Source organism: Choristoneura fumiferana, chromosome 6, assembly GCF_025370935.1.
Source record: "Choristoneura fumiferana chromosome 6, NRCan_CFum_1, whole genome shotgun sequence".
Lineage (NCBI taxonomy): Eukaryota > Metazoa > Arthropoda > Insecta > Lepidoptera > Tortricidae > Choristoneura > Choristoneura fumiferana.
In genome coordinates this window covers 6629016-6701104 of record NC_133477.1, presented here as the reverse complement: position 1 = coordinate 6701104, position 72089 = coordinate 6629016, and the positions used below count along the sequence as shown (strand labels likewise).

The 72089-nt window shown below is 38.2% G+C and overlaps 3 protein-coding genes across 3 annotated transcripts; 2 read left to right on the top strand and 1 right to left on the bottom strand.

Moving 5' to 3' along the window:
* The first annotated feature begins 16577 nt into the window (after nt 1–16577).
* On the top strand, nt 16578–42104 carry LOC141428933 (transmembrane protein 178B-like). Its single transcript, XM_074089008.1, has 6 exons — nt 16578–16797; nt 36582–36687; nt 38694–38836; nt 39883–39980; nt 41355–41520; nt 42001–42104. Exons 1-6 carry the CDS (start codon nt 16593–16595, stop codon nt 42102–42104), a joined length of 822 nt encoding a protein of 273 aa, XP_073945109.1. The 5' UTR covers nt 16578–16592.
* Nucleotides 42105–42116: 12 nt separating this feature from the next.
* On the top strand, nt 42117–43879 carry LOC141428935 (uncharacterized). Its single transcript, XM_074089010.1, has one exon. The coding sequence runs from the start codon at nt 42117–42119 to the stop codon at nt 42729–42731; it is 615 nt and encodes a 204-aa protein (XP_073945111.1). The 3' UTR covers nt 42732–43879.
* Sans (SAM_USH1G_HARP domain-containing protein Sans) lies at nt 43481–60965 on the bottom strand. The gene is made up of 9 exons (XM_074089004.1): nt 60630–60965; nt 55687–55830; nt 51532–51753; nt 50349–50575; nt 48844–49004; nt 47003–47163; nt 45895–46017; nt 45313–45446; nt 43481–44747 (listed from the first exon to the last, which is right to left on the bottom strand). Exons 1-9 carry the CDS (start codon nt 60650–60652, stop codon nt 44476–44478), a joined length of 1467 nt encoding a protein of 488 aa, XP_073945105.1. The 5' UTR covers nt 60653–60965; the 3' UTR covers nt 43481–44475.
* Between the last annotated feature and the right edge of the window lie 11124 nt (nt 60966–72089).

Sequence of the window (72089 nt, the reverse complement as noted above, 5' to 3'; positions counted from 1 at the left end):
TTGAGTTGTTTGAGTGTGAAGTTGATATATTTGGGTGGTGGGAGTCAGTGTAGGAAAAAAGGAGGTTCGATTTACATTTTTTTATTATGCCCAGTCCCAGCCCAGTAGGGAAGCTTCGTAGTGTCTTTTCGTCCAAATTACCGCAGTGTTTGAAGTCAAAAGTCTTTGACCAGTGTGTGTTGCCAGTGATGACATACGGATCTGAGACGTGGGCGCTAACGATGGGCCTCATGAGAAAACTCAAAGTCACTCAGAGGGCTATGGAGAGGGCTATGCTCGGGTTTCTCTGCGGGATAGAATTAGAAATGATGATATCCGCAGTAGAACTAAGGTTACCGACATAGCCCGAAGAATTGCGAAACTAAAGTGGCAGTGGGCGGGGCACATTGCTCGCAGGACGGATGGCCGATGGGGCCAGAAGGTTCTCGAATGGCGTCCGCGGACCGGGAGACGAGCTGTCGGTAGGCCTCCAACAAGATGGAGCGACGACTTGGTTAAGATCGCGGGATCGCGGTGGATGCGGAAAGCACAAGACCGGTCTGAGTGGAGAGCCTATGTCCAGCAGTGGACGTCTTTCGGCTGACATGATGATGATGATGATTATGCCCAGTCTACAAGTTAACAAATGTTTAAAATGCAAATTGCCAATCGCAATCTCGACGTGGTTGCATATTATTTGGATAATTTTATACTGGCCGTTTTTTCTTTAGTTTTTCTTTTCTTACGGACTTACTGACTAGAATTACTGACTTAAATCGAGAATTACTGACCTGGCAAAACAAAAAATATACTTTTTTAAATAAATTGTTACCTAAACCTATTTTCAAGTGTATAATGCTTTAAACTAACTTTTAAAATGAATGGGGTGTCTAAGGTTTTCATTTTAATAACACCGGCACCGGCAGATAATAAATAAAAATAAAAATAAAAAACAAGTATAAGTAACCTTCTTTTTTTGAAATCAGTACAAAAGTGAAACCGAATATGATGTCTTTTTTATAAACAAACCGAACCCCAACTATAGGTAGTTAAACTTCATTACGAAGTGGACTAGGGCACCAACAAATGTCACCAGAAGTGTCAAATTACGCCACAGATTGTAGTAATCTATACTAAATAGGCATTAACTGTCCGCTTTACCCTAAATCTTATGAAGAATAAACACAATTTACAGTACAGGGTTACATTTTAAATTTGATACTACATAAATTACTATTTCAAGATCACTTAAGGCTAGACAATATTATAATCATTAATCACATTACAACTCATTTATTGAAATGTGTTATAATTAATTTAGTCATCACAAACTAAATTTATGGAAACCACAAATTCAATCAAATTAATTTTAACAAATGAGTTACATTATAGATTTCAATTCTACTCGCATAACAGAGCTACTTTTGTTCTGCTACTTTTTAAAAATATGATGACTGTTCATTTCATTTTAATCATACAAGTTAAATGCAAAATAAGTTTAAGCCGTGGTGACCTATCGCCTCTCAAACAGAGGGTCGTGGGTTCAAACCCCGGCTCGCACCTCTGAAATTTTCGAAATTCATGTGCGGAGTTACATTTGAAATTTACCACGAGCTTTGCGGTGAAGAAAACACCGAGAGGAAACCTGCACAAACCTGCGAAGCAATTCAATGGTGTTGTGAAGTTCCCAATCCGCACTGGGCCCGCGTGGGAACTATGGCCCAAACCCTCTCATTCTGAGAGGAGGCCGTGCCCTGCAGTGAGACGTATATTGGCTGGGATGATGATGATGAAGTTAAATGTAATTTTCAAATGCGGTACAATACTAATTTGACGGCACATTGATAATTTTTTATCTTAGAGATGTCAAATAAATGTCAAAAATTATTTCAATGCCCCCGTACCAAGAGACAGCGATAACACTGCCATGTCCGATACACTGATTTAACAATATTAAACTTTAAGGCTCAATAAATGATCTATATTTTACAAAACAAAAGTAGCTAGTAGTAAGTAGCCCCATGGCCAGACACCTTTAGTTTCAGCACTTAAAATGTTCATTTATTCAAATTTCGCCCTTTGGGGTATAACTATTAAATACTTATATGAGTTCAGTACATTCTATACAGATTTTGCTAAATTTGTTTTGTCACTCGGATGTACGGAACCCTGAAAAGTCCTATTACCAACCTTTGGCCAATTCTTATTATCCACAAACAAATTAAACTAACCGCGGTCACTATCCACTCGAGCGCATTGAACTTCCATCATCCTGCCTCTTTCTAACCCTTACAATATAAGATATACCCCTCTCATCACAATCCGCTACCATTTATATTTGAAGTGGCACTTAGACCAGAAATCCGTCTCGCTCTATCTTGTTAGTTGTTGTATCGTGTGTCTCGTTTCTCGAGCAGGATGCAACCTGAGTTTCCTTTGTGAATGGTTTAATGAATTCACGTTTACATTCGGTCAGTAAAGGGTTGCTTTTGATGGTTTGAAATGTTTTGCTTTCAGTCGAATGTTTTTAAAGGTAATTGAAGCTGGTTTGAAAAGCATTACTTTATTTCAAAGAGTGGGCGGTGAAGGAAAAAATGTTTGGGATTTGGTATTACACCTAAAGTAAACTAGTCATTACCCGCGACTCTGTCCGCGTCTATAAAAACTATCCTATGTCCTTCCCCGGGACTCAAGCTATATGTATACCGAATATCATCTAAATCCGATCAGCGGTTTAGAAGTGACGAAGTAACAAACAGTCAAACAGACGTACAAACTCACGCATTTATAATATTAGTGGGATAATGATAAACTGCCTTTTCGCATCAATATTATTCCCAAATTTATGAATAAATTTTGGTTTGTTTTTGCGTACCTTGACTTTAACGAAGCTCGATATTTCGGCACAGCTACATGCGCCATGGTGGTCACGCACGAGACGATATTGGGCTTCGTTAAAATCAAGGTACCATCAGCCAAATATGTGGTCTACCACCCTAAAGTTGATAATCGTTTGCATGTCACAAAACAATAATGCCAATAGACGTGTCTGTCAACTTGAAAGTTCGACTTTAGCGACATATTCATTTGATAGGAACTTGTTTAAAACTTGGTAGACCACTTATTTGGCTGATGGTACGCGGAACAAAACCCGAATATTATTCATAATATAAGTTTTTGGTTAAAATTTCTCTTTTAATATAAGCTTTTTTGCTGACTGTACTTTTTGTTGACTGTACTTGTATCGTCACCCAAACTACATTTGCATACCAAACTTCAAGTCGATGCAATTAACCGTTGAAAAGTCTCGTCCTATGGAGACGATCCTGGCCGGACTACCAGGATGTCACTACCAGATTATTGTATGGTCACATAAAGTATACCAAATTTCAAGTCAATCCAACTACTGGAAGTTGGTCGAATTTAACTTGCAAGATTTGATTACAAGCAGACAGATAAGCTGACAGACAGACAACGGACAGATGAAACTAAATAAAAGCTTGTAATAATTAGTAATGACCGCGAGTCTAAAATTATTCCCAAATGTTTTATTTCCCAACTCTCAATTTTCTCCGAAGCCAAACATTTTTCTCAGTTTATTTTTTTATGGTTTTACAAACCACAGTAGATTAAGTTAAGGTTTTGTGAGCATGACACAAGAGACTTGTAGCAAACATATTCAATGAGGTTCACAAGGTATGAAGAAATCCTTCAAAATTTCCACGGGATATGGAATGAGATAGAACCATAGAGCTAGGGTATATTAGAGCTTCTTGGTTGCAACAATAAAATAAGTTAACTTAGCTGTAACCACAGCTTTAAAAAAATTAAAACCTCCCGACGCTTTCGAAGCTCATATCTATACGGCTGATTTTAATTGAACTTAGCTAAGAAACATCACCTAAACTAGATTTCAAGTAGAAAATGCATTGAAATAGGTCTATCCGTTGAAGTGCTACGACGCCACAGGCAGACAGACGGACATTGACGTCAAACTTATAACACCCCTCTTTTTGCATCAATGGTTAAAACAGTAAACACGAAGTACCCCTAATGTAGGGTACCTATATTAATCGGGTAGGCTAGGGTAGGGCAATAATAGGGTTTAGGTAGATACAGTCAATATTCCACACAAGCACAGCTGCCGAGGTAAAGCTAGCATGTCCATATTTCTCGCACACACAACATCCAAAACTTGATGGTTAAATAAGAAATTGTACCTTCTATTAATCGTAGAAAAAACACTTATTTTATAGAAAAATCCACCCTCGAATTTCTTGTTAGGAACTTGTTATAATGATCCCACTGCAAAGAAAAATAAGTACTCTCGATAGCTCTCGACATGTACTGGCCAGCATTTATTGAAACCTTTTTGTGTAAAAAAAAACTCAATTGGAATCACTGTTAAAACGGCCAAGAGATGTTTTCCATCTTTAAAAACATCCTTAGAAAGAGCACACTGAAAAATGAGCCCTCAAACATCCTTTTACCTTTTACTTTCAACTGTCTATTCGTTCGTTTTTAAACGTTCTAGTTTTCATCCGATTTCAGACTCTATGTCAGTTTGGTAAGGTGTCGTTTGGAGGGGTGTGTGTGGGCTAGGGGTACACCGGGGTGCTCCAGGGTCCTCCAATTTCGGCAAGGTTAATGGTTGAGTAATCGACGGGCGCTCGGGGGCTGCTGCGTTTGATATGTGAGGAGATAGAGTGCCTGGATACAACTATTGTATCTTGCAATGTTGGTATCTCCCAGCGGAAATGGCAATCCGTGGATTCGTATTTATTTATTAAACTCTAAATTGAAAATACAAACTGAAATATAGATGCACAGAAAAACCAGAAAAATAAGACCAGCACTGGGAATCGAACCCAGGTCCTCGGCATTCTTTGCGGTGTTTTGTGGTGGCCGAGTGGTTTGACCTATGGCCTCTCAAGCAGAGGATCGTGGGTTCAAACCCCGGCTCGCACCTCGGAGTTTTTCCAAATTCATGTGCGGAATTACATTTGAAATTTACCACGAGCTTTACGGTGAAGGATAACAACGTTAGAAAACCTGTACACAAACCTGCGAATCAATTCAACGGTGTGTGTGAAGTTCCCAATCCGCACAGGGCCCGCTGGGAACTACTGCCCAAGCCCGCCTGCTCTTATTCAGAGAGGAGGCCTGTGCCCTGCAGTGGGACGTATATAGGCTCGCCGTCTCCACTTCCAGCGTCCCTATCCCTCGAAAGCTCGATAAACCCTGGCTCTTATCACGTCCCCTTCCCGTAACCGATACACAGTGTACTCGCGTAACGCGATCGCGGCACGGGCTTCTTTTTTTATTAATTTTTCCGTTTCTTCCGTTTGATTGCGCGTCTCAAGTTACAGTAATCACATTGTTCTACAATCACGGGAAGACTTAGAACCTAGTGAACTTACGATTGTTTTTGGCGGATGAATTAAATATTTTCTTCTTTATTACAACACAAGGGAGCGAAGTTGGGTTTGAACGCTTGATACGGGTACATTTTTCTGCCATTCCTAGAGGGGGGGGGGGCATGCTAATGTTGTGACGAGGCTACGAAAGACTCGTTGAGCCTTTAACTATATCTTCGAATCTCATAATCTGTTCTTTTAAAAAAATCAAAGAACCCGACTTCCAAAACTAAAAGGAATAAAATAATAGTGGCCTATAGTGGTCTAGAACTCTGTTAAGTAGCTAATTTAAAGTTCAACAGTCGGGACCCATTTAAATCGTGACGCTCAAAAACACTTTTTTGATATTTATGTGAAAACGATAGATTAAAAGTATTATAACCCATATATTTAGAATGGGCTAATTATTAGCTTTCATTTGATACCCATATTGTTACAATACCAAATATTTTTTTTCATTCCTCCACCATATTTTTTTCGCAGATGCCATATTGAAATATTGTATACCCTATGTCACTCCGACAGTTATGACGAATCCAATGATACCTAATATGTTAGAATCCGTCTAGCCGTTTAGGCTGCAGCGAGGACAAAGAAATAGACATACATACCTACATACATACGCTCGAAAAACATAACCCTCTTCGGGCAGTCGGGTAAAAAGGTATAAGTTCCATATTTTAAATTTGTAGGCGTTCTATATAAAGTATTGTTTTACCTACATAGTGTATGATCGTAGCAGTTGGGCCTATATATTGATGTACAACTGGAGGTTATCCCGATCTTGTGGTTATATCGGGCTAAAAAGTAGCCCATGTTTTATTCTGCTACTAGAGTTTACCCGCCGCTTCGTACGCTTACCTACACTATTCGATGTGGCAGTTACATTTTAAAATTCCGGGAAATTCCCCTGGGAAATTCCAAAATTTATATCGTGATCTTCATTAAGGTTACCTACATACCAAATTTCATGAGTCAAGCCCAGCGGTTGTTATTTCGAGATTTTATCCCTATCCCGTGGGAATATCGGGATAAAGTAGCCTATGCGTTATTCCAGACGTCCAGTTATCTACGTACCTACCAAATTTCATCTAAATCTGTCCAGCCGTTTTAGCGTGAAGAAGTAACAAACTTACACACACACACACACTTTCGCATTTATAATATACCTAATAAAGTAAAATATGAGCTTATTATTGTAAAGTTTCTTTAAAATCCATTCAGTATTTTTTGTGAGACAGATTAACAAACATCCATAAATACACAAATCCATACAAACTTTCAAGTTTAATTATTAAAAGTAATGAATTATACCGATTTTTAAATCTTCAGCCATCAGCCAAACATGAAACTACGAGAACTCATATTAATGATATTGTAACGGATAACTCACGTCTTAAACCGAGTTTAGCTCCACATGTTTCGGGCTGTTTCGTAGCTTTCGTAGCCTTGGCCAAGTCGCGTGCTCCTGAGAAGAAGAGCTACGAAAGAGCCCGAAACATGTCGAGCTAAACTCGGTTTAAGACGTGAGTTATCGTTACAATATCATTTACACATCAGCCAAACTTTAAAAAACTGCCATCCTAATCTGCAATACATTGTCAGAGTGTACAGTCCCCTTAATACAACAATCAGCACTCGGTCACCTCACCAAGGGGGGGGGGGGGGGTCGAGTGCTCATTAATTAGTTTTCATTATCGCAATACATTGTATGGGTAAGTGGATGCGGTCAAATCGGACGGAACCATCAATAAAGTTTAGGTAGTGGGTATGCATCAAATTGCCTGTGCACGTCCCACTGCTGGGCACAGGCATCCTCTCACAATGAGAAGACTTGAGCCGTAGTTCCTACGCGGATCCATTGTGAGATGGAAACTGCACACTCAAACACACACTTTGAATTGCTGCGCAGGTTTGTGCAGGTTTTTCATGATGTTTTCTTTCACAGTAAAGCTTGTGGAAATTTCAAATTTTTAATTTTAATTATACAAAACTAGCTTTTGCGCGCAACTCCGTCTATGAATTCGTTTATTGCTATTCCGCGGGAAACATGTCATTTTTCAGAATGAAACACTATCCTATATTCTTCCCAGAGTCTCAACTATATTAACACTTCATTAAAATTATTTCAGTGGTTTAAGCGTTAATAATACTAATTAAAATGTATTATTAATAATATAAAACAGGATACAACAAATATAATTCCACATTTAGTGGTTTCGTGACATCAAATAATTTATAAACATTCATACAAACTTTCCGCGTCCCTCTGCAATGGCATTAATAAAGGGAAAGAATATTTAAATGAAGCAATATGTCTGTTTATTACGATTATTTGTTTATTGTGATGCGCCCCCATATTAAATACAGTGGCTTTGGGTTGCCGATGCCTGCACGCAGGGCTGCCACCAAGTGCAATACAATTAAATAAAAAATTAAATACATTGACAAACAAAAAACATTATTTCCGGTGGAAAGTTGTTAAAATATTGGGCCTTTAACAAGAAAATAATTAAAACATAGACCGTACTCGTCAAATTGCAACATTAGTTTTTTTTTTTTATTCAACGGGTGGCAAACGAGCAAGTGGGTCTCCTGATGGTAAGAGATCACACCGCCCATAGACACCTGCAACACTAGGGGGATAGCAGATGCGTTGCCAACTTAGAGGCCTAAGATGAGATACCTCAGTGCCAGTAATTTCACCGGCTGTCTTACTCTCCAACGCCGAAAACACAACAGGGCAAGCACTGCTGCTTCATGGCTTTTGAAACATGGGTTTAAAACCACGCTAAGAAAATATAATTTTAAAGCAAAACTACAAAATGGATTCTAATATACAAAAATGTACTATTATATTAATACTATACCCCCAAAGCTTTATCACGAGGATGATATGTATATGTATTGCTGAAATTATTTCAATGTTTGACCTCATTACACATGTGGTCACAATCACAAGTAGTAATCTTCGTACAGTTCCGAGTATAGCATTAAATATATGATTGAAAATCATTTATGATTAAATAATTGTAATTCAAGTAAAACATTAAATAATTAAATAAAATTCGATAGCCAACCCTACAAACAAGCCACCGTATGATTTCATTGTAATAGAACACTAATTCTTCAATCGAATGCACAGCCCCGGCCTCCACCCCACACGAAAACCGATCTTACCCCACCAAATTAAAGTTCAAACCCAATCACCCAACCTAATAACAGAGGCGCCCAACAATTGGTTTTATTGTTACCACCCGCCGATCCAAAGTTACTCCGGATCACAACTCTAAATTTTGAACTCGAAGGAAATTGTACTCTAATAATTTAGAGTAGAGTTCCGTTTGGTTCGGTTGTAGAGTATTAAATAATAGGTGTCACAAACAATTGGTAGCCGGGGTGGTATTGTAGTATCGCTAATCACTCCAGAATGGCCGCGTCGGAGAGCTGAGGGCGGTGTTAGGGGTTAAGTCAGTTTTATATTTGGGGATGGTTTATGAACTCGTGTTGAGACTAATTGAATTTCCATTTGAAATGCGGGAGTAGCGGGAATGTCAGTTTTAACAGAATTATAACCATATCGAAAGTACCAAACTGAGACATGGATGCACAGAAAAACCAAAAAGAGAGACCAGCGCTGGGAATCGAACCCAGGTCCTCAGCAATCCGTGCTGCGTGCTAACCCCACCATCCATGTCTCAGTTTGTATTTTCGATATGGTTTCACGGGATACCCGTAAAATTAACAAATTTGGAGTTGAAATAAAAAAGACTTCAGAAAACCAATCAGAATTATAACCCTTTTTTTGGCTTCAATTGTAGCTTAGAATGTAGTGTCTTGCACGTCGATTTTCCATAAAATCATATCCCTGATCGGATCAGACTGAGCCCTAATAGCATTAGAAAAGCGATGGCAGTCATAACAAAACAAGCTGGCCTAAGGAAACAAGCAAACAAGGTTGTTTGTCCTAAGTACGTGTTCAATTACTTTTAGTTAATTTAACTAATGAGTGAAATTAATAGCCGGTCTTGAATCAACTCATAAATGGTAAAAAGTGAAGAAAATAGAAAAAAATGTGAAGCTAACTGTTCCCTTGATTAGCTTGCACTTTTCTGCGATGTTAATCTTAACAAACCACATGGAAAGTGTTAAATTAAACCTCGCCTCGTCAGTCTTCGTGTACAGCACAAACTGTTAACAATTTTTTTTAAGAATGTTGAAATAATATCCAAAACATCAAAGTTGTAAGCCTCGTCTAGGTCTTAAGTACTACGTACATCTGTTAAAAAAAGTTAGGACTCAACAGGCTAGAGGTTATTAAGAGTTTATAAGAGGGCAGGGCTATTTGACGTATGGTAGGCAAACTTACTAAACCGTTAGCTGTTTTTTAAGAAAAAATACTAATTCTACAAAACCATCCGCCAACCGACCAGGCAAAGTAGCAATCAGCACTTGCTTCGGCATTGGAACTCAAAAAAAAACAGTTTTGTAAATTGTACTTCACGTCTAACCCGGTTCATTGCTGCCCGTTTGGGCTTGGTAGCGCTTTGAACACGCATGGCTTTTGGTTTTGTTTTTAACCAATTCCGGAATTCAGTTTTTCTTTTGAAATCAACCAAGCTACCAAGCCTAGTTTAACCTGTGGTCTCTCAAGCATAGGATCGTGTATACAAACAAACCCGGGCTCGCACCTTTGAGTTTAGTTCCCAATTCTCACTGGGCTCGCGTGGGAACTTCAGCACCAGCCCTAGTTTATTTAGCGTTAAACTGGAACGTATGTATATAAGCGTACGCATGCGTATATAATTTTGCAGATGGTAGAACTTGTGCAAGGTCCGCCCGGATTGCTACCACCATCTTGCTCGCTAATCCTGCCGTGAAGCAGCAGTGCTTGCACTGTTGTGTTTCGGCGTGGAGAGTAAGACAGCCGGTGAAATTACTGCCACTTGAGGTATCCCATCTTAGGCCTCTAGGTTGGCAACGCATCTGCAATACACCTGGTGTTGCAGGTGTTTATGGGCGGTGGTGATCTCTTACCATCAGGAGACCCATTTGCTCGTTTGCTATCCAGTCAAATAAAAAAAATAAGCCGAAATCATGAGATTTTCTACTTCATGGGTGAAATTTTATCTTGCGTCCTTCTGTGAACTAAGACTGAGAACTGGTAATACATTAGACATTGAAATTAGCATTTCTAGATACTAGAATTGATGAAATATTCCATTTTGCGTACTTCTCTGATTTCTAGACACTGAAATTCAACTTACATGAACGGTGTAGGTTATATAAAAGCTTACAAAAATGTGACTCACACAAACAGTTATAAAAATAAAACAAGATTAATTCTGCTTTACAAAAACTCCCCCCTGAAGTGGAAAGCCCGAAACTGCCCACTAATTAGGCTCAGGCTCAGTTCAGTTATACTAACGCAATTAACTTTTTTTATTCGTTTTGTTTTCACTTTTTATTTGTTCCTTTCTGCGACGCACTAGGCTTTGATGTTATTAAAATGATTTATGTAAAAAACGTTTAAAAATGGTGGTAAATTTGATTGTTTGTAATACCAGTCATTTAAATCCAATCCACGGTTGTCAATTATTTGTTTTATCATCATCATCATCATCATATTAGCCGTAGGACGTCCACTGTTCGACATAGATCTAGAGGTGAGACGTATTTACTGGAATAGGTTTTGGCTTGGACGCGTGAGTACGCGTTCCCGCCCGCGATCCTTTAGCGTACGAGTATTTAGGAGTACGGCGGCTGACCACGTTCCGCAACTTGAAAACTAGCAATTATGTACACTTTTTAAATNTCATTTCGTCGTTCCAGATTCTCTTTGAAAGCACTACTTTGGCTTTGAATACTTTGTTCAAATTATTTCATCAATGAACTAACAAAGGCAGGTAAGGTAGCTTTATAATGGGAGATTCGTGGAAGTCTTTGTCCAGGCACGCCCATTCACAGACATAAGCCAACGGAATAGACAACACAACGACATCAGTAGTAGCATGTAATTACTACTTATACTTGATGAGTATGTCGTGTTCCTTATTACATGAATCAAGTGCATTATGCTTGCTCAACTTACCCAACTGAAATGTATGTTGTTATTTGTAAACGGGGACTGTTTTCGATAACACCTCATTTTCGTGGTCACCTTTTTTTACAACTCAGCGGTAGACTTTGGTGGCGTTTTCGGTCAAGTATTAAGATGTCCTGTACTTCTCCAAGATAACTGGAATCGATATCAGAATCTTCTGCTAATTCTACACAAATGTGTCCACGAAAGCGATTCGGAACAAACGAATGAATAATGACCGCAATATCAGAATGGCAAGAATTAAATGTTTCGAAACTGACATTGAGGAACTTGAGGATTAATGAACCTATTTGACTGTTATTAAAATCGCATCAGTCTTGTTTCATGGTTGCACTTGCATACAATGTTACATCGACGTCTATAATGAACTGTCCGCGTGTACAGTACAGCCCATATTTTAATATTCTTTCATGCACCGGTGCTGCTCGAGTTTTTGCGGCGCGGGCGCAACCGTTGCTACGTACTCTTGTTTTGATTTGCTGAGCACGTTTCGGTGATTCCGTTATTTATGAGCACAGGTTTTTGAGCACTGGTCGCTACACTAAAGGCTACTTTTACTTTTAATACCAAGGGCTAAAGCTAGGTTCATGAACTTCTGTTATTTTTAATATATTCACATTGCCACCACCAGCAATTAGACTGGCCTTTAACTGGGGCCTTCTTTTAATTTCCAATCTCTATCTTGATTATCTCTGAAGCTTTATTAAATTTAATATTACCATAGCTATCCAGCGTGGAAATGCCACGAGTGTTATGAGCACTTTTGCGCCAGGAATGGCAACGGGCGAGTTATTTGACTACATTATTTTTAAATAATTAGTGATATTACCATCAACTTAGTCAGATAGTCGTTTGATAATCTCAGTTATTTAAACAAAATTATCCTAAGTGGATCTGTGTGCGTTGCGAATTTCCTAGGAACCGGTTGAAAGCTGAGAAGAGCACCTGTCTTAGCGGTTAATCAAATGGCGACGGACTTTTGTCGATCTTGGAGACAATTTTTTTTTTCAATACAGATTACTAGTTTTGCTAAATATTTTAATGTTTTTTACGCTGATATTGAAGGCCAAAAGACTCCTGGAGTAGGGCGAATTTTGCATCAATCAACGTGGGCTTTAAAAAAAAACTTCTATGTTATGGAGCCTTCACCAAACATAGAAGAATCAAAACCCTTGTATAGGGAAATAGCATTGTATTATTGTATAAAGTCAATCAAATATATGTCGTGTATTTAGGTAATCTGATTCACCAGTTTATGGACAAATTTAACCGTATGTCAGTTTTAAATGAAAAATACTGGACCTAGGGCAGTAAAGCCGTTTCTGGGTCCAATACACTTTCACAAACATATTATATTTTTATCGTTCCCATATTTCGCAGGCACCCTGGTGTCACTGATCGTATCACGTATAGACTCGCGTATAATTTCGTCATAGTACCGATGTATTTTTCTTTTCCACAGACACGTAATAAGAAATAAGAAAAATCTGAACGCATTCCCACGAGCATTAATTTAGTATTTCTCACGGCATCGGGCTTGTATTGGATCTTATGCCAAGGGCTTATGGGTGAGGATGGTAACACTCATTACAAATAGTAAAAGAGTGCTATGATCAGCCAACCGAGCGCGACGTTCCTTCAACCGACCTGAGTTCATTGATCGTTCAATCGATTAGCTATTCCAGCGTCGGATAGTGATATTCGGTGGAAAGTAAGAAAGTCTGACTATTTTATATAAATGCGATTCTATTATATAATTGATTCTGAAATTATTAAATCGAGACGTCTATTCCGCGTGATATATGAATGTTATGTAAAACCGATATTACTGTCGTGTTTTTTAAACTTGTATGCAAATTACCTACTTAATCCTTTATGCATACGGGTGCACAATAACGCATAGGCAAGAGTGTTTTTCTATACGGAAAGAATTTTAAACTACGATTAATTCCGTAACTTTGTTATGTTCCGTTTACGACAATTGTCACGCAGAATCTACGTATATATACACTAGTACTAGGGAAGTAAACGGAACATAACAAAGTTACGGAATTAATCGTAGTTTAAATTCTTTCCGTATAGAAAACACTCTTGCCTATGCGTTATTGTGCACCCGTATGCATAAAGGATTAAGTAGGTAAATTTGCATACAAGTTTAAAAAACACGACAGTAATATCGGTTTTACATAACATTCATATATCACGCGGAATAGACGTCTCGATTTAATAATTTCAGAATCAATTATATAATAGAATCGCATTTATATAAAATAGTCAGACTTTCTTACTTTCCCACCGAATATCACTATCCGACGCTGGAATAGCTAATCGATTGAACGATCAATGAACTCAGGTCGGTTGAAGGAACGTCGCGCTCGGTTGGCTGATCATAGCACTCTTTTACTATTTGTAATGAGTGTTACCATCCTCACCCATAAGCCCTTGGCATAAGATCCAATACAAGCCCGATGCCGGTGAGAAATACTAAATTAATGCTCGTGGGAATGCGTTCAGATTTTTCTTATTTCTTATTACGTGTCTGTGGAAAAGAAAAATACATCGGTACTATGACGAAATTATACGCGAGTCTATACGTGATACGATCAGTGACACCAGGGTGCCTGCGAAATATGGGAACGATAAAAATATAATATGTTTGTGAAAGTGTATTGGACCCAGAAACGGCTTTACTGCCCTAGGTCCAGTATTTTTCATTTAAAACTGACATACGTTTAAATTTGTCCATAAACTGGTGAATCAGATTACCTAAATACACGACATATATTTGATTGACTTTATACAATAATACAATGCTATTTCCCTATACAAGGGTTTTGATTCTTCTATGTTTGGTGAAGGCTCCATAACATAGAAGTTTTTTTTAAAAGCCCACGTTGATTGATGCAAAATTCGCCCTACTCCAGGAGTCTTTTGGCCTTCAATATCAGCGTAAAAAACATTAAAATATTTAGCAAAACTAGTAATCTGTATTGAAAAAAAAATTGTCTCCAAGATCGACAAAAGTCCGTCGCCATTTGATTAACCGCTAAGACAGGTGCTCTTCTCAGCTTTCAACCGGTTCCTAGGAATTCGCAACGCACACAGATCCACTTAGGATAATTTTGTTTAAATAACTGAGATTATCAAACGACTATCTGACTAAGTTGATGGTAATATCAGTAATTATTTAAAATAATGTAGTCAAATAACTCGCCCGTTGCCATTCCTGGCGCAAAAGTGCTCATAACACTCGTGGCATTTCCACGCTGGATAGCTATGAGTATGGTAATATTAAATTTAATAAAGCTTCAGAGATAATCAAGATAGAGATTGGAAATTAAAAGAAGGCCCCAGTTAAAGGCCAGTCTAATTGCTGGTGGTGGCAATGTGAATATATTAAAAATAACAGAAGTTCATGAACCTAGCTTTAGCCCTTGGTATTAAAAGTAAAAGTAGCCTTTAGTGTAGCGACCAGTGCTCAAAAACCTGTGCTCATAAATAACGGAATCACCGAAACGTGCTCAGCAAATCAAAACAAGAGTACGTAGCAACGGTTGCGCCCGCGCCGCAAAAACTCGAGCAGCACCGGTGCATGAAAGAATATTAAATATGGGCTGTACTGTACACGCGGACAGTTCATTATAGACGTCGATGTAACATTGTATGCAAGTGCAACCATGAAACAAGACTGATGCGATTTTAATAACAGTCAAATAGGTTCATTAATCCTCAAGTTCCTCAATGTCAGTTTCGAAACATTTAATTCATGCCATTTCTGATATTGCGGTCATTATTCATTCGTTTGTTCCGAATCGCTTTCGTGGACACATTTGTGTAGAATTAGCAGAAGATTCTGATATCGATTCCAGTTATCTTGGAGAAGTACAGGACATCTTAATACTTGACCGAAAACGCCACCAAAGTCTACCGCTGAGTTGTAAAAAAAGGTGACCACGAAAATGAGGTGTTATCGAAAACAGTCCCCGTTTACAAATAACAACATACATTTCAGTTGGGTAAGTTGAGCAAGCATAATGCACTTGATTCATGTAATAAGGAACACGACATACTCATCAAGTATAAGTAGTAATTACATGCTACTACTGATGTCGTTGTGTTGTCTATTCCGTTGGCTTATGTCTGTGAATGGGCGTGCCTGGACAAAGACTTCCACGAATCTCCATTATAAAGCTACCTTACCTGCCTTTGTTAGTTCATTGATGAAATAATTTGAACAAAGTATTCAAAGCCAAAGTAGTGCTTTCAAAGAGAATCTGGAACGACGAAATGACAGTAAAAATCTTCTTTAATTTTGAGTGATTAATGTTGGAACTTCTTGACTGCATTAATCATGTACATACGAGTACCCAACCTACGTTAACATCACTGTGAACAAAACTTAAAATTTTATTTGGATGCAAACTGATATTACAATATTAAGCGTAGATAAAACAGCATTTTCAACTCAGGATTTCTAGCTGATGCAAGTAACAGTAAAACTTGTTTTCAAAACGTGTTCCTTCTAAATTAGAATTTTATGTTTGACCAGACAAGCTTGCGCAGAACCTGTATCTTGTATCATAGCTGTTAAAGTCTATTGTAGCTTAGCCAAATTTAAAAATAAGAGTATTAAATTAAAACGAGATTAAAGTTGTTCTGATCGAATTGTCCCGAATCATGATCGCCTGTATCCATTCATTTTTAAAAAAGACAACCGTAACGATGTTCGTCAAATTTCAAACATACGAAACCTCATTCATAATTCTGATTTCGTCGAAGAACAATAAAATCTCATCGGTTCCCATTGTATCTATACTATTCACTTTCAAACGCAACCGAAGCGGTGTCGTGGCTGAGAACGGCCTCAAGAATGCGTGGATAAAGGAGCCGGTCGAGGGCCAATTATGATCCTTTTGCCATTGGGCATTGTCGGTCTGTTACGTATAACCTATACTATGACGTTTTAGATTCAAGCAATGAGGATATGATAGCAATCTTATGGAATTTCCGTCCTTTAGATATTTTTTACCTTGAGCCGTTTAGCCATAGATTTTAAGAGGTTTTTTTTCCTTTCCAAGGAGGAGTTATTAGTGATGTTTTCTTTATGTAGCACTGTCATCATCTCAAAGGTGATAATTATTTGTCTCTTTCTGTTGCAGAACTATGCGGGAACGGAGAGTTCGGCAGGCAATCCTCAGGCCCAGGCCATACTAGACAGTCTCAACACGAAATACTACTTCTACACAAGGACGAGGGGACTGTTCAGGATTTGCTACCCAAAGGAGCGTCCTCCCACAGGTTAGTTACTACAAAACACTTACGTCTACTACGTCGGTCAGGAGCAGATTATTTAGGAACCGTAGCATAAGGATTAAAATTACGATCCCAACCATCCTACAGAACTTGCGAATTTGCAACCGGCGCTAAGAAAATTCCAGTGCAAAAAGATGATCTGATAACATGATAATATGAACACGTTAACGTGCGTGAAACTTCCATAGACTACATACAAATAGTAATTGTATTATGTCTGTAATACGAGTATATTCTTTTTCCGCGAGAGAATGGCGAAAAACAAACTCTCAACAATAAAATAAAGTGTATGTTGATGTTGGTTGGATCAGCAGACTAAAACATACAAGTAAACACGTTTTTCTGACATCATTTATTGCGAAGCGAACTCATGTCAGATCATTCCTTGCTTGTGTGTTTACTATTGTTTATCTTTAAGCACTTATTTATTTGACTACACCTCATAATATTAACAATCTTGTTGAATTTACTACCGCAGTCACTGCGATGTTTCTTTTCCTGTCGCTAAGACATCTATATTTGTAAATATCTGTATTTTATTGTACATTGATGATCAAGCGTCTTGAATGTATCTTCTAGATATTTCATTATGGTATCAATCTCCGTGCGGAAAAACTATGCAGGTCTATACATGAAGTGATATAGGATGATTACGATGAATATAATGGACGGTTCTCAAACTGCGCTAATTACTGCGTCCATCAAGAGATAATTATGCATTCCGTAATTCCTAAGAAACCTCACAAAACAATCATCACAGTGCTAACTCTAATTGATCGCCCATGGTAATGATGAGATGAGCCTATTGGAGCGCAAACAAAATTTCACAGCACTATGATTCTAAGATATGAAGATATAGAGCACATAATAGTCTGTTATGTTTTCCAGTGCTATGGTCAGTAGAACAGGTGTGCGGTAAATCGCTAACTGTTGCTAATAAATAAAATAAGCGTAGTGTCCTGAATAGCCGGACCGATTCGTAATTGTGACATTGTGGTGCCAGTGCCATTTTGCGACAAGTTTGTGGAATTGAAACTTGTGGTTAACTCATTAGAGCGTAATCGAAAATACGTTCCGGTTTTGGTTTTTAAAAACTGACTTCATAACGATGAGATCATTTTAGTAAATTAACTGCACCGTATTTCACCCAAAGAGGCGCTTAGAGCGGTTGTTTGCTGAAGCAATTGAGGTCCCGAGATGGTAGATAGGCAGTATGTAAATAACAGAATTTCTCGCGACAAACCGGTGTGAAACGCAGCTATACCACCAGACTCTGCCGTTTTTAAAATTGCAAATAACGAACCCTGAAGACGTCTGTGATTAGGCGAATTTCACTTTCATTCAACTGGCATCGAACATGCCGAAAACCTAAATAATATATATAATAGAAAGCGACTAACGAGTGAATCAGAAACACGACTTAGCATGTGGCGTCCAGAAAAAATAGTCATCATAATTAATAACATTCAATACGTATTTTTAAAGAGATCTCGGCAGTAAATGTTATAGATTAGAGCAGAAGTGCAGAACGCACCACTTTTTATGATTAAAAACCTTGGCGTGGGACGAGATTGAGAGCGCGTTAACGAACCCATGGTTCCGTTTCTGCATCACTGAAGAATGCCATTGTCATTTTTGGTGTGACAAATACAAATCCCAACACCGCAATGCGTGATCTATAAGGATAAGGTTACCAATAATTCTGCTAGTATTTTGCGGTGAAGTATTGCTACATGAACTTTTGTCTGGGTTGAATTGTCAGACCTCGTTTGGTCAGTTTGTCTGGTTGGAAAGCTGGCCCGAGGAACTTAATTATGTCTCATATATTCAGTACGAGTAAGACGCCCCTTAAACTACCAGTGGCCATATTTGCAAGGTTAGCTAGACGCATTTGGGGCATATCGTTTTGTATGCAAAATAGATTCGAAGGTCTAGGTCGTACGTGTGCGTACAACGAATTTCTTTTATTTGTAGATATTTATTGAACACTAATATTTTTTGTTATTTGCAAGTTCGTACTTCAGTTGTATTGATGATATCATTGATTTATGCGTCAAGCGTCAAAGCTTCAGAAGAAACTTTTAATAAAGTTGCAAAAATACACTGATAAAACGATATATTTCAATTATCTTAGACCAAAGGCTTAAATGAAAGACGGCTTGAAACTTTTGCACGCTATATCAGGTTTTATCAACTATCTTTGATAATTAAATACCAGACTTAGTAGACAATACATATAATACTGATGTTTCATATTAAAGTGATCACATCATTTTCCACGTGGGAAATCACACATTGTCCATTCTTAGGACAATTCTAAAGAATTCCAGTGATATGTCACGACTCTTACAGAATATATTGTTCGTTATCTACAATGGTATGTAGTGAACATAAACTACTAACTGCGTGCGAGTGGTACGTGATTCGGTTAGCTCGGCCAGGCTGCACCAAGGCTATAGCTACTTACGAATCACGTTTAGATTGTCATTGCACTGATAATAGTAGAATAGCGACTTACGTCCATTCGACAGAAATCCAAATCATAAAGTATATTTAGTTCGTTCTTCCATTTTTGGATGATTTTTTTCTAAAGCATTAGGTATTACACAATTCCCGTTACAATTTTTGTAAATATGAAACTTGTAGGTTACTCAAAAGACTCATTTAACTTCGTACGACCATTTTACATTAAATATTTCGTGATGAAGACAACAACAGCATGTTCATAGGTTCATAAGAAGTAAAGACAGAATTCTGCGAACAACGAAGTGAAGCCGGATTAAACTACGCCTCGACGTTAAACTAGTTTGCATCAAAAATTTGCTGCTACTTTGTACATATTCTGTATGTCCACGACCAGGCGTAGTTTTAGCTGCCTGACTTTGCCGTACACAGAACTCTGTCCTTACTTAAATCTGGTCTACGACTGCATATTACAGGTACAAATTGGCGTCGCATGTTTCGCTAAATAGCAAATCAAATAGCGATGTCGAAACTCGGTTTGTTAGTTTGTTCTACACAACAGACAATAGCTACGGAACTCCACCCACAGCCAAGCTGATCAGTAGTCGGGGTCACGGCCTTGACTCCTTGCTATTTTGAATCTGTTAGGAATCATCCTTGTGTTATTTTATTTGAGTCATTGTCACAGATTTACCGTAGTACCTAGAAAAAAATAAGTAGTAGCTTGTGTAGACTCGTTGGTATCGTATTCATTTATATAAGTAATGTCGCTTGAACACATATTGGAAGTACAGAATTATGGATGTGTCAGGCCAGGCAGGATTGTGTGGCTGTGGGTATTCTGCTGCTGTCAGATGTTTAATTCATGTTTCTATATTTTGTGTAGATTCTAATAACATATTTATTGACTGGTTGGTTACGTACATAACTTGTACGATATAAATTACTATCAATGCTAATTGTTTTTTCTTCACTATATTCTTTAACGTAGTTGAAATTACAATAATAATTTAATTTACTTTTGTTAATGGACATGAATGACGTCTTCAATCAATTAAAACAAAAACCTAGTTAAAAATTCTACTTCGACAGCTTCAAACCCTGTCCGTTGTCTAAGTACATTACATACCTGTTCAAACGAACGTCCAAACGAACGTTAGAAAACTCTATAATGGTTCTATATAAGTCTGGTTCCGAGACAATAAACTCGACTGCTCAGTTAAGCAAGAACCAGACTTGATCCATACATTAACAAATGAACGAAGCCGATATTTTAACAGTCATGAATCACGCAATCCAATAACTCATACCAGAACAAGTTATCACGCGCGCTAAATTTGTCCAACTATAAGCAATATTTTTTTGTCTTCAATCAGCTGTCGATTTAAGAATTAGCACATGTAGGCCAACATTTAATCTTTGAACTAGACCATTAGGGCAAAAAGCATTTAATTTAGATTGACGGAGATTGTGTGCGCCAGGACCAATACCGCCCCTGCCGTGAAGCAGCAGTGCTTGCATTGTTGTGTTTCGGCGTGGAGAGTAAGACAGCCGGTGAAATTACTGGCACGTGAGGTATCCCTTCTTAGGCCTCTAGGTTGGCAACGCGTCTGCAATACCCCTGGTGTTGCAGATGTTTATGGGCGGTGGTGATCTCTTACCATCAGGAGACCCACTTGCTCGTTTGCCATCCAGTCGTATAAATCGATATAGATCATAGTTGTCGCTCGCGATTATGCACGAGTCGAATCTCGATTACAAATTGTCGACTCACTTTTCTTTCTCGGGAAGCGAAGAATATAATCGCTTTGTATCGTTTTACAGCAAAAACGTTGGTGCTGGGTATCACAGGTGAAATCACCGTTCTACAAACCGAGAGATAACCGGTCCTGAGTGCCACGATGTTCTCATCTCGCTCTGTGTGTAGAAGGGAGATACGCAGCTGAACCTTTTTTTACCGGCGATTACGATAAACATTGAGGCAGTGGAAGGCCGCGGGAGCCCCGAGGCGAAATGCGGTTAGCCAGAACGTTTAAAAGATTCTCTCGAGTTAAATAATTTAAGCGTTACCTCAGAAAGAATAACAATTATTTCGACACTTAATCACACTCATACACATTAATCTGCGCTATTTAGGTTGCGTTAAGTAAAGTCATACCTACTTATTGCAGTACGTTTTGAGCTATTCATTAGTTGTTAAGCATAAGGTCACGCTTCCGCTGTCTTCATTGTCACTGACTTGTTAATTGTTTATGTTACTTGGAACCGGGATAACGTTCATACACTATAGCGCTTTGAGGGCCCTTGTTGAGGTTTTTGGTGTTCCTTAGATAAGCAAAATTTTAACAAACGATTGTATTGGAGTACAGTCAACTGTATTGTAGAAGAAAACGCTTATGTACAGATACCACCATGCATAGTGTGATATGATCTTTGACAGATACAGCAAACAATGTATGCACAGTAAAACACAGATAATTACCGAACAACTGTTGAACGTACAATGAACATTCTTACGTTTGGAATGCTGTCCTAGGCTAATATTCCTTTAACAGATACAATCTGTGAGTCATTTAGTAAGTAATACTTTGTATGGTAATTCGACTGTTGTAGTATAATAGAGTAATAAACATGTTCTCTGATATTTTTATAACGTGTGGGGTTAATCATGGATACTTACGTTTCAAATATCGGTATTGGCCGGATAACCTTTATTAGAATCTAGGTGTGATTGCGATGAAGCCCGTAATAATAGCTGTTATAAAGCTACAAAAATTTGTCACATGTTATGAAACCTCAACCCAGTAGTGTACCGCGACGTAAAATAGTTCTTATTGCAATTATAAAAAGGTGTTATTGTAGTCGACGAGTCACAAGGCTAAGAAAACCGCGAATAGTTCTCAGCGTAGAATAATTACGCGTCATTAACATTGTATTCAATACCGTCCACGTTCAAAATGACGACATGTCAAATGCTCTCGTCACCGCATTGCGTATATATTAAACTATACCTATGTGTATATTTAGTATGCTACTTGTTAACAGTTTCTTTATCCTAAGCAAATCCGGTATTAACATGTCTAGGACAGTACAGGAACTGCAAATTCAAGTAAAAAGCTAAATCTTTCTGGATTTCAATCATCTAATTGTCTGTTTATAGGCTTAGAGCAACGCGGGCTTCCTATCGGAAGGGTGCAGCCTTAGCGGTAGATTACCTTTAAAATAGTTCTGGCGTTTGTTGCGGGGGGAAATGTGCACACAAATGCAGTTCCGCACACTTACATGCAAAAACAAAACTGCCACCTGACTGTAATGACGATGTAAACACATAAACTAAAATACACTAATAATTCGTTTACAGATGACTCAAATGAAAACTCACACAATGACAAGTTCTTCATTGGTGAGAAGTCGGATTTATCGCTTGACCGATCCGAAATTTGTACGGAAGAGCGGACTCGATGTTGGTAAACGAATGCGACAATAATATTGTGATAAAAAGTACGACTTTGTTGTTTAGTAATCAAATAGCAATAATACGATGACAATTTAATTACATGTAAAATGTAACACCATCTTTTTGCAAGCTTGATGTCCGAGATCTCTTTTTACAGCATAAAAGTGAACAATTCGACATTTTTAGCACTGCAGCGTTCACTCGCGCGACTCGATTCGGTCTAGTTTAAAATCCGAGTGCGCCTTGTTTTATATAAAATTCGTATGCCCAGTTGGGCATGTACTTTGACAGAGGGGAACGTGGCGAATGGCTACTCCCTTCCGTAGGAAGACCGCGTAGCTTTAAGGTTTATAGGGAACGTCCGCGCATAGTTTAATATTGCATCTTTTCACACCGTTCACGTTGTATCAGTTGTATGACAACTAGATCATGAAATTCTTCACAATCCACTGAAATCTGATATATCTAACATCGAGAAACACATAAGCAACAGTTAAATTCTAATTACCGATACGCAACAGTTTCTAGTTTTCCTCGCTTCAATTGTTTTACAATTTCAAAGTTAATCTTAATTAACCCCACTAAGTCGTTTAAAACAATAACCCGGTACAAATCAAGGTTATTTTGTTTTACTTCACCAAAATGCAATGTGATGAGCGCTAAAATTACTGCGATTTTCTGAAATTCAACAATTTAGTCTCAAAATTTTAGAGGCATGATGATCTTCTGAGCAAAATTTAAGAAGGTCAACAGGTTTGCCGCTTCCTGTTGTAAACAACCGACGTTTTTTGCGTAGAGGTAGACGCTAATTAGATATTATTGCTTGAATTAATACTCGTATAGTAGTATCTTTGGCTTACTTAATACAGGGTTGTAATTATTAGTGTCTATCGCTATAGCACTAATTGCACATTATAAATAAAGATGGAATATGGAGAAGATTAATAACATAAGATTAATTAGGTATAATTAATCTTTATTTACACAGAGAAAAAAAACATTGACATATTGACAAAGCTATAACAACAGTGACAGGAGAACACGAGAATCTAAGTATGAAATTAAAAAGAATATCAAAATTGTAAACGGCCTGTCAGAACAGAGTACGTAACCTCCTTTATTCTAACAGTAATGACAGTATCATTTTGTAAATTTTGTTTTTGGTAGGATAGAATAATGTACAGGTGTGAATAATGTTTTGCCATCGTATTATGTTGAAAAAGTTTGTATTTATTTTGCTTTCTTAAGTGTTAATTGAAAAAAGCAAAATAAATACGAAAGTATGCGACATAATACGATAGAAAAACATTATTCATTCGATCTGTACCAACATTCCCATGAAGTTATGTCATGAAACGGCCAAGGCATATTTTTACTTAGTATTATGGTGTTTTTCTATTCATACAATATTTTTTCCAAACAATATACGGACAGAGAGTGATGTCATGGCTTGGCTATCATGTGTTTACTTGATTGCGGCATCATGTCAAGCAAACAGCTTTAATACCCGTAATTATTGGATTATTATGAAAATTAGCTTTATGTATACTGCTTATCTGTTTAGAACAGATTAGCTCTTTGTTTATGTATAAACGCCCTCCTGGACATGGTCCTTGGCCCTTTTGATTTTGAGAGATATATAGTCGTCTAAGTAAATTTACCGCAGCTTGTGCTAAACGTAAACGTAGATTATAAGTTATATCGTATATTCGCTTATATCGTAGCTTGTACATTTGTGTCCAATATGATGTTACAACAACCCGTATCATTGACTTATTTAAGATAATATTGAAAGTTAATTTTTAATGAATTTTTACATATTTGATACACAGGGTAAATAGATACATTGAGACGGAAAACATTTCAAAAGAACATCAAATAGTAGGTATAAAGAACAAAGTATGGACTCGTAATGTATCTACTTAGTCATGACATGAGAGTACATTGTAGGCAGGATATACGAAACGTTTTTACTAAAACCATTAAATTCCAATTTTATTAATTAAAGACAAAATTAATTGGTTGTTTTCGACGTCCTAAGCGCTTTGTCTTCATAATACCGTTACCTCCAGACGCACGAAAGTGACTAAACGCCTAATTTTATGTACCTACACGTAGTTCCGTAATGTTGTTTTTTAGACAGATAACAATGCATTGTTCCTGTGTTACTCGGAGCGACAATAGCTGCAATTAATGATGCATACTCGTATGATGAACGAAAAATATCGTGGCATTGTAGATTTCGCAAATGGCAGCGAAACTTCGCTTATACTCGTAGCTAGTGTTGTAATGTAAGCGACCGGCGTACCGTGAAAGAATGTTGACCGATTCCTAACATAAACATGAACCTAGTTGGTTGCTGATAGAATGCCTAAGTAGACCTATCAGACCTAAGGTAGGTGAGGTACGTAGGTACACTAAGTTTTCATAGGGCTTAGGGACTTTTCGTTACCTACTGAGTTTTATATGTGTGTAAGAATGAGCAGGGCATTCGGCTTGAACTCGTGGATCTGTAGGTATATCTTTATGAAATAAGATTAACAACGAATTATGATTATCTCGTGACTTGTTTGACCTGCCGTTTATAAAGTACCTATAATCAAGTGTCGCCATCGCCATAGTGTCGGCAATAAGAAGATGACTATGCATGCCGTCACCTTCTTTATTTACTAATACCTTATTTATTTGTTATTGCCAATGAATTTGCGTTTAATGTACGACTGAATATTATTATAGAATATATTATAGAATGAACGAAAATAAAGCACGACATATATCCGATCGTAAATTATAGTCGGGTACATTAAACACACCCGCTAATGGCACAAAATTAAAGATTAGAACTAATGAGACAGCGATCAGCAACTCGGACGCTTACCTTATTCGTTTCCTTCCGGAAAACAAGCACTGATAGGTACCAGGAATCAATGTAAAAAGTAATCATTCTACTATAAATAAATATTAAGTTGATACAAAATTACTTTGTAAAGCATAATCAATCATAATCATATTATCAGTTTACTTCCAGTGGCATGCGTGATGCGTGCACTCCGTCCAATCCCGTTGCTTGACCGCTCGTGTCGGCTTGCTGCGAGTCACACACCACTTGCTTGTATAGTTGTACACCCAGATTAGACAAAAAATAACAGGTATCTGGCATGCAGATGCCTGTTCCAGAGAACCTGGTTTAATGGCTGACAAGCCTTAAGCTTGACACGATTTGATTGTCAGGAGCATGAATGCACGCAAAGGGAATCGTAAAGTTCTTCCAAGCAATGCAAACCAAAATGTAGATAAAGATGACATTATACCTTTTCTATAGTAGTATTTTGTTCGGTAAGCTATGCCAATTGTCAGAATACCGAAGTGTCTCAAGACTCAAGACAGCCTGTGAAACTTATCGTGTTGTTGGTAATAACTTAAGGAACTGAGACGTAGTCCCATACGGTGGGCCTCGTTAGAAGGTTTAGGGTTACCCAAAGGGCAACTTAAAGAGCCCTGAGCCTTTAACGTAGTACTATTATTTATTTTATGTGCCCTTGCTTGAAGTATCTTCGAGAGATCGAATCATAATGAGGAGACCCGTGGAACAACTAAAATTACCCAAGTAAAGGTTCAGTTAAGGTTCTCAAGAAACATTGGTAGGCATCCTGTAAGATGGTTGGACGATATGTTAAAGATCACATGAAACCATAGGCCATAGGTTGGTAGTATAAAAGCGATCATCTTAGAGATACTTGGGGATGAGGTTAGTCCAGCTTACGGTGGATGTCTTCCAGCTATTATGATGACGATGACCGGTAAGAAACAATTGTTTGGCTGTCATTTGCACGTAACCCGATTAGGTAATATTTTCCTTTTTTCGGGGCTCTTTTCTCTTATTGTACCTTATATAATACAACATCTTCAACTTACTATGTAAACACGGTTTTTAATTTCCTTACGCAATTGAATTTGCATTATTCAACGACATTTAAATAAACATTACTAAATTAATTTTGTGCGTAAGAAGTTTTTAATAACACCGAACAGGACACTTTAATTGCTATACGAGTTTACTGTAAACTGTACCTAAATGTGAACGTCGACTGGTTTGCGACTTTTGAGATGTTTCAATTGGATTTTTTACAGTTTAGTTTTTATAAATCGTTTAGTTTTTTTGACAATTCCTCTTGAACAAAACAATAAATTGCTTAGTATGTTTTTCTTATATCTTTATCTATTTTTACACTATTTTATATTAGCTTCATCTATAAATTGTAGTTGTTCATTGTTACTTTACCATTTTCTATCCTTTTTGCGTCTTTGAGTGCAGAAGTTAATCTTAATCCATGTGTCTTGACTCTTGGTCACGCTAACCCGATTACGTACCAAAGAACGCGTGACGCGTTTTTACTCACAATTTCCATTTTGGCAGATTACAGTATCACGATTCACTTGTTTTTCAACTGTATTCACATAAGACCGTACCTAGTCGTGGTTCATATTTATGGATAGACACGAAGTCTTGCTCCTCGTTTTGGTTGGTATTTTACTTTCTTTAAACGGCATAGTCGTGATGTTTGGCAAACTAAGCAGCTACTGCTTTTTGCTGGTACCTAAGTTTGGCGTGCTAAAAAAGTCATTCGTCGCACGGGTTGACGAGGCGTGTAATGTTGTTAGGAGGTAACGCCCATTGTATATCGAATTTAGCTTTAAAAATTGACGGATGGTAATGTTGGGTTCTTCACATCGGAGAAATATGCAAATAACTCGACGAGCGGTGGCTTCTTATAGCTACTACTTCTTATACACTATCGAGTGGAGGTAACTACGGACAAAATAATCTAGTAGTTCATAAACGAAAACAATAAAATTACAAGGCAGGCCGCATCGAGAGATACCATCCTGCACGTTCTTGAGTTCATCCGGACTTTTGCAACAGTTCGCTTTGGTGTTGCAATAGAAGATAAAATTGAACATTAAAATAACACATCACTTAAATATTTGCAACACTCGTAACATAGTTAAAGAACAACTTATAAATAATAATATTGTAATCTTAGATTGTACTGTAGCACCGAAGTAGTTAGAAGGATAAAAAGTCTGTCCGCCCGCGATTTTTTTACAGCTCCGTGATGATTTTTTTTGGTCTGCTTTCGTTTAATATTTTTTAATGTAGGTACTTTTCGAAATCCCCGTTGCTTCTATAACTCGGTCTTTAACCTTATTAAAATATTTACGATCAACAATTTTCTTGAAACTTTCAGCTTCTTTGCTGTGATTGGCCATTTACTGAAATGCCCTGTTTAAATTGACTCCCCATGGAAATCAGTTTCCGAAAAATAACAAACTAAATAAATATGTAAGTGGTGGTTTTAACTGCTCTATATAAATCAATGAAAACACAACGAGTGCACTCTTCGCGTGATGGATTGCTTACTAACTCAAAAAGACAATTGTCATTTTCTACAACACGGAAGAGCTCATCGTATTGTACCTTTCCTCTGATTCTACGTGTATTTTGGTTTTAGGGTAGTACAAATTATACTGAAAATAAAATAACAGCTTACTAACTTCAGGTATTTCTATCGCAGAGTGCCCTATCACTATGTAGGTAGGTATTTACTAGCTCATGTCATGACTTAGCTCTCGTGGAAGGGTAAAAAGTAACTTAGTACTCTATTTCCTTGGGAATTTCGGAAAATTTCCTTATTCCTTGTCTACGTTTCAGATTTCCACGTGCAAGGGTATGGAGTCGTTGATGAGTTATTCAGTGAGTCAGATGTTTTTCTTCCTGACTTTTTACACTATTCCGTTCACGAGTAGGTGCTTAACTGAAAGTTTGAGCACTCAGTTCTGTTCTGTAGTAATCTGTCCAATTCTTATATTGTTGTTGCTTAACGCGTCTTCGCCTCCCGTAGAAATATATCCAAAGAAAAGTATTTTTTTATCCCACCCGAATTTCGAAAAATTCCTTCTTAGCGCAACCGTATTGATATCAAAATTTTGACAAATTTCAAGTCTTTAGCTCTAGTTGTTTTGTTTATGCTGTATATATTATATGTCAGTCACGCAAGTCACTCTTTTATAGGTACATACATATAATTTCACAAGTAATGTGGTAAAATCTGCACACTTGATCGTAAAAAAGCCATCAAATCTTTAAGTAGGTTTTAGAGCACCTAAACCACGCCCCTACATTCCAAACAGCATACCGCAGTGGGTAAATTAACACCTGTTGGCCTTCTAAGGTACATTGGAAAATGGTGAAAGTGAAACGGGTAATACGCGGGAAAAGTGAGCCGTAGAAATGCTGGATCAGCCATTTTGAATTTTCTTTCCTGTCGTTTCTTTTACTGCTAAAGCTTGTAAAATACAGCTCTAGGCGTTATTAGACAAGAGTTAAAACCGGGCACGTAGCTTTACATTTACCTACTTGCCGCTAATTACCGCGTAGCTTTCGCAGATACTTAATAACAGTGAGCAAAGTCATAAAATCTAAGTGTCATGCAAGACTAAATAATTTTGGCGTCAATGATACGATTTGTATAAAAATTTAGAGTAGAAATAACGGTCGGCTTCACAGTAATCGTTTCCGACATCGCGCAGTTTATGAAGCGTGGGGAACTATGACTGGGTAGTTTGTAGCTGCAGCAATATTAGAGAGCAATAATGTATAGCCGTAATAGTCTGAGATCCCGTCTTAAAACTTTGTACTTATATGTCTGTCCTAAAAAAACGACTTAAATAAAAGGTTAAACAAGGGGTTATATATTTATTTATTTTTCTTAATTTACTTTTGTAATCTTTTCTTTTTTTTTGTCATCGCGAATGTAAGCAGTTTTTCTCACGATGTTTTTCTTCGCAATAAATATCAAGGATTAATTTCGCACATAATCCCAAAAAACTCAAAGGTGGTCAAGCCTGTACTCGAATCCATGATGGCCTGCTTGAGAAGCCGTGGGTCAAACCACTGGGCTACCATAACTTCGAGTATCAAAAATAATTACGAAAAAGCACATGTGAAAGATTTGCTGGACAACCAGCCATGTGGAGTAGTAGTACCTACGGAACCATATGTAACCTATTATTCAAGGGGTATGATTTTATTGATCTCCTAATAAATGCGTTTTCGGCGACCTAATAAATAATATTTGTTCCTAAAATAGTAGATCTGTCACCTAAATTGAATTCACCAAATAATATTAAAACGGTTACCTAAATATTATTTAAAAATTACTCGGAAATAATTGACCATCAAATAATTATATTGGGTTCCAAAATAATAGATGTGTCACTAAAACTGAATCACCAAACAATATAGAAATGGCTTCCTAAAAATTAATTATAATCACTGGAAAATAATATTGATCATCAAATAATTGAACTGAAATTTGACGATAATGATATACAAAGAATGAAATAATAATAATAATACCTTCTCACAAATTACACCAATTGACCCAGCCCCGAACTACGCAAAGTTTGTTCTATTGGTGCTAAACAACGGGCAGTCATACATACATATATGTATACATACATAAATACATACAAACATCCAAGACTCAAGTACCTACTTCAAACATTTATATTCATCATACAAGTATTAGCAAAAAAAGGTTCACCCTTGCTTCGCTCGCTCGGCTCGCGCACTGAGGGTCGCAGTTCTACCTAACACTCCTCCTCGCTTCGCTCGTCGTCGTACCTAACCAGACCTGCCTTAGTAGAATAGGTAGACGCATCGAATTAAGGAACTGATCTATTTATTAGGTGACAGATCTATTATTTTGGTGATCGAATTTTGATGATCAAACTATAATTTAGGATACAGGTTTACATTAATACTCAGAGATAGATTTGATTAATTTGATGACCAATATATTTCTTAGGGATATATATAATAATTAGGGTATCGCAGTTTAGGGACAAATCTAGATTTAAGTGTAATGCCTATGCTTGCATGCAATAAGTATTATAAATAGAATAATGGAATAGAATGTAACAGTCACAAATTGATTTGTAAAATGTAACACCATCTTAGTACGGTCAGCGTCAGAAGTAGCTGCACGCTTTGTAGTTTGTCGCTTTTCAGCCACGTAGGTACATAACGCCATGCAAGTGATAAATGTATTGATGCGACAGAGTAATAGAGTGACCAGCTGCTTTTGATGCTGACTGTACATGCAGACTATAACTATGGAGGAGCGGTGCCTCCTGACACAGGCTTTATAAAGCTTAAAAGGAGGCTACAGCCATTAAACAATGTTATGTACAAATTGTTATTGAAAATAAAGTTTTTTTTTAAGTGACAGAAAATATAGTTCCCTTATTCAAGTCACATTTCGATGAAAGAACAGAGAAGTACAGAATTTTACGGTCGGACCTTACTCTGCAAACAACGATATGTTAATGAAAGTCCATAAACAAGTGAATGTCCATGGCGCGATGCATTAACGCGCATTCACGGCGGTCCGTCTTATTAATGCCCATTCTGCGTGCGATTTCCTATTGTTTTAGAGGTGTTATTATAAACTTTATGTAACTCTTACATAACGTAAAACGAGGAAGTTGTATGTATATAAATGTAAAATTAGTTGGTACGCAAGGCTCGGGGCTGCATCAAAATGCAGCAAAAAAACAATTTTTTTCGTTTGATCGATAGTCGGACGGCTTTCACCGCGTGCCATAAATTTATGCTGTAATAATTTCTCCTGATGTAACCCCTAATTGCAATGAAAGTAGGGTTTTGCTCGCTCTTTAAGTTTCTAGGGTCTTGAGGAATATTCTTTTCGATAATAGGCAACAAGTTTCAGTAGCTCATGCTTTTAATGCAGTCATTGTTTAGGAGAAAGCTCCCATTAAAATTAATTATTTGCTTAAAGGCTTGTCACTCTTCTCATTCACGTTAATGGCTATAAAGCCACACAAAAGAGTCTGTTCTAAGTAAATCAAATTAGAAGTTACTTGTTTATTTAAGTAAATAGCGCTTCTAATCGCATTGGCTAACTGCAGCCTGCACCGAGCAGGTGATTCGCAACAAGGACGTCCAAAGCAACTTTCTCTCAACGCCTACGGCTGGCTGAAATGTCTTGTAGACCGGGTTACCTATATCGTCGCTTATCATATTTGGCAACGGTCCAAAATCGAACGTGGAGCGGTTTTTGAATCATGCATTCCTGGTCGTATCAGGTCTGATACATGCTTTCACGTCTGGCGTCATCAGATTTTCACGTTTACTTAAAACATGCGTGCGAACATGTTGTTGTGCAGACAGACCTTTTAAAATAAATATCATTTATATATTTCAGGACCACAATCCCACAGATGTGTTAGTAGCAATTTAAAAAACTACTACGAGTACCTACTAATTTTCACTTCATTATTCATTCATTCATGAATATTGTTTCTGTCATCATTCAGTTCATTACACTTAATTCAAGACTATTTTTAGGGATTTAATTTGGTTAAGAGTCTTAAGTCGTACTTCACTCTTGTGAAGGACTGATTGGCATGCCACTAAAATGATTTAAGTATAGATTAGGTATTCATGAAGTCTGCTGTGAAAATATTTAGGCCCCTTGTCGTTTACAGTAAGTACAATGTTGTGTAGGTACCGTGTAGGTAGGACAATGCCACTGTGCGCTGTGTATTAAAATGATTGCTCATTGAATATTCATTTTGCAGAAATTGTTTTGTGACAAGGCAAGCACCAATGAAAACTGCACTCTACACCAAATGCTCTACTTGGTTGGTTGTGAGTAGTCAACAACAGTTCGACTCGTAAACATATTGTTTCTAAATGTTAGCAAACGTATTGACCTTTAGATGAAAGTTAGTGTTGTAATACTTCTATTTCTAAATTATATTCTATTTTTCAGCATGTGTTAATACATCACTTCGAACATACAACTCTGTCTGTAATTTGGTGCATCATATTCGATTATTTACTATTTATATTTTAGAGATAGTATCGACTATTTATCACGTATCATCATTAAATTGAATAACAGTGACATCATTGGTTACATCATTACTACAATACAGCTTATTTATTTCTTTTACCGGTACCTACGTGTTGCATGTTTGCACGAGACACCGTATCACTTTACAATTTTTTTCTAACGAAATTGAAACATGATCGCGCTTTTGCAGTCGAGTCACTATTCGCTTCGCTCACACTCTTAAGATTACTAACATCAGAAAGAGATGCAATCAATTGATGCTATTTAAAGTGGCATCCGATTGTGGGAACTAGGAACAGGTTTCAACATTATCTCGTTTTAATTGTTGGCGTAATTTTTTTGAACCATCTGTGTTGAGCCAACAAACGACACATTAACTGTAGGTTTTTGGAATGACGTTTTGCTCCTTCAGTCAACCTTCATGGCAATTTATTTTATGATCGGGTTTCCCGAGCATTTACAACACTTTTGTAATGGATATGGAGACATTTTCCTCTGTTGATGTAACACAGGGACATCATCACATCGATAAACATCTTTATGACTTGTAATTGTTCAGTAACATCCACTGATTTGTTGAGTTTCTCCTTGCAGCATTTCTGCTGTGACCGATGTCCATTTCCGTTTAAAGAACATTCATTCTTATAAGAAACATAGAATATTGCTGACATGTGAATTTGGTAACTAAATTTTGTATACATTTAAAAGTAGGTAATTAAGGTAAATGTAATGTTAAACATAAATTACTTATATTTAAAATTACTTTAACATACTTTTATTTAATAGCTGCGAGTAAACAATTGAGTTGATGCCAAATATATCTCACCATCCTGATTTCTCGATGGCAAAATCACAGCTGTTATCTGCAATACGCTAGAACAATAGGCCTCGTCTCGTCTCCGGTGTGCGCATTGTGGCCATTGTGGGTTCTTCCTGGTTCAATGAGCATCTATTCGCGTAGGCTCTAAGTTCCGTGGATCAAGGTTGCATATGTTTCAATAATTAGAGTGGGATCTATACAATGAATGAATTAAGTATAATTTATCAATGTATCTTATAACATCTTTACATCTGGAATGCCTGTCACGTTGAATTAAATTTTTCGTATCTTTCGCTCTCGTGTTAAAAAATCATATACGATAATTGAACCCACATTAATGCTACTAATTACTAATACGATATAAGAGGAATAATATTTTAATTCGAAAAAAAAAAGTTTTGTATGGAAGTTGAACCACAAGAAGACTTCATTTCCTAGAAAACATTGTTTTTTTTTTCGAATTTCAATGTTTTTCCACTTGGGTATATATTGTGTTAGTAATCAGTAGCCTTAATGTGAGTTGAAATTTCGTAGAGGATTTTCTTAACGCCATCTTTTTTTTTCATCATCTATTTCCCTATTGGTCACGGCATCACGCGTCCTGGATCGATTTCGCTAATCCTTTTTTTGTTGTTTGCTATTGTCAGGAGAAGGTTCATATAAAAGAAGATTTAGAAAATAAAATAAAAAAACTTCACCGGGGGCGAAGCCGCGGGCACCAGCTAGTGTATTTAGTCTACATTTACATACCTACGCTAGATTAGATTAGATTTTCTGTCCAGAACAGCTGTAAATGCCTGCAGTCAGCTTTCAACATTTTGAAGTGGTCGAGAAATTTAGACCGCACTTGCTATTTGTATGCAAATAGTAAGATAAGTTACTGTTATTGTCAGTAATTATAATCTAGTTCCTACATAGTGAAATCACATAGTTAAATTTAATAGCCCGAATTAGGTACTAATGGTATTTTTTTTAAACTAGCTTTTGTTTACAATTTTGATGAATAGGATGCCGAACTTATTTAGCCCGCGGTTAAAAAGCCTATCTATTTATATTTTATGAAGTAAATCATTGTCATTCTAGTTAAAACAGTTTTACATAACGCCTAAATCGCAACCGATCATGTTTCGTGGAACAAAGTACTTGGCCCACAGTCCCATTTTTGTGGCTTAAATTCGTTAGTTTCTGTATTTGAATCACGTTTGGTCACCATTGTCTATCGGTGCACGCGCGTGGTATTTGCACAACAGTGTCTCCTCTAGGGTTACCACATATCGTGAATGTGGAATACAGAAATGACACAAATCCTTGTTACTCTATCTTGTATTAGTGACTATGATTTATTTATTAGCTATTATTTATTAGCTAGGTGAAGTAGGCAGGTATGTATGCTAGAATTGTAGTGTGGAGTTTAGTGAGATACAATTTGTCGTTCTTTTTGTGACTACGCACCTCACTTTCAAATCATTACATATAGGTATAAGTATTAGTTACTACTTAATGCCGTGGTGGCCTAGTGGTTTGACCTATCGCCTCTCAAGCAGAGGGTCGTGGATTCGAACCTTGGCTCGAACCTCTGAGTTTTTCGAAATTCATGTGCGGAATTAGATTTGAAATTTACCACGAGCATTGCGGTGAAGGAAAACATCGTGAGGAAATCTGCACAAACCTGCGAAGCGATTCAATGGTGCGTGCGAAGTTCCCAATCCGCACTGGGCCCGCTTGGGAACTATGGCCCAAGCTCTCTTGTTCGAGAGGAGGCCTGTGCCCAGCAGTGGGACGTTTATAGGCTGGGATGATGACTAATGCTGAAACGATGTATGATTATTTTATTGTGCTGACCGCGAATCACTCAACTATCATCATTTCCGGCTCATTATACGTCCCACTGGGCTCAGGCCTCCACACGGAATGAGAAAGCTTTTTGTAGTTCTCATCCATCCCATGCGAGCCCACATATAACCCTCTGTTTGACAGGCTAGTGCAGCTTTTTACCCGACTGCCCGAAGGAGGGTTATTTACGTAAATTTCTAGAACATGAATAATGATTAATACTCATTAAACAGTTCGCTGCATGTTTGATAGCCCTGAGCGACCGAATTCTTCAGTAACAGGACGTTAACGGGGCCTCCTGTAGTAAATATTCTGTGATCTGGTTTCGCAATCAATGACTAACTCATATTTGTAACATTATACACCCAGTATGTTAAGTGAAACAATAAGCGAGAAGACTTACGTATACTCCTGTCTATAATTGTTTAAGTACCTACCCACCTGGATAGAAATGACGTTCAGTTTCTTAGCCACTAATGTTCGTTATATAAAAGACAAATTAATACCTTATGAAATAGTAGGTATTACCGGAATAATTGAGAGTAGATCATACATACATTAGAAAAGTTTAGACTCGCTTTAGCGAGTCTCTAATTTTTGATTGAAGGAGGATCACGAAGAATTAATATTAAGTAACTATGCTTTTTTATGAATGACATATTCGTAGTACGAATAATAGTATTCATAAGCAATACCTACTTTTATGAGAATAATAACTAACATCCAAAGCTGGTACGCCGTGAATCGAGTCTAAATGATGAAGGTGCATTTTATAATGACGTCAACCGATTACGCATAAGATTACCGAAAGTTGATTCATTCAGGATTTTCTTAGGTACTTTTAGAATAAGTAATGAACTTAAGACGGTGTTTAATATTCATACAAGGTATCTTAAAATAACTCCGGAAATCATGCCTGTGGTTGAGCAAGTTCAACTAAATAAGAACTTATTAAAAGTTCAAGAATTTTAACAGAGATTGACAAATGTTTCACATTCAACCCAATCATGTTAAACTCAAAGTCAATGTTGAGCCAAAAGCATAAACACCTAAGACTAGGTGGGCCGCAAAACCTAATCTCAAAGAAGACAAACTTGTTGCAACAATGGGAACATATCTCTGACGTTGATTTCATCTTTTATTCTTGCCCTAACCTGAAATCAATTTGAGTCTCACCTGTATTTGCGATGCTCCACATCCATCGGTGGTAGGTAAAGGTGGTGTTAGTTATCAAGCTTTTCTTTTGTTACAGTTGAAATCTACCTGTCGCCCGTGGAGACGCACTGCAGCAATGTGGACTACTTCATTCCTGACGAGAACAACGAGACAAAGGGTCTCTCCGACGATGCGATGAACAGGTACAGCTAATTGAATTTTCACTTATTTAACAATTTTCAAATAACTTAATTGATTTGCTTTATCTAGTGTAGCTTGTCTGGCATTTCGGAGTAGTTAACTACTAGACCGAATATAAAGAATAATCGTTAATATCCAATTCCAACTTCTTATCTCAACTGCTAACTGAGTAGGCCGTCAATGACATACAGCGTGTGTTTTTGATACTACCTCAAACTGTAACCAGACGAAGATTTAAGTGCTGTGAACCGATATAAAAACAAATTGTTGACTGCAGCAACGCATTAGTACAATAATTTGATACGAGAGAGAAGCGTTCTGTGACAGCAGTCACGTCAACAAGTGCGATGTTTTGAATAAAAAAAAGTAGTATCACGTAGTGATACATTGCGTGCTAATTAATTTTGTAAGGAAAATAATAAGTTTTAATTTTACGTGGACAGAGTCGCGGGTTACAGGCTAGTAGTGAAATAAACGGTTGTAGTAAAACACATCTCTTGTAAGTATAAGTAAACCGGCAAAGTACGTGTTGGACCATGAACCTGAGCCACTTGGGAACAAAAAAATAAATGCCTCTTATTCCCTATCTCGCGGGAATTGCGACAACTCCCATCTTAGTGCACCTTTCTTATCCCCAAGGAATGTATTTATTACTTCTCTGGATCAGCTAGTCAATAAATATTTAAAAAATCCCTCCTGGCTTTAGTGCACCTCTATGAACTTTAATGACTTGAATAGGTATATCTGTCAAATGAAAGTCACTCATTCTAGTGGTTTAAGCTGTGCGTTGTTTGTCAGTTAGTCATTCAGGAAAGTCACTCTTTAATAGATCTACTTCCATTTAGTAGTCTCTATGTCTATCTCTCTAAACGAGAATGCATATAGAGTATACTATACTGCCCTCCTTCCTAAGACATGAGGCGGATAATAAGAAAAAACAATGGCATAAAAATCGTTAAAAGAAGTTAAACTAAAAGAAAAGAAAGCATGCTCACCCGCGACCTTATGATAGTAAAGCTTATGTAAAATATGCGTGTTCATGCAGTTCCTCCACCTCCACACTGTAAGAACACACACAAATCACACAAACCCATCTATCACCACCACCACACCACACTGACACGTTTCGAACTCAACCAGAGCTCATCTTCAGAGCAACACAAACGTAGCCATGCTAGCAGATGTTAGATAAAATGAGCAAAGAAATTATTTTATAGTTCATTGATATAGGTCCATACCTCCGCAAAGTAACGCCTGATTCAATAAATTATTCAATGATTTTTTTCCAAGATCACGCGTTTTGCCATTAGAGGGCAGTATAATAAGTACTCGAACAAATCAATATTTCATCTGGTTTATAGTACTTGTATATTACTCGTAACTGTTACTGGCGTAGCTCAAGTGAATATTAGTTATGCAAAGCACAGTGAAGGCATTCCACGGCCCATGTCAGTTGTAATTGCCGCCCAGAGGCATAACGGTGCCGCTTGTTCCGTCTGCATTGGCATTAATCAACTCCGTAGAAACTGTACTAATGGCGTGAAAATAAAGATTTCGCGGTGTTACGCGAAATTCACTGATAATTAATTGAACGAGGATTTACTCACCACAGAGCCATTTATAAACGGAAGAGAAATATTTAGATATTAGCCTTTATCTGTGGCTTCGCTCGCGTAAGCCGTAATATCGGGTAATTGAAATGAAATTCCCTGATTTTACAAATTTTCCCAGATAATTCCTAAAAATTACTGAAAAATACTATTATTACTTACTGTTACTATACTAATATTAAGCTTTAAAAGCAATGTGATATTATCACTCATCGATCTTTATCCCCTTGACATTATTAGGTTTGAACCAAAATTTGCACTTGGCTGGGTTTTTACTGCGCCAATGGAATCGCTTATAAACATAAAGGAGATATGTCATTCTTCCCAAACGAAAGGAAGGAATTAATTGAGTATCTTATAGGCATTTAAATAATTCATTTTTTGTCATCACGTTCCAGGCTGCACATGGCACGTTCCACCGTAGCTCTGTTCATCGTAGCCTTCTTCTCTCTGTTCGTGGCCTTCTGGACCGGCGTCGTCGGCTGCTGGAAACGCAGCCCTGGAAACATCACTGCTACCGCCATACTGATGCTCGTTACTTGTGAGTATTCGGCCGACATTTGATACTATTAACATTTGACTCCCAGAGACCGCCTACGGTTGGACCATAGGAGATCTAATGTTGGGTTAAGCTATATGAATGCAAAATTGTATACAACAATTTAATAATTATATGTATAATTCATGTCGTATAATGAGGTTAAAAAAGGAGGCAGCTTTGAGTAGAGAGAAGTGGAGAAGTCATTCATCGGCTACACCGACTAGAGTGTAACTCTTAGATAAGAAAGATATATATAATATGGTCACGTGGTTGGTTATAATGACTTTTGGGTGTTTTTTTTTCGCGTTATTGCAAGGTTTTAAATGGCAATTGTAAGATAATCTTTCGTGTGCGAGTTCGGCTCGCACTTTGTCTGTTTTCCTAATATTTATGGGACTGAGACGGTCTATTCTACTCGAACTGCACAATAAAGGACACACCAAGCATAAGGGATAAAATTCAGTATTAAATAATCATCATTAGCTCTCTGAAATTTAAGACGCCGAATTTTGGGCTTTATTGACTAAGGAAACCTCTATAATTTTATTTAGAAATCGTAGAAACTTGTAATCAATGGGCAATGAAATATGTGCTGTTTCCTTTAAACTACACTATTAACTTTCTTCGATTAACTTTTAATTAGAAATTGAAACAGATTTCTTATTGGTAGAGGTAATTGGAATTCTAGGGAGTGCTTTCTAAACAGTGGGTTAGCTAAATGAACCCACCTGTCTTTATCAAGATTAGGAATTATTTGAACATGGTTTCTATTAATATTGTCCATCAATTTTCCTATTGGCGATCCAGGATATAGGCACTGAAGTAAATGTAGAAAGCGACCTTTGCGGAAAATAGCTATTAGATGCTTATAGTAGACTATTTATTACCATACTAGCTTTTGACCGCGGCTTCATCCGCGTGGAATTCGGTTATCGCGCGACTATAACTTTATAATTACGTGTTGTTTTTGATTTAATGATATGTACAAGGTATTTCATTGATTGACTGAATATTTGGTGTAAATAAAGGCTTTTGTACGATTCCAGGTTTATTGGCAGCCGGAGCAATGGCGTTATGGCATGGAGTTGAGTTTTACGAAAAGGAGAAGGTCGTCGGTGAGGAGTATTACCAGCAGTGGCCGAATGTAAGTTTTTTAAAAATACCGATATAGAATAGAATCTAAGTAAAATAATGAATATTCAGATATATTCCTACATTTAAGCTCTAATGCTTAGTTAAATTGTAACGTTCAATGGAGCAGCATTTTCAACATTGTAGCTTTCTCCAAGACGAGCAGTAAACGAACATTGTTTGAACGAAATTATGTAAGATCATAAATTTGATATTTGGTATGGCTCAGCAGATCCGTGAGCATTGGGATTATATGCAGGTGTATAAGCACATCGTGGAACCGATCGCCGACTCTGGGGAAGACAGAAAATACAAAGACATATGAGCCTATAGTTTTGTCGACGTTGTAAGAGATGTGATTTAGGTCCCTTCCCAAAATTTGAGCAGTAGATTAAATCCTTTGGCAGCTACTTAATTGAAAGGGTATTACAGCAAATTTAGTGCGTAAATTTTTTATAACACCGTCGACCCGAAACAGGTACTAAAAGACAACTCATCGATATGGTACGACTGGTCGTACATCCTCGCGTGGCTGGCCGTCGGCGTTTCCTTCGCCAGCTCCATTCTTTTCTTCTCGGCCGCCATTTGCCTGAGCAAGGAGAAACAGCGGGAACAACAGAATAACGTGCAGTACATTATGCCAGGTCAGCCGCCATCTTGAGTCGGCCATTTTGACGGCTACTAACGCTTCACGGTTACGGAATTTCTTTTTCAGATTTCTCGGGTTGTGTCACGTTCGATCTTTATTTATGTACTGTTTTTATGTTTATAATATTAATATTTATTTATACCACCCCTAAATACTTATGGTATTTTATTTACTTATCTATTTAAAATATCCACGGACTAAACAGGCGTGAAACTTAGGGATGACATTTTGCCGTTTAGTTTATAAGTGCGTGCGTAAGTAAGTGAAACTAACAAAATGCTTTTCTCTTTCTTTTCATGTATCTATGAAACTTGGCTACTGCGTATAACGGACGGAAACGACCAATCCATAAATGCATTATCAATAATTGCGCTATTTCTTAATATCTGGTTTACGCCAAACGCAATACTAACACGCTTACAAAACGACCGGGGTTAACATACGGTGTTGTATATACTCGACATAACAACCACTAAAACTCTTTCAACTCTTCAACGTGTACATAACTAAACAATCTGTCAAACTGAACACATAATATAACAAACAAATCTTCAAACCAACAAAAACCTTACACATCCAAACTCAAATAAAACAAACCACATCTGACAACAAACTACAACACTCTTACACCAATTTTGTACTCTACAAACAAACGACAATCGTTCTATTCCCAAACGCACTCAATAAAAAAAACAAATGCCATATGACATTTGTTACACTTAAACATCGCTAAACCAGATATTGCGAGATAACGCGCGCGTGTGGTACGACTGGTCCTACATGGTCGCGTGGTGCGGCGTGGGGCTCTCGCTGCTGTCCGCCATTTTGTTCTCCTCCGCCGCCATTTGCTTGCGCGGCGAGCGTGAGCGGGAAGAGGCGCTTAACATGCAGTATCTCATGCCGGGTAACGCTTCTCATTTAGATTAAGCCATACGAGTATTAATGAAGACTACACTACTGGTATAGACTTTTTCCAATCGCATAGCTTTGTTCTCAAAGCTGCTTTTACGATACCTACTCAATTTTATTATCAGCGGCAGTGCGATCTCCATTAATGAAAGTTCAATCATGTTAACATAAGAGAACCTAGATCAAGTATGTTAAAATAGTTACCATCATCACTAAAGACATTCATACAAACACAAACACATCGATATTCTGTTGTAAATATTCATTTCAAACGGGATGCCAAATTTTGCTTCGGTTACGCATGGTGGAATTGGTTTTTGTACAAAATACATAATTATTCGATTATTTCGACGTTAAAATTGTTTAAGATAAATTTTCACTATGTATCATTGTCACAAATTGTTTTTTTTATTAGACTTACTATCCTCCTTATATCTATATTTCGCATACTAATTCGAAACTAATCACATTCCAGTGTACCCACAAAAGCAGCAGTACGCGTATGCAGGCTACCCGCCGCCGCAGGCCTACCCCGGCCCCTACTACCACGGCTCGCAATACGGGCCCTACAACTACTGAGCATGCGACCAGATGAGGGAACTAGTGGCGGCGCACTTCGCCAACGCCCCCGCCCCGCAAACCCCCGCGCGGAACCCCCACGCCTCCGTAACATCGCTAGAAACGTACAACTCCCACCGCAAAATCAAAAGACCTAAGTTAGGCGACAGGAGGGTCTACCGACCTGTCCGCAGACATACGCTTTCCCGAATAGACGAAACCCCTCCACAGACTGTGCGACCACGGTCCAAGAGTATGCAGCATTCCAACGACATGCAACAATCCACCGATTTCTCGTCGACACGGCCGATACTGAGATCCCGGTCGAATATCTCAGCGGATACGAGCAGAAGCGTACCCGTTTGCAATCAGAGCCATGAGATCGAGAATCAGAACGAGTGCCACAGCCCGCAGTACGCTGAGCCGAAAAACTACGACTCTGCGTCATCCTACGACAGGCCAGTCTCCATGAGCGATCTGCCGATCATGGTCCCCATAGACCCGGCCACGGGCGCGTACATCCCCTACCCTGAGTACTCGTATTACAACGATGACGGCCGCGCGCCCCGGAATTGGTGGAAGCACAACAAGAGGGCGAGGAAAGCGTCTGCGAAACATAGCAATTTGTATTTAGCGTTCATGTACTGACGCGCGGGTGTTTCGGAAACAAACCAACAAGATACAATGGTTACGAGTTTCGATGAATGCCGTCACAGTGTATGACGACACCACCCATGGTTTTTCGATATGAAATCTCCCGCTGTTCTAGAAGCAATCATACATTGTCTTAGTCTATGGGTGGCCCGAATCTGGTTGACAAGTGATAAATCTGTTACTATTGGCACAATTTATTTTGGCCGATGCAAGAGTTTGGATCGGGCTGATACCTTCCGTACGGGACTTTTGCCGATGTTCATAGATCTTATTAGGTTAAGACCTATTTTATTCGACTGATAATTTCGTCTGTGAATGTCGACACACGAGCCCGGACTGAAGTGCCCGACGCAGTTAATTTTCCAAGTTCAGTTCATACATGCTAAACTCGTGCCCGGCCGCTGAGCACGGCTTTTCGAAACTCTGACACCGCTGGTCTCTTAATAAATGTGATGTTACTTCGAACAAACGTCTCTGTAACGAATTTAGTAATAAAAATATTTTACAAGGTGTACTTATCCGAACAGTAGATGTAAGATGTGTCAGCACTCCGCCATAAGTGTGTCGCGATACAAACAAAATAGAGGTAAGATCTGTTGTAAGCTGATTCAGAGTTTGTTTTATAATAAATGATAATACGAAAAAACAAATTCTTTAAAATATTGGAATAATGTGCCTTATGACGTGAATGCTCATTTATATATTGAAAAATAGAATAGACATATCTCGTAACTGGTAGTAGATAATTTTGTAGTTCAATTTATTTTCCATTTTTAATAAAAGGCGACACAAGGTAATTCTGAATTGTTCATAGAATCGTAAAGTAATGAATTGTATTTCTTTTCGTTTATTAGCATAGGTTTTTGAATGAGAGCGTACCATCTGGTACGTAGGTGAGAGTGTTATTGTGACTGAGGATTTGAGATCCGTCCTGTACGCGGGATATACGTAAGTCTTCTATCTCAACATTTCTGGTAATTTTATTGTATTTAATAACCTTAGTTGAAATAGGTAGTACTGGAACAACTAGTTCGTCACTTTTGTAAATTAATTTAGGTTTATTCCGTTTATGAGAACAGAGATTCTAGAATTATATTAAATTTGATATTGTATTTAAATTTCCAAATTAAATTTTAATGAGATTTCTTTTGTTTTATTTTGTAGTCAAATAATGAAAACGGACTTTGTTTTATAAAAATGTATTCAAAACTTTGTACAAAAATATGAAATATATTATGGCGATATCAGACGATTTCACTGGACAGGATAATTATGATTTGATTATTTATCACATTCATGAATCACTTACTCGTATAATTAAAACATGACATCACAAACAAAAACGCGAAGACCATGTGATTGGAAAAAGTGACAAACGCACGAAACACGCAAAAGTGCAGTTATATAAAAATCTAAACATCGTTTGTAATTGTTATTATTACAACTGGAACTTCATAAAATTATTACTAAAATTATGCATCGCTTAAAATCCCGGTTGTAAATAACTGAGTGAATATTGCGAATGTTTAAAACAATATATTGTTTGTAATAATGGACCCTGCCATAACAGATAGATAAATCAATATTCAACCCCCATCAAAAAAGAAATGTGCAAGTAGTTAAAAATCCTGGCGATTCCGCTCACCTAATGAAATACGGTAGCCATTTTTAAGATGTTTTGCTAATTGGCAGTTATTTGAATTACGTGTGTCATTACACGGAACTGGACAATAAACAATTATATAGCGGTATCAATGATAACTCCTGGGTTGGTTAACGCCTGCTTCCTTTCCTGTACCGCGGTGACTAATTTCCGGTAGGGGCCTAGCGGGAGTCCGAGCGACTTCATATCACTTTCAGTTAGAAGCATTAAAGCATCCAGGTCGATCTGTTCGTCCTTAAACTTTTGTACGTATTGTGCGAGACCCCAGGCCGTAAGGAACCGTTCGAGCGAAGCGTAGCCTGACTCGTCGGCCTCGCCTTCTTCGTCCGATGTTATTGTTGAGCTCTCTGGAATAAAGATAATTTGGGCATAAATACCAATCTCCAGGTTTCAACGGTCAGTTCCTCAATATCCTCTCAGCAAATACTGTTAAAATACACGATACTCACAGTTGACAGTTATAAAAACGAACGACGGTATCGAGCTTAATCTAGTTCTAGCTAGCGCCTATGAGAATTTCGATAAATCCATTCATAGTACACCTTTATAAGGTACGAGTGCTCGACACGCTAATGCCCAATAGACGACACCCTGCTGTCATCTCTATTGCTAATGACATAAGATTAAAGATGCCAACTATTGGGACAGCGACGTGCACTCGTACGTTTACCTTAATCTTCATGTAATATTTATGCGTGCCGAATTTCTAGTCTAGCTACAGTACTTTAAACTTTGCTTTGTCAGTCAGTCAGCGTCGCTAGTCGATGATTAAGGGGGCTGACAAGTTGTATGTATGATGGGAAAAGTAAATCGTAGGTACAGTTAAACTAATGAAGATTGTTTGAATCTATAGTCAAGCGGAGGCTCTTTCCTGCCAACGGCCTTTATTTAAAGGTGTAGCTTATGTGTTACCCGACTGCGCCGAGGTCCACTCCTGCGGCTGGTAGGCGTGGCGCGCGGCCAGGGAGCCCGCGGAGCCGATCGACATGTCCTCACCCGGCGCGCCTCCCGCCGGCAGGGCGCTCAGCGTTGCCGTTATAGACCGCCTGCGACATTAATCTTAGATTCTATAACGTCATATTAATTTAGAACGACAGAACAGTAAGAGAGATAGAGAGAGACACATTTACTTGAAGGTAGGTAGTTAAGTTTTCTTTATTTTTAAAAATGCGACCCGCGCATATTGCTGAAAAGTGAAAGCCAAATTTATTTTCTTAGCTCATTTTATAACGAACTTGCTCAAAAATTGGCTCAAAAAATGAATTAATCTCATGAATAAAATAATCTATTCAAATAAAGGAAAATGTATAATTTCATTCAGAGCCGACGTACTTAGGTATTGTGCGTGTGGTACGGAAGGAGAGCCAAGTGCACATTTTTTCCAAACGATAATTTTATAAGAGCATCTTCCGATTTATTTGGACATTTTCGGGCAAAAATTGCGCGTAAGTCTTGACAGCGTGTCTATGAGAAAATTCAAGGAAGGAATCTAACCTGAAAGCGACACTGCCAAAGCCGGGCCGGTCGAATATGCTGGCGGGTTCTTGCAGCAGCACTTCCTGCCCGATGCCGCTATCCTCGCCCTGCGCCGCCGTGAAGTCCGGCTGACTCGCCGACCTGGAAGATGCAAACAAACAAAATTATAAAAACTCACTTCTCGCGCTCGTAAATTTCATATTTATGTTGGACTGGCATGTTACCCGCGACTCCGTCCGCGTAGAATTCGTTAATCGCTATCCCGCGGGAATTATGCAATTTCCTGGGATAAAAACAATCCTATTTCCTTCCCCGGGACTCAAACTACCCGTGTACCGAATTTCATCAAAATCGGTTCAGCGGTTTTGACGTGATGGAGTAACAAACAAACTTTCAAACTTTCGCATTTATTATATTAGTGGGATGTAATCTGCATAATAGGCAACAGACACGAACAATAAACATTTATAATATTTATATTGAAAATGTATTCATTTTGCTTGGCACTGTTTGTTTCGTTTTGTATTGTACATTTATATTTTTTAATAAGGTGATAATATTTGTTCTTGGCCCTCTGGGTTGTGGCAGAATATCAGTGTTTTGCTCCTATGAGCAATGTTGACCACTGAGCCATGGCCCTTTTGCACTACTGCACCGCACACAAACAATTGAAAATTGTTTACTTTTAAGTTAGGACTGTTTTTTTTTCTAATTTATGTAATTTTGATTGTGTGTGTTTGCAGTAACAAATAAACGTTTTATCTATCTATCTATCTATAAAAAAGTTTTTTATAATTGGGTTTTATATTAATTTATTAATATAGTCAACTGTTTGACGACAGTTAATAAAAAGTTTTGTTGAATGAAACTTGAAGTAGCAACGAAATAACACCAATACAGCTTACACACGAATGGAGAAGGTGCTCACAAATCAGTGATAAAAATTGATAACGTACCTACATAGACAACATAACGTGACGCCACCATATCCACTATGTTTGTGATATCTGCTAACAGATTGACCCTATCTCACTCGATGAGAAGTGCAGATGGGGCACAAAGGTACATCTCAAGTACATTCCCAAGTGTACTGGTGGTTGGAGCTGTACTTCATTACAAGTCTTACCTGGTGAGTGTCTGTCGATCCCGAGTTTCGAACACCTGCTCGAGCGGGCCCCGCTGCTGCGGCCCTGCCCCGAACGTGCCCACGTACATAACCTCTGAGTCGCGACGCACGCCGCTCAGAGACGTCACCGACCGGCGACCAGTCGTCTCTACTTCACCCACCTACGAATTAAAGCTTAGATCAGATTTGCTTAGATAAAATTCCATGTTTTACATTTTTTTTGTTGTTCGTGTACAAATATTAGCTTACGTGCCAAATTTTAGTTTTCTAGTACTTCAGGAAGTACCCTAATAATTTTGGATTTTTAGGGTTCCGTACCTCAAAAAGAAAAAACGGAACCCTTATGGGATCACTTGTTGTCCTTCTGTCTGTCTGTCTGTCAAGACCCTTTTCTCGGGAACGCGTGGAGGTAGTATCAAGCGGAAATTTATATCAAATACTGAGGTCTACTGTCCCTTGGAGCTGTAAAAAAATCAAACTTCTAAGCCAACGCAATCAAAAGATGCAGCCGTTTATGCTGCAAATTTCCGCATATTTTCGAAACACGCAAGGGAATCAAAACCTACAGGGTACTTCCCGTGAACTCAGAATTTTGAAATTTGGTATGAAGGTAGCTATTATAACACAAGTAACTAGAAAAGTCTGAAAATCTTGATTTTTTATCTCTGTCTGTAAATATCAATGACCAATATAATCTGACCCCATACTGCGTACATTTTGCTTAAGAGTAGGGCTCTGCATACACTGGATGTATTAAATCACTCGGAAAAAGCGAGAAATATGTTCATGACACGATTCCCGTTTACTCACATACCTACAAAAGTGTATAATCAAAGTGGTTTGTAACTTGTTCGCTATAAAAATCATAATCACAATCAAAATGGATGAGCGAAATCAGTAGGATTTAAGGAAATATTTTATTACGATACGCATTTGGGATTTTCTGTTATCTACCTACATAAGTAGGTACAGTCACCAGCACCAATATCTGACACAAAAAGCGTGCATAAATATCTGATACGACTCTATTTCTAGGGCCGGAAGGACGTGTCAAGTATTTTTGCACGCTTCGCTGTGGCTGATATTAATGCTGGTGACCCTACCTAAGTAAGAATATCGTACTACCTATTATTAGTATTTTACTGAGAATTTTCAAGTTATCTTGGTGTGATAAGTGCTTATTTACTTTGCTTTTCATTTGGTTTGAATCTGAGTCCTTTTTCAAGTATTTGGTGCAAAATGGGTCAGGTATACTATCACCATGAGTACCTAGGTATAACTTGTATGAGTGGACTTAAGAGGATAAGGCAGTTGGATACTAGGTATCTTCGCATATGATGTACAGGGATACGTACTTCCACTATCATAAATGCGTAAGTGGTGTAATTAAATTAAGCATATGCGGGTTCGCCCAAAAACCATATTCTCTAATGAACAAAAATGTAAAATAACCAAACTACAAAACTTAAACTTGGTCATTAAATGAAGCTCACAAGACCAGGCTCAAGGTTTGCCAACTGTATTGTAAAAGTATTTGACAGATGGGCGTGCCTTCATTCAATTTTCAACTTTGACGTCCTACAAATAAAGCCATTTTTAGTATACCGCTACCCACGTTTACAGCTCATGTAAAAATTATTTTATTTGTATGACCTCAAAGTTGAAAATTGACTGAAGGCACGCCCATCTGTCAAGTGTTAACTCCAAGTAATCGTACTGTACTGTAGCATGTTCTCGATAGGCACGAATGGCGGGATAAAGGGGAGGTCTTTGCTGCTATAGGCGCTTTAACGGGCTAAATAATGTGGCTCGATCTGGTTCGGACGAGTTCTTTCTTTTACCTTAAAATCGTCAGTGGCTCCATTCCGGCCGACTGTGCCGTTCTTCATCTTGCTAGCGAGAGCCTTCTTGTAGACGGCTCCTCGCCCGCGCGCGCCCGAGTTGACTGTGCCCACCAGCGCACTGTACGTGGGGCGGGGCTGCTCGTCTGCTAGGAGGTTGCCTGGGGAAGAATGGGGAGATTAGCAATGGGATAAGATAGGGGCTCTGAAGCGATTCCGCCATAAATTGAAATAACTAGGGTACCTATTACAGTACACCCAAGACTCGTTACCTCGACATTTCAGCGATACGATACTGGCCGTTGACACGAGTAGACTGATGTCTAGGCAATTATTACTCGTTTTGTTACCGTGATCAATTCCGGGTGTTAAAAAAGTTATGAGTGAAAATAACGAAAGTTTCAAACCAATTGAAATAGTTCCAAAAAAAAGGAAAGCTTGTACTACGATTACTGGACAACGGATAAACATACATATATAGATAAATACATAGACTCGAGAACAAACATTCGTATTATTCATAAAAATATCTGCCCTGCCGATCCCAAGCTTCGTAGTCAGGTTCTCTTCTCTAATGACTCCGGTCGTCATTTTCCGTGTGTTACGGTAACCGATTAAGGGGCTGTTTCACCATCCATTGATTAGTGTTAACTGGCGGTTAGGTGTGATGCCGTCTCTATTTGTTTTGTTCGAATAGACAGAGACGGCATCACATTTAACCGTCGGTTAACGCTAATCAATGGATGGTGAAACAGCCCCTTAATAATATGTCTGTCAGCTAAAAATCCTGATTACGACTACCACGTGTGGACATTATTCTTAGATTTTCGTAGATATCTAGCTAGCACATGGGAAGCGGCGGTTGAAACGCTTCAGACCTGCCCTAGGCATATAATCGCAACCACTACAAAGGCTATATATTATCCATCCATATATATACTAATATTATAAATGCGTAAGTGTGATTGTATGTTTGTGTGTTTGTCCGTCTTTCACGTGACTTTTGGCATAGAGATAATTTATGGGCCCGAGAGTGACATAGGCTACTTTTTATTCCGAAAAAATGCACAGTTCCCGAGGGAACAGCGCGCGATAACCGAATACCACGCGGGCGGAGCCGCGGGCAAAAGCTAGTCTACAATAATCCATAAGAGCCACGAAGCTCATAATAAGAGGAATATAAAATTGTCGCATTAACTCGAGCGGTAATTCGTAGATAGACTAATGAATCAGGAAAATGACTAGGTACGTCGCTAATTACCTAGATATACCTATCCGGCTCGCGCTTAGTTCTGTGGTCAGGACCGATACTTATGAAACTTAGTTTTCTGCGCAAAATGGGTTAGGTTTAGGTTAGGTAATACAAAGTGAGCAATATTTTTTTAAAGTAAGCTTGAACAATACACCGTCTCATTGATGGTCAAAGGCCTCCCCTTACTCCATCCAATCGTCTCTGCCTTCAGCAAAATGTCGCCTGTCAGATTTTTTATTTATTTTCGAGTTACCTTGACTGGTAGACCTGGTCATCTTCTGTTTGAGCGCCATGAGGACTGTGCTCGGTCGATGCGGCATGGTCGACACGTCCTCGTTGTACCCCTGGTCCCACTCCTTCGCCAGTTTCTTCAGTTCCTTCTCAGCGAGGATCTCCGCTTTGCTCTGCCGCTTCTGATACTGTTTGTGGGATTTTTCGTGGTCTTTCTTGGCTTTTTCTTTTTGGGATTTTGCTTTTTTCCTAAAATGAACAATGCGAGAGTGAGATGAAACCAGAGGCCGTATTGTTTAACGCGCTAACGTATATCGCACTCACCGTCTCTTTCTAGCGTCTACTTAAATCATGTGACAGAAAGAAGTGGTGAAAACACTTATTTCTAACATGTAGGGTATATTATTAGTTATTTGTGTCACAAGGGAGCAAAATGATGTATTTAGGGCGAGGGCTGTACATTGAATTCAGAATGTAGCGAAGGATTCTACAACAGAATCCTGAGCGTAATGAAGGATTCAAGTGTTAACGTCCAAGATGAAAATAAATTTGCTCCCGAGTGGCTTATATAACTTTTCACACAGAGTATGACGAAAATTGAAATAAAACAATTCTAAATATAATTAAAGAGCAACCAGGATAGAAAATGGCGTGGTTTTACAATTATCAACTTCAAAAAATTGCATTTGCAAAGAAACACTTAAAAAAGCCTTAAACAGAAAAGTTGCACTTTGATCCCTCTCGTCAGGGAGGAAAACTTCCTTTCTAAATGAGAGGTGTGAAATAGATATTATATAATGCGACAAAATATTTTTTGCCATGATACCATGAAAATGTAGATTACATATATATTCTGGTAAACATAAAACTCAAGTTCCAATAATATCCGGCCCAGTCAAAATGTAGATTACCTCCTTAACTCTTATTAAATTACGTACCTAACTGATTGTACAAGGGGACAAAAGAACTTCACTACCCGCCGCTAGATGGCAGTGTACACTTTTTTTGTCAGGGTAACGGCATGTCGCCTTGAAATCAATGACAGGTAATTATTAGCTTTGTTTAGTAAGAGAGTTGGCAACGACATCTAGGGATTTTTGTTTTAAAAGTGCACATAAAAGTGATTTCGAATTTCATGCAGAGGTCAGCCTAGATCAGTTGTTCATTCTTGTATACTGACTGATCATCTTCTCGACTGCACTTACTTATCATTATTCTCAAGCTTAGCCGTCGCCTGATCCAGGTATCTTAGTATGTCGTCTCTCCCGTTGATCGCTGCGAGCTCCTGCGCCGAATGCCCATCCACATCCATGGCATAGACGTTGGCTCCGAAGTTAACTAGGAAGGTCACGCATTCCTTATGCCCTCGCGCTGAGGCGAGGTGGAGCGCTGTGTTACCAAAGTAGTCTGCCTTGTCTGGTTCGCCACTAAAAGTAAATAACACTTAGGTTTATACAATGCCTTAGCCATCCAGGCGCCCCGGGTGAGTGGCATTTGGCGGCCTTTTAGCAAAATGACAAGCGACAAAATGACAGGTCGTGTATGTTAGACAAGGAATACTTATAATCACTCCTACGAGATATTTAAGTCTATAAAAGGTAATACGCTGAGTCTATGTAGTTTTCCTTTAGAACGATAAAAATAGATATTCAAATTAAGTGGTTAAGCTGAGCGGCGCGCGCGGTGACCTGTAGTACCTGGTGTCCCGGGCAGCCGCTCCGGGTAGCCCTCCTAAAGACGGTACTGCCTTTTTGCTTAGAAGGCACAGGGTCGAGTTTTAAAACTTTGTAATACTTCGAACTTAGGGTCGGAACGTTAGTTTTCTACATAATTATGTTTAACCCTAAGCATAATAAACAATATATAGAAATAAGGTTTCTTGTTGTGGTTTGTAGAAAGAAAAGATTTACGCAGTAATAATGATAGGTGTAATGTGGAAAATAAATAAAAGTGGATATAAAATTCGAGTTAAAGCACCTATAATATTCTAACTAAACATGTAATAAATTTCTATTTTTCTATATTATACCTACGTGGCACGTACCAACCAACTTATAGCGGAAGTATTAAAAGTAAAAGTCCATTCCAGTCAAACACGCGGCGGCTCTAAGAGAAACTTGCTTGACATTAACCCTTGTGATAAAGTAATTAGGTAACACATTATTTCAAATGCGTTGTCATAAAAGTCAATGCCTTTTTTTATAAAGTTTAGTTTAAAATTCCGCTGGTGATAATACACTGGGCCCGCGTGGGAACTACGGCCCAAGCCCTCTCGTTCTGAGAAGAGGCCTGTTCTCTGTAGACGTATGTAGGCCGTGATGTGATATAAGATGTGTATAGTATAATATACTAGCCTGCGACTTTGTCTGTCAGGAATTCATTTATCGCTATCCTGCGGGAACTATCCAATTTCCGTAATAAAAACAATCCTACGTCCTTCCCAGGATCTCTAACTATTTCCATGCCAAATTTACTCGTAATCAGTCAGACAGAAGTTTGAACAGGCAACAGATAGATAGATAGTTAGTTTCGCATTTATAACATAGCGAAGATATTGGGTATTGGAAGTTACGTTATTTACTGGCAATTGCTGGTAAAAGACCAATATACGTCCCACTGTTGGCATAGGCCTCCTCTCAGTATAAGAGGCCAGTGCGGATTCAATGAACAATAACGTATTTTCACCCAATGATTAACATGAAGTATTCGGCTTTATCCCCAAACATTTGTTTGAATTTTATACCAAAATATTGCTATTATCGAAGTCTGCCCACAAGGCCTTAGTGCTTATCGAAAGCAATAAATTTATAGATAAAGTGGTGACGTATTTACGGCGGCACTAATACTGATGTGACGCCACAAACTTAGTCAACTCGAACGTTATTGCATTTAATTTTACTACACGTTGTACAGGGTTCAGTGTGCTATGGAGAAGCAACCGTATTACATTGTTAGGCGAAAACATAATATAGAAACTTGTTGCGTGACCATCCATATTTGCAAGAACGGTTGATTCAAAAGGGGGCCCATTTTTGATATCATATCTGATAATATCATTCCAAAGTAGAGAACAAAATAATTGAGTTTGATTTATAAAACGAGTGTAGTAGATAAAATTTACTATCTTGTTCATTTTCACAACTGCCGTCAAACATTTAATCTGAGCGGCAGCTTTGTACAGTCACCAGCATTAATATCTGCCACAGCGGAGCGTGCAAAAATATCTGACACGTCCTTCTGGCCCTAGAAATAGAGTCGTATCAGATATTTATGCACGCCTGTTGTATCAGATATTGGTGCTGGTGACTGTACCAATATATTAATAATACAATTTGCACTATTTCGAATGCTATTTTCATAACCTTATCAGTAAAATCGGTACTAAGGTGATATGTTTTATGTAAATTATTAGCAGCGCCGCGTGCTGTTGGTAGGACCTTGTGCAAGGTCCGCCCGGATTGCTACCACCATCTTGCTCGCTAATCCTGCCGCGAAGCAGCAGTGCTTGCACTGTTGTGTTTCGGGGTGGAGAGTAAGACAGCCGGTGAAATTACTGGCACTTGAGGTATCCCATCTTAGGCCTCTAGGTTGGCAACGCATCTGCAATACCTCTGGTGTTGCAGATGTTAATGGGCGGTGGTGATCTCTTACCATCAGGCGACCCACTTGCTCGTTTGCCATCCAGTTGAATAAAAAAAAAAGCGCCTAGCCCCTAGACCAAGGTAGAGCGAGATTGTCTACACCGCTTCCGTGCCTCTCAAAAGGCACCATCATAATTTATTTTGCACTGGAAACAGGAAAATGGCGCCACTTGCCGGCACCCAGAGCGACCGCTCCTTTTATTCTACCCTAGGGCCAACGCTAATTGTTAGGCTCAGCAAAATTAAATAAAAATAGCAAGAACGCTCTGTCTGTTCACGTTCGCTATAAACGTTGGCCCAACGTCGGTCAATTTGAGAGGCGTGCGGTTATATGTTTCACTTTAACGTTGAATTGTGTCCCTCAAGCTGGCCGATGTTGGTCCAACAAAGGAGAGGTTCACACACAACGTGAATGCTCACTTGGGTATATGTACCTATCCACCTGTATTAATATCTGCCACAGCGGAGCATACAAAAATATCTGACACGTCCTATCGGCCCTAGAAATAGAGTCGTATCAGATATTTATGCCGGCTTTATTGTGTCAGATATTAGTGAAGGTGACTGTACTGTATCGTGAGTCGAAGAAGCGGATACTGGCAGTCAAAAAACAGCTGCTCATCTTACCACCCCCGCAAAAATAACAGAAGAAGATTCTATAATTCACCCTATTCTATTGAAGGATGAAATTCTAAACTTTGTGTTGTTTTGAAGGAATCAGATAATGTTAACCGTTATCAGCTTTTTCATAACCTTAATCTCGTGTTTCAAAGACCTAAGAAAGTAAGTAAGCATGCTACGATTTTTTTTTATTTACACAACCTCACACGACATAGATAGATGCGATAGTTCTTAACTATTGCAGTACCTACATACAATATAACTTACATGATACATGATGATACGCTCCGCGACTACAACGGTTGTTTTGCCTCTCCTTAGTCTCTTAAGCAGCTATTAGCGCGATCGCTGTGATAGCCAACATCTTAGATAAATAAACTGATCTATATCGCTAATACTTTAATAGAAATATAGTGGATTTCGAGGCCGTCATATCAGTTTATAATTATCACTAATTATGTTGGAATAATGTGATGAATATGACAATCTAAAAGTTTTGGACTAAAAAAGCCCCAGACTTTCGGAATTATCCTACTAATGATAGAAATGCAAAATTTTATGAGTATGTCTGAATGTTCCTACGTCTATCTCTTTCACGTAAAAACGCTTTAGAGAGGATGGATGTTTGAAATTATGATGTTCAAAAGCGAAAGTGAAAAATTCTGTGCACTGCTACAAACCTAGTACCTACAGTCACCAGCATTAATATCTGCCACAGCGGAGCGTGCAAAAATATCGGACACGTCCTTCCGGCCCCAGAAATAAAGTCGTATCAGATATTTATGCACGCTTGTTGTGTCAGATATTGGTGCTGGTGACTGTACCTACTACTGCTGAGATACGTACATTTTTCGACACCAAGATAGGTATATTTGTTACGGGTTGTCTAGACCTACCTAGTCTAGACCGATAACGAGTACCTAATGAAATGACGCATTGCGTGCATTATTGCGCTATCACAGGCAGATGACTGTGCTTGGTCTACCTACGCTCATTCTTGAGCGTTGACTGTGTGCACTCTTAAGCCTAAGATAGGCCTAGCAACTGTGATGTGTATCACAATTTTTAATAAACTTAATGCAAAAGCTAGAGCCATACCCTCTTCCACAAAGCAGCCGTAGGGCTTCCACGTGGCCCTCGAACGCCGCCCACAGGGTGGGCGTCATGCCGGACTCGTCTTTGTTGTTGCATTCCTTCCTTGTGGCTTCGCGCAGTACTTCCAGCAAGCCGTCCTTGGCTGCTCTGGAAGAAAATAAGTAACGGTTGTTTTAAAACGGTAAGAGTCCTTATTCCTCGATCCTAGTCCTAGTATCCTCATCATGTCAGCCGTAGAGTAGGACGTTCATTTTGGACATAGCTCTCCCCCATATACCTCCAGTTACTCCAGTTGAACCTGCGGCTTTAACCTTACCTATTCCTTTATTTGACAAAACTCAAAAAAACCATTTCCAGCCCGGACCTCCCATTAATGTACATAGTTACTTAATACTAATTTAGCCAATGACACTGATCCCGTGAATACTAAGTACCTATTCTAGTTTCATCTTATTAGCACAAACAAAAAGCTATCATGCTATTACTTTTCACCTTCTATTTGAAAATATTTATCGCAACAACAAAATGTAGATATGTGCTTAATGGTTCTAGTTATCGTTCGCATGATATAGGTACTCGCATATTTTCATTATTATCAATGCTGTTATAAATCTAAGATTAGACTTGTCGGAATTATTGCTCGTCATAATGTAGATATATTAATTATTAAGTATATATAACTGCAATAAAAAGCGGTCGTGTGGTATTGGCGTACACACAACAGCAGTCTGTCGAATTATAGAGATTTTGAAATGTGATTACTTAGAGTATATGCGCACTTGCACAGTGACTGCACGCACACTAAATACATATTATAAACATGTTGCACTACTGTTTTGTCTGTGAAGATGTGGAAGGATTTACTGAGCTTCTAGTGCGCCCGCTCGAGTCTAACTAGGCTAACAATTTTCGCTCTTTTAGACTCCAGCGCCGGCTAAGCACCAGCAGATGTTCCTGCACTCCGACTTCTGGCTGGAGGGTGTGGTCTTCCGTCGCTATAGGGAAGCAAGGCTGATAATCTCTAAATAACTTTTTTATTCCTTATTTGTGATTATTCAGTATTGTTATTATATGTGTTTTTCTTTATAATATTTTTAAATTTACCGCATATTTGGTACGAACTGTAATACTGAATTACTACGGGCAAATTGGCTGCGCCTCCAGCGGCGCGTCTTCCTCTCAAGGAGAGGGCTTGGTCAACTGTACCTAGTTCACGCGCGCCCAGTGTATAGGTTGGGAACATCACATATCGCTTTTTGCAGACAGAACTGTGACATCTGGTAATAGCGCAACTTTGGAGATAGCACAGTTTTGTCGCAAAGGTGCGTATGTAATGTACCATGCCATTAAACGGTTCGCACGTCGCAATGTCTTGTTTTGCTTCACCGAAAAGATCATAGTAAATTTCAAATGTAATTTTGCACAGAATTATTTTATATATTATTAATAATTGTGTGCGATTTGAAATTAATTAATTTCGAACACATTTTCCAAAATAAAACAATGGCGCGGGCCATATGTCAAACCATCAGGCTACTAGATTGTTCCTTATCTACTGTCAAATAGTATGGCAGGATGAGGGTAGACGTGTGTGCTCGCGTCGGTCCACGATAATACGGGCTCAGTTCTGCGAGTGAGACATGTCACAAAATGTAGAATTTTGTGTATGAAAAGGCGCCTTAGCCAAAAATGGGATCCTTTTAAAGCCAAATCAAAATAGGACTCTACTGTCTAGTTTGTTATTAGCTATGCGGCAGTTTCTGTGAGTGTTGTATCAGCTAGCTTTATGTCATATGATAACTATTAGAGCGTGGGAATATGTGTTTTACGTACCAAATATGTATTTTATCGTTGAAATGCGTTCTACGGCAAAGTGCTGGCATTAGTAGGTAGCTAAATGAGCGCTTATTACACGCTTGGCGGTGTCCATAACTGCCCAGGCTCAGCGCCTAGGTGGCAGAACATATGGACTAGTCATATTGTTTAGTTAGTGAGGGCACATTGTAGTAGAGGAGATTTAGTTTATAAATAAATACTTAACGATGCTGGAAAAGCGCAATTTGTCGTCGTTTATTGTTACAGGAAAACTTTGACTACGGAAAATATGTCATTTTATGGTTTATTTCTAACTTCGGCCTAAAAACGCAAGGCCAAAGTAATGGCCTTATTTTAACTGCTTGGGCTTATTTTAGCTTAAAATTATACTGTTCAGTTTGTTTGAGGTGTCTCACTAATATCATTCGCGCTACAAAATTATTCAAGTTTAATATTTAATTCCCGCATATACATTTCAGCAGATGACTAATTAAACCATTGTTATACGTCAATTTAACGCGAAGGTACTTTCTCTGCCTCAGTTTGGTGCCGTGACCAGGATTACACGAAAAAACCTGAATCAAGATAAACACCATCCCATCATCCATGCAACGCTGGCGGTGTCAACTGAACAATTGCCACCGATTATCTGAGGGAAAGTTGACACAATGAGATATGGTTCACTTTTCATGATCACGCTTCCGCTGTTACGCGGCAGTCATTACGTTGTTAATTAACGAGGGGATTTGTTGCGGTTTTATGTTGCTAATAGGTTAAAAGGAGATTAAGATTTAGGTTTGGCTTACATAAGAAACTAGCTCTTGTGACTTCGTTTGCAAAGAATTCGTTTATCGCTATCCCGTAGGAACTATGCAATTTTTCGGGATAAAACATACTTTATGGCCTTCCTAGGGTTTCAGACTATCTCCATATCAAATTTCATCTAAATTGGTAGTTTAAGCGTGAAGACGTACCTAGAATTACGTTCGCATTTATAATTTTAGTAAGATACAAGGTAGGTTAGTCGAAGGTTTGTTAAGGTAGGCATGTTTCAAAAGACATCGATTACGCGATAATTCTGGCGTCATTTTAGCCCATCATTCTGGTTTTCTGTCATTCACAATCAAAAGGGACTGACGAATATTTTTGAAAATATTTAATTTTCATTAGTCTAGTAGACCACCAGTCCGTCAGTCCGAGAGGGTTACACCGGTTACAGGGTAATCCTGTCGTCATTCTGACCAAAATTATGAATGATACTAAAGCCAGAAAGAGCATGTAACTGACGTCCAACAGTCGGCCATTAGGGCAGAGATGCGTCGGTTTGGTGGTAATTAATCCTTTGGTGGTTACTAATTATGGTTAAACTTGGTGCCAACTTGTGGCTGTAAATTATCCTACACACATGACAGTTGAGTTAGCAATGTCACAAAATCTCATTCCGACAACGGTCGAAAGGTAACGCATATGCAACGCCGGCGGTAAATACATCAAGTGCCATTATTTAAGCCATGCACATTACCTGGATACGCAGTCATCGGTCACCGTGGCAACACGATGCACACAATCGATAAGCACAAGACTACAAGCACAACATGGGCTTTATTACTGCGCTATGTGGACCAGAATGGAGTGAGCAGAGCACCCTCTGCCAGGTGTTGTGTGCAATGTCCGTAAACGTTGCATATCAATTCAATTAAATAAGTAGGTATAGTCATTGTCAATAGAAGGTGTACAGGTTTGTGCCTACCCATATACCCCTTCTTACTGACTATAGGCACGTAAAGATTTTACCTATACTATAAGATCAAAATCAAAACGTTTATTCTGCAAGTAGGCCTCAAAGGGCACTTTTACGTATCACTTTCTTTCTTTCTTTTACTACCAGCGTTTTCGGAAATACCATAATTGTCAAGAAGAATGCGCCGCTAGAAACTTGGCAGAAAGTATTTTTTTCAAAGCAAGTTAAGATAGGTGGGTAGGTATGTCGTATGCTCACAAAACAGCCGAAAAACATACTCCGAATGCAGTGGAAGCACACACTAATACACGCCTTATGTCTTTTGTCTCTAAGAAGGCCTACGGTTATCCTTTTCTCCGACATCACTTGAGGCCAGAGACTAAATGTAAATGTCCGATTTAGAACCGCAATGACACATACGAGTAGTAGGTACATATCTACCTATGCTGTCGTACTTAATAATATTGTTGTGTCTTGTGTAGTGTTGTCTATTGCTGTGTTGTGAATTAATGTATTTCTTTCTTTCTTTTTTCTTTCTTAAATATCGCCTTTTCACTTAATTTTTGACGCGCTAGTAAAATACGGTTCAACTCACTTCTTTAAGTCAGGAAACGGTCCGACTAGTTTCGATCTTTTCGCAGGTCTTTATCAAGGATAGGTGTGTTGGCTTATTTACGTGAGTTGAACCGTGTTGATTATTAGCTTATAATTAATTCTTGTTTTACGAAAGCTTAAGAAATATCTAGCTCTTTTAATATACATAATATATTATATATAATATCACTGATTATACGGAATGGATATGCAGTTAAATAGGTAAGGTACTTTATTTACCTAGTGCAAACAAGTTCCCAGTTAAGTAAAAAAATGTCCGTATATACCTACTGGGTTCCTGTGCAGATACCTAGCTATTCCGAGTCAATCTGATAAAAGGGCGGCACTGCAATGTTTTGGTGATTTTTTACAGTAAACCATTTGGTAAATATTGGCAAATGTAACGACGATTTATGTATTTACACGTACATGCAAGGGCAATGAACTTGTAGATTTTGACATCACCCGGAGCGTGTCTCCTTCCTATGGTTTCCGCTTCCATGGTAATGACATTGAAAAGTAATTAATGAAACAATGAATGTTTTAATCTGCTGCTATTTAACGAAATATTATGAGTGTTTAAAGCAATATTTTTTTTGGCAAAATTTGCACAACAAAGACATTTTAAATGTTTTCTGGTTAAAGCAGTAGGTGAACTCATGTTTTCGTTTTGCCAATCTACTGTATTGATGAAGGATATTATTATCTATTTTTATCAAACATGGTAGAATCTTATCATTCGTACTTATGGACGAATATTAAATTACATTACAAGTCCGTGTAACTGGACACTTACTTATGAAACCTGTCTGTAGTCATCTTGAAAATTCACACAAACAACGGGCACTTGAAAAATTGTTCAACTCATTTTCGGTGCAAATTTGATAACACGAGAAAGTTTCTATTTTGTCACACTTCCGATGCTAATTTGACAGAAAAGTTTGTTCAACACCGTAAAACCGTGGGTATTCACTTTAGTTCGTCTCAAACTTTGTAATAATAATATTTCGCAACTTATAACAACATTTCACACCTGTTTAATTCACTTGTGTGTGAGAAACGCGACTATTGTTTTACACGGAATTCAACTGATTGCAACCGACCGCTGTCATGTGGTGACTGCACTGACGAAAAAAAAGAACAAAACGAAGAATGGCCACGATTCAACGACCTTTAGAGCTAGTAGCGACATCTTGTGAGTAATGTGGATACTAGCTAGAGTACGATGCTTGGTGTTAATGGTGTCATCCGCTTGTTTTGGTTGCACTGCCATCTATTAACAAGTAGCAAACAAGTTTATCTACTTCTATTGCACAACAGATGACGCACCTGATTATTACGGATTATGGGTTTCTACATTTTATCACCCCGATTACAATACAATGATGCAGGATTTAAATAATAAATTAACATGTTCTATATCTAAGACAACAAGGCTAAGGTTAAATACATACGCCTTCTACTATGTTCTACTATGGGGAATGAAGCTGCGGGCTTTAGCTAGTGTCGATATAATTACTCTTTTGACCCGCGTCTTCACTCGCGACAACCATTAGATTGTGGTACCTAGTCGAATTGAAATTCCAGCATTTTACTAAAATTAATGTTCCTATAGATTTAGCAGTTGAGATTGAGATTTTGGAATTTTAATTCGATGGGAAATACAAGATATATACATATATTATTCCAGGGATCTACGTATCTGTATACCAGGCGAAGATTTTGCCAGGCTTCCAGAACAAACCAGGGGCCGTATTGCCTAACGTTTCTGACGCTCGCGATCGCAATCAAATGACAGTTTTTGTGTATACAAAATATATAAAAATTTCGTATGAAATCTGTCATTTGATTGCGATCGCGAGCCTCAGAAACGTTAGGCAATACGGCTTCAGACCCTTAATTCACCATGCTAACATATACTACTTTCATAGAGATCCATTTTGAAAATACCCGTATGTTAACCACGAAACATAGCTACCATCGCGAACCTGACTGACACAGCCATCGTTGATCGGAGGACACAGCTTTACTCTATGACACTCTATGTTTTACATTTACCGACAAATAAATGTCGACTTCGACATATGACACTGACAATTGTCACGATGGTGAAATAGAGGCCAAAGTATCAAATGCCTTCTCATAGTCCACAAAGGCTAGACGCAAATGGTCTATGGTGCCGTATATACATTGGAATCAGGCCTGTTACGGGAGTTGGAACACATCGAACCTACGAGACAAGAAGATTCGTTATGACCTGTTTAAAAAATGGTAAATAAATGTATTTTCTTTCTTTCTTTCTTATGTAGATAGATATCGATAACGATAGTTCTTCAAAGAGGGTCCAAGCTGTCATCCTTTTTGAAAAATAATTTTACTCACTCCATATTCTGTAAACTCGCCTTCAGCTCCATTCTAAATTGTAGTCACGAGGATGAACGTCATCAAAAAGCTTTTAATAGCAATATTGGAGCCGTAAACACTTGTCATAGGCCAATCAGCCGATAAGCTTAATGCAATGAATTCGGGACGTTATTTATCCATTATCTATAACAAAGTGCCGCAAAAAGCTCGATCCAAGTGAATTATGTTTTATCTTGACGAGTGGATTTGGATAGTGAAGCTTTTTCAGCTTTTGGAGAATCGTGTCGGCAGATAAAACCACTTCATTGGCTAATACTGAACTGATAAGTGTGTGGAAATAGTGTCAAATAGATATAAATGATTTCATCATAGTTGAAATAGTCGCGGGACATCAAAGACAATTAATGTTTGTTTACTGACCGATAATTAAGTAGTTTAATAAATAAAAATAGACGTCCCCACAGAAACCCACCCACCCAGAAAGGTAGTGCCGGATTAAGACTACTTGATGCCCTAAGCAATCCCCCCCCCCATCCAGCAGTAGCCGTAACCAGCCTTACCTTTTTTGTGCTACCAAATTTATTTTGGTGCTGTTTATGGTGCTCCCCAAGACGTGATGCCCTAAGCAATTGTTTAATTTGCGTATGGCGGGATGACTTAGACGTGTTTTCCAGCGACTGGCCAGACATATTAAGTGCCGACAGGACGAGTTGGAAATCCAGGGGAGAGGCCTTTGCTCAGCAGTGGCACATTACATCAATTAGAATATCAGAAAGATTCAACTTTGGGGGGAGGTGTGGGTTGGTTCCTCTTTGCATAACTACGTCAATTTTTCCCTTTTTTTTTCGTTAACCTACCGTCTCAAAATTATCAAGTTGATAGAGCGCATTTTAGTAACTTGTTGCATACTTATTTCAACTTTGGGGGGAGGTGTGGGTTTCCTCTTTGCGTAACTACTTACGTCTATTTTTTCCTTTTTTTTCGTAAGCTTTCGTAAGAGGTGTGGGTTGGTTCCTGTTTGTAGAACTACGTCCAAATGTCCAAGGTACAACACCCCTGATGTACCTTGGACATTCGAGGTTGTACCTACCTTGGACACGTGATTTATTATCAAGAAAACATTTAATGATTATTAGTTTTATTTATTTATTGAATCGATGACTTATTTACTGGTTGTTGGCACACAACAGTTTTCCTGCCAAGTTCGTACATTATTTTATAGATCAAACAAAAAGTTACCTACCTTAGTTTTTGGTTTAGATGCTAATTACATGATGTAATAATGTAATCGTATTGATCAAACGACTAAATTGCTTAATTTTAACTCAAATACCTTTCAGCATCAAGATATGATCTGTACAACAAAATATATGTATTTTTAATATTAAATTTCATTGGCCAAGGTGCAACGTATTTTTAGTGTCCTAGGTACCATCAGCCAAATATATGGTCTACCACCCTAAAGTTTAATAATCGTTTGCATGTCATAAAATAATAATGCCAATAGACGTATCTGTCAACTTGAAAGTTCGACTTTAGCGACATATTAATTTGATGGGAACTTGATTAAAAATTGATAGACCACTTATTTGGCTGATGGTACAACGTATCCAGTTTTTTAGGTAAAAATGCGCCCAAAGCGCACATCGTTTTAGATTTAGGTTTAGGCTGAAAAAACCCTATTGTTCCGTAGCTAATTAACGTAACTTCAACATAGTTTATTGACTTTTATTACAAAGATATAAAACATTAAATAAATAAGCTTCATTCAAAGTTCAAAAAAAGTACTTTTTGTAAAGAAATTTTTATTTTTGTGATTTTCTCACAGCATATTCAGCGTTGCGTTTCGTTAATAACTTTACTTCGATACTTCCCGCCGACGGTTCAAATGGCATAGCACATGATATTAAAATAATGCGGGAACATTTAAATTGCAACAACTGTCCGAGGTACAACTATGGCCAAGGTACAACAGTTTCCCCTACATTTTCCGAGCTACCTAATAACAGTGACTTCGCGATTCTGCCTCACGCGTCACTGTTTACCATCCATTTAAGCATTATCGGTGTAATGCGCTTTACTTGTAGCCCTCGACATGACAACGGCCGCCAATATGTCGCGAAACAATATGTCACCTGTACTCTTTGTATTTTATTTTGTTTCAATCACTAGTACAGTGCATACAAGTTTTAAAGTTCCCAGATACCAGAGAACAATCTCACGAATATTGTAAATGCGAAAGTTTGTAAGTTTGTTTGTTTGTTACCTTGTTAAAACGCTGAACCACTTTTTTACAGAAAGAAGGAAGGACTATAGTTACAGCAGCTTGTTAGTCGGTGGAGTAGACGTATCTTAGAGTAGAGACTAAGCAAACCAGAAGCTTAGTGGATGGATGGTTGGTCAGGTGGTTGGATGGTTTGTTGGGTTGGTTGGTTGGGAAGGATAATTGATAGCGGTTGGATGCTGAAAGTAGACCATTTGAGTTTGATGGCGCTCTCTTGGAAAAGCTAAAAATAATAATCAGGCTTCGACTTATAAATAATAAATCGTCTATGTTCTTTCCATGTTATTCATAAAAAGTCAAAGTACTTACCTATAGTTAATGTACATGTACAACTTTGAACATGAAACTACCGTGAGACTCACTCATATTAAATATAATGAACCGGATAACTCACGTCTTAAATCGAGTTTAGCTCGACATGTTTCGCATGTTTAGTGTTATACATGTTACATATGATCAATCAGTTCAAAATGTCATAAATAAAAATAGTAGATCACTATATATCGTTTTCAATTCCACATGTTACCAATTTTCTGGATATCTTAATTTACATCAATTGTTATTAATGTATCGTCGATATCCACTTGTTCTGATACCGCCTGTAGAAAATGATATTGCATCAATTACACCCCTGCAGGAAACAAGCAGCAAATAAGCAGGAGCAAATCTCTCAATTTATTTGATACACAACCTAATTAGCTCCAAACATTCGATAAATCCACACGGCGTAATAACGCCCTAATCCCGTCGAGATGATTGCCTGCGGTATATCTTTTTTATACCCGTTTATCGCCCGATAATATAATAATCATATCACGCTGACAATAATGGCATGCCAAATAAAATCTACCTACCCTATAGCTGTCCATTACACAACGATACAACCCACAGCATCGCAAACCAATGCAAACTCTTAAGCATGCGCCATACATTTTGTTTTTATACAACGGCGGTAGGGTAGTTACGTTGTTCTGGTAAGGTAAAACGGCCGGTTCAAAAACAGAGCGTGTACAAATTGGGTGAAGTTTGGAGCGCGCGGGAAAGCAATATGTTTTTATTTCTTTTTAATTTCCGGTTCGTTTTAATGGCGTCGAAATCAATATGATGGCGAGCGGCCCGCGCCGTTCGCGCATTCTGTGGTTTTGCTCATTAAATGTCATTGGGCATGTTTAAGTGGGTGATTATCGGACCGCGCGTTTGTAGTACGGCCGGCAATTGAAAGTATTGAAATCTGTGCTTTTTGGTGCGCCTCAGTGGCGAAGTGCATTTCACTAGGCAACCCAGAGAGATAGAAAAGCGCGAGTAGCTATGTCTTCCGATAGAACTCCTCGGAGTTAATAAGTGAAAATGTCGAAGACTGCATCTCCAGTCGCTTTATTCATCTCCACTTTTTATACGACAGGCTATAGGAAGTAAGTATACTTTCAGTATAATAACGATAGATTAGAATCAAATTAACACGAGTATGAGGGGGACTTTTAAAAGATAGGCTCCTTAATGTAGGTGTTTATTCAGTTGTGCCATAGACAAAAATAGATTTTGCAGATGGTGGTAAACCATTACGGCTTAATTTATTGATGAGACCTGTTGCTCAGATTATTATCCAGTATTATAGTCCAAGGCGGTTCTGCACCAACATTCGAAGACTTCTCTTGTTTGGCCTGTGGAGCGAACATGTCGGTCTCGCATCGGTCACGGCCACCAAAGACGTTGTGCACAGGCACAGGAAATTTGGCATGTAGGGGTTTTCGGGGATGAAAAATCAATGTAGCTCGGTCTTATCTCTGGGAAAACGCTTGTTATCTAGTTTTAGCCCGAGCGAAGCTCGGTCGCCCAGGTACTTACATATTATTACAGTTTTCACAATCAGTTGTTTCTTATGGTCAAGTTGTTGTTATGGTTTGATTTTTTTAAGCTTACCCTTTGTATTGTTACTTAGGTACTTACCTATTCTCGCTCCGCCGAGCTGTTTCCACCAGAGATGCTGGGGCGAGGTAAATGAAGCGTTTCTATTGGTTGAACAAACACATTCCTCGCAACACATACTCGCACATGTCTGGTGCAAACGGAGCCTTAATCCGTAATTAGTCATTTCTCCGTTAATACTGGTGGATATGAGGCTTTGTTTATATAACGCTTAGAAACACCCTAATCCACAATGACATGTTTTATTCATCTTTGTCCACAGAGTAGAGACACGTTGGACATGTCTTGGGATTGTAATCATTAATGTACCATCAGCCAAATAAGTGGTCTATCAATTTTTAAACAAGTTCCTATCAAATGAATATGTCACTAAAGTCAAACTTTCAAGTTGACAGACACGTCTGTCATGTTTTATGACATGCAAACGATTGTCAACTTTAGGGTGGTAGACCACTTTGGCTGATGACCATGTAGGCAGGTTCTCATTCATGCTCGATCCAAAGCAAAGCACCCACTAGTAGTCTGCGTAAAAATAACGATAACGCATCAAAAAAAAAGGTGTGACAAAGATCCTTACACCTATATTTTCCCTATTGACGCCTTGGAGTGATCAATCAGGAGTAAGGTCACGTGCGCCGGCGCCCCTGTGGCTGAATAAGAGCAGTTTCCGCCACTTAACGCTGTTTGTGTGCCCATTAACTGGCTGGTTAAGGGCTGGATAGGAGGGGTATCGATGAAATGTAAAAAATATTCAAAGTAACATCTCCCTACTTAAGAAAGTATTTCAGAGCTACGGCGTAGGTATTGTATTTATGTACGCACAGGTAAGTGAGAATAAGAATAAGAAATATTTCATAACAAACATAATCAATAGGTAAGGTAAAAGCCGATTTTCAAATAGTTATGAAAAATGAATCCACTCAGCATTCGTCGGGCCACGGAAGGTGACTCGACGCTGATATTATGTGGATCCTAGCCGGCCTAGATTTGTCTTAGTTTAGGGCATTTAATATAAATATGCAAAGTGGCTCTGTTTAGAAGTCCGGTAGCATTTTCAAGAATTTATCAATTTATAAACTCTCTTTATTTGTAGTTGCGTTGCACTATCCCCAAAGATTTTGTCACCATTATACATACTCCTACTATAAACGCTGTTGTATTTAAGTATAATTCTTTTGTTTTATGGTTGTCTTACGGTGCACATCTAGTCGCATATTTTCGCAAGTCATAATACATTTTGTCAGAATTATTGTTAGTCATAATTTTTTTCCCACCGAAACCGTAAATTTTTCAGAAAATTTTAAATGGTCATCTACAGAAAACTGTTGGTTAGGTTAGGTTAGGTTTGTTTTATAATAATTCTGAATAATGAATGGATTCAGAGAAAAAAGAGTTATGACAAACAATACATTATGACAAACAATAATTATGCGAGCCGATATGGACCCGTTGTCTTATCTTGGGTGGTTTTAGAATAAGGCGGGCCCATCTTGTCCCGTGGGTGCCATAAAAGACGACCAAAAGACCTAATGTGTAATGGGCAACAACACTCTCTATTGCCAACTAAGAACTCTGGACTCCAGTTCTGCGGTGTGGAAGCCAAGGACCAGTACTGCGGGGCTACTACGAAATTCGAAAATCGAAGTTCGTGTCGTTCCATCCCTCTGACACTTATACTGTTTAATACGAGAGATTCGATTTTCGAATTTCGCAGTAGGCCCTCTGGTCGTCATCCATGACGACGACAACTCTGTCAAGAGTGTAGCGACTTAAAAGAGAGAGAGTCGTGTTGTTTAGTAAGCTCAGTCAAGGAGACTGAATCACGTACGGGTGGAACCTTTTCAAAATCAATTTCGCTATGATTTCTTTGGCAGATGTATGGAAAGTCAACATGACATCAGTAGCACAATGGTTCCACTCTGCTATGTGATTCAGTTTCTTTGACTGTACTGTACATAGGTACGTACTCAACAGTGGCGTGGCGTCAGACATTTCTGTGGTAAAGCCGCAGCCAATCGTTTACATCATTCATGTATGTCCTCTATGATCTGTTGGCTTATTTTGTAAATATTGGGCAAGCCGCATGGGAATAGGGTTCTATGGATGCATCGCCACTGGTACACGGAAAAAAGGAATTCTTTGACCAAGAATATTCATAGTCTCAGGAATATTGTTTAAATCCAAGTAATTATTTTATTTAACTTAGATAATATTTTTAACCCAAAACAATATTTGTCTTCATCCAATACAATATGGCGTCCGGCTATAGGTATACGAAATATTATTGTCGTGACCAAGATATATTGACTTAATCTTAATCTAAGACAACCTTTTTTCCGTGTACTCGATGAAAATTATAATTATATGCAAATATTTTTATTTGAAAAATTGTTCTTAACGTTTACGAACGGCACAGAAAAAAAAAACATCTATTCGCAGTGCCGTCCAATAATCTGACAATTTAATTCGGGAGGGCCAGCCCTTATCCTTAAACCTTTTAACGATGTCGTTACAGCCATAGAAAAGCCTGAAACTCGTTTAAAAAATAATGGGACGGTAAAATGATAAAATCATCATTACAGGCAAAATGAAAACGGCTACAGAATAAAAGTTGTCAGAAAAAACCGCAACGTGGCGCTACGAGCGACCGGAAGTGAGCAGGAAATGGCCACTAATGGCGGCCGCGCCGGAAGCGGCGCCATTACGGGGCTAGTGCTGCTCAAATAATTACTTTAGCTTAGTATATTTGTTTAACAAAATGCGTAGGATGTCTGGGATGACCGTTTATAATGAAGCACCTACTTTGTTACTCGTTGAAACTGCGACTCTGCGGTTTATTATTATCTTAAACGCGGTGGATATCAAGTACTTATCTAAATACCCTGCTTCAGTGGAACTAAACGAAACGCTAATTAGGTACTAGGTATATAGTTAATAGTCATCTAATAATTAATTCTCACATTATACTTAGAAATCTATACTAACCTACCTATAAAAAGTTACGTACGAGTAATTCATTGACGACAAACAAAGCTACACCAAATCTATTCGGGATGCAGACTTCTGATTTGGCAGACAATTTGCGTTTCATAAGCACTAGTAGATTTTGTAGGTACTATGAACAACCCTATTTTTTATTCTTCCACGGCAGCGAAAGCTAACCTACTGAGCATCTGACGTCCTCAGAAAAAGTATAGTATGAGACATATGTACATAGAAACTGACTTACTCCAAAATCCAACCTAATAAAAACCTGATCTACTCAGAACCTAACGATACAAAAAACTGGAAAAAGCAGGATTGATCCCGAATTGGTATATCTCCCGAAAGGGCGAGAGGTAAGCATATGGACAAAAAATACAACCGAATTGATAACTTCCTCCTTTTTTGAAGTCGGTTAATAAAGGAATATCCCTTCCAAATAACTGTAGGTTACTAACTACTTTAGTCTAATAAATAACCGGAGTTCGGAAATATTAGGTACCAAGGTAATTTTCCAACCTAAAATTACATCTTACTCCCTTCTTTCACGCTATTTTTACACAGTCACATCATACTTCCACCCCAGTTTTCACGATATGCGCTAAAATTGTTCAACTAACAGTTACCTAACATAAATGTCCGCTCTGAAAACCAGCACCTCATCGCGTAAATTCTTAAGTAGATATTCCAATTTCTGAGTTCCCGGGTCTTTTTCACTGAACGCGATTTATCGTCGAACTTGGTCGGAGACGGATGAAAATTGTCAACGGAGTTATATATTGAGCCCCGGTGATGATGTTTGTACAAGTTAGATGTGTTATATTGGTTTTCGATTACGTTTTGTGCAATGTTTTTATGTGACAGAGTGAAAATAAATAATGTCACTTTTACCCCACAACAATACGGAGAAGTTATAAGTTATGGGGTTGTTTGAATTAGAGCCTTTGTTAGTCGTTGTTAGACTGTACGTAAAATATATCGGAATCGACAAAGAGATCAAAAATAATATCGTAAAGTATTGTAGAGCGTTGAAAAAGAATAAAGCTATGAAAATATTGATCATGGTAAAAAAGAACAAGGCAAAGTTAAATAACAGGAATATTGTGGCTATCTTTATCTCGAAAATTAAAATGTACCTACTACACTGCTACACCCAAGAAAAATCTATCGTCCTAAAAATATGTGGGCGATGTTGTAAGTCTTGAAACACTATTTTATTCTAAAGATACTATTACACATGCTCGTTACTAGCATGCTAATAAGCATGCTTATGAGCATGCCAGTAATGAGCATGCTCATAGACTGTTTACATTTGCTAGCAATAAGCGTGCTAATTTTGAGTATGCTCCTAAATAAGCATGCTCAAAACAAACACTCCGATACACATGCCTTTTGATAGCATGCTCTCTGCCAGTTCAAAGTCAGTGTTGCCACGGAAATTACCGTCTTCTACGGCTTTCAGGCCAAAAAAATCTCAAAATCCACGGCCTACGGCTGCAACCCTGTGGCCGTTATGGCTTTTCGCAAATTCAACGGTAATAAATTAGTTAATTTATCACAAATTCACTTTTAGTAACTTTTTTTTGTAATTTTTCACTTGCGACTCTCGTGGCACTACCAATACTAGCATGTTCATTAAACAAACGCGTTCACACTTCCTTATTACCTTTCCCCCTTCCACTCAATAGAGCATACTCAATAGTAGCATGTCCTGTACACACATGCTATTATAGGTACTAACGAGCATGTGTAACAGTAGCTTTATAGTTAGATTGTCATAGCTTTCACCGTGAGATGTTATAATGTGAAATATTGCACATTTAAGTCCTAAAGAATGAAAAACCCGGTGCATAGTAATTCCATTGTTTCCCTTGCACCCAACACAATACAGTATGCTAAACGCTACTGTACACTCAGATTAAAAAATCATCCAGGATAATAAAGAACTTATCGGCTGTGAGATCTGACGCCGGTGCCTAGCGAATGGTGAAAAAAAAAGAAAAAAGGCGGGAATTCGATTCAAAATGGCGACTGATTGCGATCTCAGAGGGAGATAAGAACAGGGGTCTCTTGTGGTTGATGACTGCAATAGAAATATACGTTTTAATAATTTGGACTGTTGTAATTATGGAAGAACTTACTATTGAATTTTGCCAGATGGTGTTTGTTACTTTTTAACTAACTAGTTCTAGAACTAGACTTTAGAGTCTAGAGCCTCTACAGTCTAAATTACCTACTCTGGTAAGCAGATATGAAATAATAGGCACGATTTAAAAATGAAATTGTTAAGCCTGGGTTACGTAACGTAACGTAGTAAACTATAATAAACTGAACTCACACTTGGAGTTAAATTATATAGTGAGTATATTATGTAATATAGTAACATCTGGTCCGCGCTATAACAGTTCCGCTGTACTTATACGTAGGTAAACAAAAAATACTTTTACAAATTTGTTTAAATACCAGCTAGCATTATTTTTCCTCTAGGTACCTACTGTTTTCAAGAAAATTATCAAAAAAGAAAGTGCAAACATAAAATGCAAATCCTTCTAATTCGTAATAAACAGTCAACGATCCACGAGGTATTGGCCAGCGGAGGGGCAAAAGTGTCAATCCCCAACCAACTTACACTTGCCACCTACAAAAATAGTTGTAACCTGTAATACCACGGGTTAGAGTATATTATACAGTGGCCGTTTC

Coding starts and splice junctions, on each gene's coding strand:
- LOC141428933 (XM_074089008.1), top strand. CDS start 16,593: ATGTTTTCTTTATGTAGCACTGTCATCATCTCAAAGGTGATAATTATT. Junction 16,798..36,581: donor AAAGGAGCGTCCTCCCACAG/GTTAGTTACTAC, acceptor CTTTTGTTACAG/TTGAAATCTACCTGTCGCCC. Junction 36,688..38,693: donor TCCGACGATGCGATGAACAG/GTACAGCTAATT, acceptor ATCACGTTCCAG/GCTGCACATGGCACGTTCCA.
- LOC141428935 (XM_074089010.1), top strand. CDS start 42,117: ATGAGGGAACTAGTGGCGGCGCACTTCGCCAACGCCCCCGCCCCGCAA.
- Sans (XM_074089004.1), bottom strand. CDS start 60,652: ATGACTACAGACAGGTTTCATAA. Junction 49,005..50,348: donor GACCAGGTCTACCAGTCAAG/GTAACTCGAAAA, acceptor ATTCTTCCCCAG/GCAACCTCCTAGCAGACGAG. Junction 45,447..45,894: donor TTTGGCAGTGTCGCTTTCAG/GTTAGATTCCTT, acceptor TTAATGTCGCAG/GCGGTCTATAACGGCAACGC.